Source organism: Sciurus vulgaris (genome assembly GCF_902686455.1).
Source record: "Sciurus vulgaris genome assembly, chromosome: 8".
Classification (NCBI taxonomy): domain Eukaryota; kingdom Metazoa; phylum Chordata; class Mammalia; order Rodentia; family Sciuridae; genus Sciurus; species Sciurus vulgaris.
Window position 1 is genome coordinate 101,704,141 of NC_136468.1, and position 72,089 is coordinate 101,776,229.

General features: G+C 37.2%; 1 long non-coding RNA gene across 1 annotated transcript; it reads left to right on the plus strand.

Moving 5' to 3' along the window:
* Window positions 1-24,789: 24,789 nt before the first annotated feature.
* LOC306667853 lies at window positions 24,790-27,265 on the plus strand. Its single transcript, XR_013765660.1, has 3 exons — window positions 24,790-24,861; window positions 25,526-25,639; window positions 26,624-27,265. It is a non-coding gene; the product is annotated as an uncharacterized lncRNA (long non-coding RNA).
* The last annotated feature ends 44,824 nt before the right edge of the window (window positions 27,266-72,089 follow it).

The window sequence follows — 72,089 nt, forward strand, 5'->3', positions numbered from 1 at the left end:
GCAGCTTCAGCTTCCTCCTCACATCTCCACACTTTGACTTCTCAGGGAGTGCTCACAGGGACTCTGACCCTGCTGCATGTTGCCTAGTCTCTCAGGGATTCCTTTCAAACCTTGGTCAAAGTTTCCATGAACCCCTAACCCCAGCATCCTGCATTCCTGCAGAAAAAGCACCATGCGGTTAATATCAAGGTCTGCTGCCACCTTGAGCGCCATCTTGAACAGTAACCAAGACTCCAGGGGCACTTGCTGCAGCAGCCTGAGTGTCTGTGTGACTGGGTGTGCAAGAAGTGGTGCCACACTGGTCTCTTCTCAAGAGAATTTTCACCTTTACTCCCTTGACCTTGAGATGGTTGTGGTCTTGCCAGCTCTTGAGACACACTCAAGCCATCTTTCTTATTGTCTCCAGCAAAGTCTTTACCATTTCTTTAGTGGTGGTGATGTCTTTAACAACTGCAACTTCCTAAGCCCTGGTTTTACTTCTGCCTTCCAAGTTCAAGTTTTTAAATCTTTCTGCTCTGATTTCTGCTTCTGAATATCACAATAAACTTGGTTAAAACCTGCTAGCAATACCCATGCCACTTTCTTAATTCTATGCTGCCTAGACAGTTCTTCTACTAGATTAAGAAGTCTTTTAAAATCAGTCTCACAGAAAGTCTCAGGACACGGGCAAAAGGCAGACAACTTCTCAGCCAAAACATGACATGAATGGCCTCTAGTTCAATTACCAATAGTGTCCTCCTTTTCCTTTAAACCTTCTCAAACCCTGTCTTCATTGTGCACAATCTTATTGTCATCCTGGTCTTCTGAACTTCCACCATAATCAGCCATTAAGCTTCTTTACAACAACCTAAAGCACTTCCAGCTTGTCCGGCTAAACATCTTAAAATTCATCCCACCAATTCCAAAAAGCTCCAAATGCTTCTGAACCACATGGTCAGGTTAGTCATCGCAATGACCCCACATCTCAGTACCAATTTCTGTTTTAGTCAGCTATTTCACTCCTATGACTAAAAAACTCAACCAGAACAACTGTAGAGGAGGAAAAGTTTATTTATAGGGCTCATGGTTTCAGAGGCCTCAATCCACAGGTTTTTGTTATAATTATCTTAACAAATTTTATTAGGCAAAGATGATGATTTTCAAATTATTAAAATGTGATTTGAATATCTTTCAATTTATTTTCATTAGCTGGGAAATGTCTCATCAATTAGTCACAGGACCCCCTATACCTTATTGTTTATACTTTTTCTTAATCAGTATCACTTTCTCTTGAGAAGAATTTACATTCTTCTGGTCCTCTAAGACATCCTGTTTTCCAACCATGGCTTAGAGTCCTGCCCAGAGAACCTACTCATTAGCGTAAAAAATTTAGGCCAAATTTAGCCATGGTGTTTGACATATACAAAAAATAGTTACTGCACATTAATTGATTTACAGAATTCATGAACGAATAAGACTTTTATTCTTTTAGGAAACAAATATCTGTCATCAGAAAATAAAATGTCTACATTTTCTGTTGCAAGCATGAGCCACAAGAAAAATTTAATCAAAGTCTCATGCTATTTTAAATGCTACCTAGAGATCTAAGGAGAAGAAACTAAAAAACAATCGTGCGGGAAGAATTTTCAGTTTAAACACACACACACACACACACACACACACACACACATAGACTCTCTCTCTCTCTCTCTCTCTCTCTCTCTCTCTCTCTCTCTCTCTCTCTCTCTCTCTCTCTTTCTCCTATTCAAGAGCTCAGAGTCAAAGACCTTTTCATGGATTAGGAAACCAAGAGCAGTGGCACTAGCAAACCTTGCTGTTGAGGGTAGCTGGATTATCATTTTCCCTGGTCAGCCTGAGTTCTGCATGTACTACTCACCTGGCTGTGCCTTCCAATCCAGAAGCCATATGCTGTGTAAGAAAAGACTTCATTGGGTTGGCCATAGACTCTTCCACTAAGCCAACAACTTCATCAACCTTGGTGATAGGGTTGTGAGGCTGGCAAAGAAGATGATCACAGAATAGGAGCTGTCTTAGCAGTATTCCTAAAATGATAGTGAAACTTCAAGAAAATGCACATGAAACTGTGTGTATTTATTGATAGATACTTCTATAGAGCTTAATATGTACCATGCATGTACTAAGTTCTTAAAAAATCTTAATTATCACAGCAATCCAATAAGGCAGATAGTATTATTATTTTCATTTGACAGATAATGAAATTGAAGAACAGAGAAATAAAGTAACTTGTTCAAAATCACACAGTTCTAATTTGTGTAGCCAGGAAAGGAATCAGTGCAGTCTGTGTACTTAATCAAATCTCTGTGCCATTTTCCTAGTAAGGTGCCAGGTGCCCATTGATAAGAAGTGATGATAGTTATATTCAGAGGTACATGCCTTTTAGGATAGAACTCATTGATGTTTCTCCATCCCCCACTATTATTGTGTCTCACTATGAATGTAAGAGAAATAAGGGGTTGCTCTCATCTTCTCCCCTCTTCCTTTGCTTGACTTTGTACCTGGTTTTTCTTCCCTCCTTGGTCCAGGAGGTGCTGCCTTTCGGTATCAAGGTGTAAACACATTTGACAAGTATTTCAGGCGTACTTTGGGAAGAGAACTGAACTAAGAATTACAAAAATTGGATTCTAGCATTTATTCTACTTACAAATGACTGTGTGACCTTTGTAAAATCATTACCCCCCCGGACTTCTGATTCTTCAACTGTAAAAAGAGAGAGTGGACTACAATAATACTAAGCTTCATGGAGTTCAGATACTCCATGATTCTATAATATAAATAAACCAAAAATTTTAGTAAGTGTTCCTAAAATGTTGATAAAATAACAAGATGACTGAGCTTATTCCAACTCCATGCATTTCAAAAACAAGTTCTTTCCTCATTTTTGGTTTTTGTTTACATAAATGTTCTTACTTGTTATCCAGAAGGTGAGGAAAGCTTCCTACTGCCTGACCAGGTTTTAATTTATTTCATTATTTTATATTGTTTTATTTTGTTTCATCAGAGTTTGAATGTCATAATACAAATCAGAGTAGTCCAAAATAGTGCAAAGCCTGTCAAGATTTTTTGAGGAAATTCACAGGAACTTCCTGTATTTTCACAACTATTTAGCATATGCCAGATGGAGAAAATAATGCATTGCTTCCCCAGGAAGTGGGACTTTAATAAGGCAGTTTTTCACACATAAGAATGCTGTCTTTTATCTCTGAACCATGCATGGATCTATGAAGGGAAATATTGCCTTGCATCTGCAAGGCTTTTGTGGTAAGAAGTCACTGTATAAACAAGAGAAGAGCTTATTTAACCTCTTATGTGTAAATGTTCTTGTAGATGTTGTGTGGACTGAAAGAAGAAACAGAAGTCTCCTGCTCAGCTTAAAGAGATTAGGCATCTAAGAGAGCAAAGTGATGGCTGCCTGTTCAACTCTGGTGGTGTGAAGTCGGGAGTGTGAAATTGTGTCCAAGGAATACTGCCAGCTTTGAGGACTCCTTTAAGGGATGCATCTGAAGTCAATGACACCTTATACAAGCTTGGAAGCAAAATTTTGACTTATGGAATTCCTGTGGGATCTGGCCACCACTTTCTGCTGTGGTTTCTCATCTTCTTGTTATCATCTTTCTTCATTGTGAAAGGTTCCCAGCCCTTTGTGTGGGACAAACAGAAGTTCACCAGGCTTCCGTATGGTGACCCTGAGGCTCCCCTTGACAGAAGACCTCTCCACCAGAAAGTCAAGTAGTGTCTTCCACTCATCCAAACCTCCTCCTTCTCCACAGCTCACATCTAAACCTCAGAAAATTCTCTGCCTTCAAGATACATGAAAACAGACCACTCCACTCTGCCTCCATTGCTTCACCTGTGACCTGAGCCACCTTTATCCCCAGTCTGAATTTCTACAGCAGCCTCTGAACTGTTTTCCAGATTTTATCATTGCCTACTCCCTACCCCCAATTCCAGTGATCTGCTGTTGTGTAACAGTCCTACCCTAAACTTAGTGTTTTTAAAAATACACATTTGATTGATTCTCATGATTCCATGGGGTGGACATAGGACTGGACTTGATGGATTCTCCTGAAGCCTCTCATGTGGCTTCATCAGATGGAGATAAGGATGGAGCAACCAAGCTGGCTTCCAACATTTGACTCCTTGGCAAACTCAACTTGTCTGGGTTTAGCTGGACTGTGTGGATATTCAGGCTTCTGTTTCTCCTCATATAATTCTCAGGGCTTCTTCTTTTCCACTTGGCCTCTTCACATGGGTTCTACGACAGGGTAGCAGAACTTCCAACATGGAGTCTTAAGGCTTTTACAATTTCTAAAGCTGAAAACACCAGGTCTTGGTAAGCACTGAATTACTCCCATCAACTTCTTTGCTTAAAACCAATTCTAGGACCAGCCTAAATCTGATGCCTTAGGAGACTCTGAAAGCTAGGGGGTTGGAGTAGTTCATTGGTGGCGGCCTCTGGATTCTACAGATCACAACTCATACAGTCTGTTCTGTGCACAGTTGTGGGAAAGAACTTATTAAATGTGAGTGAGACCACACTTCTCTGTTCAAAACTCACCCATGATCTCTGTGTCACTCAAAGTAAAAACCAAAATCTTGACAATGGCATTCAAGTCTCACATCTGCCCCTTGACTCTTTGAGCTCATGTTACCCCACTCTTCTCCTTACTCACTCTTTGACCACACACTGGATTCCTCACCTTCTCTAGAATTTTACAGGCTCTGGTTCGAGAGGTATTCTTCAGACATCCCTATGACTTACTCCCTCACCTCTATTAGGCCTATGGAAAAAGCACTTTCTCAATCCTGACTCACCTCACTCCTCTATCAAAAATGGTACTGTCAACCTCCTTATTCCCTAGACCCCTTCTTAGTTTTGTTTTTCTCTCATTGACAATGGCCATTGAACTTATTATATATTTTATGTTCTAGTTCAGATATGAGGTGTCCCCCAAAAGCTCATGTGTGAGAAAATGCAAGAAAATTTAGAAGTGAGATGATTGGATAATTAAAACCTTAATCTAATCAATGATTTAATCCCCTGTTAAGGATTAACTGGGTGGTGATTGTAAGCAGATAGGGCGTGGCTAGAGGAGATAGGTCATTGGGGGGTGTGCCTGTGGAATTTACATTTTGTCCATGATAAAGAGAGCTTTCTTCTCTTCATCCTGGGTCCATGTCCTGACCTGCTTTCCTCTGCCATATCCTTCTACCATGATGTTCTGCCATACCTTGGCCCTGAGGAATGAAGTTGTTCATCTATGTACTGAGACCTCTAAAATCATGGGCCTTAAAATAAACCTTTCCTCTTCTAATTGTTCTGTCAGGTCTCTTGGTCACTGTGGTGAAAAAACTGACTAAAACATTTTACTTCTTAATCTCCTCACTCTCCTTTTTTATGGTTCTTCCTATAACAGAATGATAGATAAAAATGTAACTCTAGAACTTTAGGATTTTTACCTGTTTAATCCACCAGTACCTAGAAAAATATCCTCAAATAGCAGATTCAACCAAAATGTACTGAATGATTTAAACGCTGGCTCCCTTCCCCACTTCAGACTTTTGCTTCTTTTGTGCCCCTCTGAGCTCTGGGCTCCTGTTTGTCTAGAAGCATGCAGATGACTGCTCAGAGGAAACCACCAAAACTTGGGACCAAAGTGGTCCATTTCAAAATCAATATAAAAAGTTGCAACATTGTTGGGAGGACATGCGTGAGTTTTGGTGCCATACTGTACAGTGTGCAAGCAAAAGGGGAGCAAACCATCTTGGAAAGGTGGGCCTTGGCTGGGAACCCAGGGTTCAACTTGGGGAGTAGTAGAAAATCACACTGCTTAGTCAAGCCAGGGATTTCCATATTACAGAGCACTATAAAAATCAGAGTCCCTCAAACAGGGAATCAGTGTTCTAAAGCTAAGCTTAGGAATATATAGTCTATATTAATGGCCATCAATTAGTGGACACTAGCAACTGAGCATCAGTTACAGATTACCACTGATCCTCACCACAGTGCTCCAGGAAGTTACTGGTGCTCTCATCTTCCAGATGAGGAAACTGAGCCTCAACAATTTCAGTCACATAACTAGTTGAGATCTAGTATAAAATGTAATTTATTGCTTGTCTTCCAGTGTCCTTTACCCTACAATCTCTTCTCTTCACTGCTTATACTTTTCAAAACCAATACCACATCTTAACCATTTGAAACTAGGGGAGGAGAGAAGAGCAAATGACTTATAGATAGAATAATGAAAGAGTCAGTTATTCCCTAATTCAAATATTTTTTATATAGACACAGGCACACACATATATATACACATATGTACATATTGAGCACATATATATAGTACATATATATTAGGTTTCAGAAAATAATTATTTAAAGGTACATAAATGGTCTTATCAGGAAACTAGAACTTACTTTCCGCATAATGTTTATCACTTGCAGCTTTCCTAACTACCAAATATTTTAGAGCTTTTAAAATTCCCAACTTCCACTTTGAAAATGCAGCAGTTGGCAAGTAGGAGAATCAGTTCTTTCATACAATAGTGAGACACCAATATTTTATTCCCTTTGGTTTGCCTGCATTCTTGATCTTAACGAGGACAGGCCCATGGATTCACTGAGAAGTGGTGAACTCCATGTAACCAAAACTATTCACCAGAAAAGCTAAGAACATTCAGGAAGCCTGCATTCCACCAGAGAGCAGGCCAATGGATCTTGATTGTCACTTCCATGTTTCTTTCTAAGGTCTTAATCAAGTGTGCAAGATTTGTAAAGGAAAGTATAACTTAGTTTATTTGGAGCATAAAATATATAAAACAGAAGAGTAAAATAAAAAGACTAAAAATGTAAATAGGAGACAGAATAAAATGGTTTATATTATAAATTTAAGCAAGAAAAAAGCTGTTGGATTGTTTTTAAGTAAAAAACATTTTAAGCGATAAAATCCTTTAAAGAACAGAGCAGGTATCATAGAATTTGGGTTTAGAGAGAATATGTGACACTAGAAATTCCTGATTAAAAAAACAAGAAGCAAGAGTTGATACCAGATAACTTGATATTGGGTTTATCAGATGACTGAATCTACTTCCAGTGTTGGAATTATATGAAAAAAAGCTGCTAGGGCTTTAAGATCACCTGATAAATGTGCCTTTGAGAAAATATAGTATCCTTGCCAAACTTTATTATTATTTTTTAATGTTTACGCTGATTGAAGTGTTTGAGGAATGAGTTTCTGTTCAATTGCTATAAAATAAGGTCTTGTATGGACAAAGATGAAGTGTGTTGACTAATTTTTATCTTCACTTAGGGAAAGTGAATAGTTAGCAAAAATCTCCTGTTATATACCAAAGGTAATAATACTCCTTTGCATTTCATCAACTCTTTTTTCCCTTAAGGATATTGTGTTACTCAGTTTCTCCTTACTATAATGAATACTTGAGGCAGAATACTTTATATAGAAAATGGGCTTATTTTGGCTTCTCTTTGGAGGTCAGACTTCTAAACAGCCTGGTGTAGGCCCTCACAGGGGTGTCCCGTATCTGCATCACACAATGGAATTAGTGTGTGTGTATCTCTGTATGGTCTCTTTTCCATCTTGACAACGTCAACCATTATTCAGTCATGGGGGCTCCACCCTAGTGACCTAATCTAATCACTTCCCAGAGGCACAACTCTGAACCCCCTAGTCAGATTAAATTTCCACTCCCTTAATACCATCAACATACACCTTTAGAAATTAAACTGCATGATTTCTGGGGGACAAACCACACTAAAAGCCTAAGAGTTATTTTGAGACATAATTTACAAACCATATAATGTGTCCATATTAGATCTATAGTTTAACAAGTTTTAGAAAATTTACCTAGCTATGTAATTATTACCACAATCCTGTTTTAGAATATGTCCATCACCCTCAAAAGTTCCCTTGTATCTATTTTTGGCCCATCACTGATCCCACCCCTGACCCCTGGCAACTAGTCATCAATTCTTAGTGTGATTGCCAATGTACTGATAAGGGAAACCATGTGAGATTGTGTCTGTGCAAGTGAGAGAAAGCAAGACCAAGAGACACACACACATACAAAAAAGTTAAGGACAGATAAAATAAGAATCATCAAATGAATTCTGTATATTCAACCTTTTTCATGATGTGGAAGTATCCAGAGCATACCCAGCTTCTCTAGAAATACAAAATCCTCTATGTCAGTTTTGGGTAAACATAGCTCATTACTTTTATTCACTTTTTTGCAGATAGTTCTTTGCTTTACTTTCTTAAAGTTTCATCATATCCATTATTAGATTTGATCTATTTCTCTAATACATTCTTAATGAGAACCTCTCTTTCACGTTCAAGCACCACTAACATATTTAATCTCATACACACACACACACACACACACACACAAATTCTGTTGTCCTTTTTAAAATCTCATGATTATGAGATTTTTCTTTTTTGAAATATTGCTATGAAACTTTGATAAAGTAATATTCACACATTTTTGTTTTCTAACACAAATTCTATTTGGTCACAAATTACTTCATTTAATTCATTATTAGATTTTATTGCTAGTTAATATTGCAATTACTGTCTATAATGATACCTACATCATTCTGTTGTTATTTTTTGGAAGTGTGTGTCATGTTTTCAGTTCAAATCATGCTCACCAAGAATTGGAAAACTTCCTCACACTTTTTTTTATGGGACAGTTGAAAAGCGTGGGAATCACTCTTCCTTAAAACAAAATATGAAAGAACACACCTATAGACCACCTGGACCTGGAATCTTTCCTAGAAATAATGTTTTCTCTCATATGCCTCATATGTGGAAGCTAGAGCAAATTAAGAAAAAAGTGGGAAGGATTAATTAGAAGGGAGATTAGTGGAATAGAGGATAGATAGTGGGGGAGAGAAGAGGGGTTAAAAAAAGGGAGGGATGGTAGAATGAAGTTGACCAAATTATCCCAGGTACATAAATGAATATGACACAATGCACTTCACCTTTATGTATATCTACAAAGCATCAATTAAAAAAAGAAAAAAAAAACTTCTAAATGAACAGAAGGAAGACCAGCAGAGTACATGGGAAGTGGATGAGGAAGGAGGGGAGAGAAAGAAGCAGTACTGGGGACTGAAGTAGATCAAATTATATGCCATAAATGAATGATTGCATCAAAATGAAGTCCAATATTATGTTTAACTATAATGCACTAATGAAAAGATTATTTTAAAAGAACTAGTAAAGAAATTTCTTTCAAACTCTTTTTTCTATTTCTCTTTTTTGGCCCATCAGATGCTATATTTTCTCATGAATTTTTCAGTTAATTTTGTCTTCCCAGAAAAATAATCTCTCAATAACATTTTTAAATATATTGCAATAATTCTCATAATAAATCTTCATTTTTTATTAATTATTATGAGGGCTTCTGTATCTTTTTTCATTTCTCCCTCTTGAATAAATTTATCCAAAATATGATCTTTATATTTTAGAAGATCTAATTCCTTGATTTGTCAGTTGACTGCTTTTCTGTCATCTGTGATGTTGAGTTTTGCTTTTTATTCATCATTTTCAATGTTCAATATGTGTTAGGCTTTTTTATTATATATTTTTGAACAGTTGAAATTTAATACTCATTTACTTTATTCTATACTTTCCCTTTTATTAATGATACTATTAAGGACATTAATTTGCCTCTGAAAGGAGCTTTGGCACAGTCTCATTTTTTAATTAAAATTGTTTAGTTTTTAGAAAATGTTTAGGTTCACAGCAAAATGGAATAGAGAATACAGAATTTCCATGTATCCCCAATTCCATATGAACAAACCTCCCACTACTAACAACCCCGACCAGAGTGGTACATTTGATACAATCAATATACCTACATTGACACATTGTTATCACCCAAACTCCATATACTAAGGTTCACTCTTGGTTCTGTGTATTCAACAAGTTGAGCAAACATAATCAAATCTATTTTTATAGTATTACATAGAATAGTTTCAATACCCTAAAAATCCCATTTTGTGTTGCTCTTGTTTTGAGTCTTAGCCATTCTAATGAGTGTGTACCAGTACCATGCTGTTGATTTAATTTGCCATTTCCTAATGACATATGATGTTGAGCACCTTTTGTTTGCAAGATTTATTATCTTCTTTGATAATATTATGTTCAGGTCTTGTGCTTGCTTTATAAACAGGCTGTTTTCTTCTTACTGGATTTAAAAAATTATTTGTGTATTTTAGATGATATTTCTTTATCAAATATATATGTTTCATCCAATCTGTGGCTTTTCTTTTAATTCTCTTGACAGTTTTTTTTTTTTTTTTTTTTTTTCCTGGCAGAAGTTTTAAACTTCAGTGAAGGTCAGTTTATCAATTATTTCTTTCACAGAGTATGTTTTCGGTGTTATATATATAAAAAATCATTGCCACACCTCAGGTCACGTAGGTTTTCTCCTATGGTATCTTTTAGAGTTTTACAGTTTTCCATTTACATTTAAATCTGTGAACCATTAGAGTTACTTTTATAAAGGATGTAAGTTCTGTTTCTTGTTCATGTTTTTAATATGTGGATGTCTGGTTGTACTAGCACCTTTTTTTGAAAAGATTTTCTGTGCTTCATTGCATGGTTTTTATTCATTTGTCAGAGCTCACTTGTTATTTATGCTGGTCTACTTCAGCACTCTCTCTATATACTATCTATATTACTGATCTTTATAATGTCTTGAAATCAGTAGTGTCAATTCTTAAGACAACTTTGTTGTGGTCCTTCAAAATAATGTTGTTTATTCTTGTTTTTTTGCCTCACCATATATACTTGAGAATCAGTTGTATCAGCATAACAACTTGGATTTTGAACTGAGACTGTATTCAATCTGTAGATCAACTTAGGAAGAACAGATATATTGACAATATTGTGTTTTCCTATCTATGAACATAGAATATTTATTTCATTTATCTAGTTCTTTTTGGATATTTCATTAGACTTTTACAGTTTTCTCATGCATATTTTTTGATTTGTACCTAAAAATTATTTCATTTATGGAAGTGCTAATATAAATAACTATATGGTTTAACTTCAAATTTCCCTTATTTGTCCCTGGTATATAGTAAAGGGATTGACTTTTAAATTTTAAACTTATGTCTTGCAATACTGCTATAAACATTATTTAGTTACAGGTATTTTCATTTCTTGATTCACTATACAGATGATCATGTCATCAGCAAGTAAAAACAGTTTTAGTTTTTCCTTCCCAATATATACCTTTGATTTCCTTTCCTTGACTTATTTTAACATCAATGATTTCCAGTACATGTTGAAAGTAATAGTGAGGGATGACATCCTTGCCTTTTTCCTAATCTTAGCAGGAAAGCTTCAGGTTTCTCACCATTAAATGTAATGTTAACTGTAATTTTTTGTTTTGTGAATGTCCTTTATCAAGTTTAGAATACTTTTATTTCTAATTTGCCAAGATTTTTTTTTTTTTACTTTTGTTTTTTATTATGAATAGGTGTTGAATTTTGTTACATGCTTTTTCTGTATCTATTGATCATATAATGTTTTTCTTCTTTCATCTATTGGTTTCATTAGTTGGTATTTTAATGTTGAACAAGGTTTTAATACTTTGGACAAATCCCAGTTGCTCATGATGTATAACTCTTTATACATTGAAAATCCAATTTTCTAATTTTTTCTTATACTTTTTCAAGCATATTCATGTGAGATTTTGGTCTGCAGTTTTATTCTCTTGTAATATCTATATCCAGTTTTGATATGGGAATGATACTGGGCTGCAAATAATGAATTAGGAATAATTATCTCACTTTCTGTGTTGTGGAAGAGATTACAGAGATTTGGTATAATTCCTTCCTTAAATTGAAGAATTCACCAGTCAAATCATCTTGGGCTTGGTGCTTTCAGTTCTGAGAGTCTTTGTTGTTGATTAAATTTATTTAATATGTATAAGATATATTTAAGATTTATGTAACATTTATAATATATAAATATAATTTGTATAATATATAAAAAAATTATGATTTATAGATAATTATAATTGTATATGACATAAAATGTATACTATGTAATATATATTTAAACATGATTTTTAGAAGTATTTTATAAATAAATATATTTTAGATGTATATTAAATACATATTTTAGATATACATATGTAAAGTATATATTTTAGATATATATTTTAATTATATGTGCTATGTATTTAAAATATACATAAACATATATACATAATATATATATTCAGAATGTCTATTTCTTCCAGTTTTGGAGATTGGGCTTATCAAGAAATAGATCCATTTCATCTAGGTTATCGATTTTGGGGACATAAATTTTTTAATAATATTTTTTGTATCCTTTTAATATGCATTAATCTGTAATGATATCCCTTCCTGCATTTCTGATATTAGTAATTTGTGCCTTCTCTCTTTTTTTCTCAGTCTGATTAAAGGCTTAATGATCTTTTTTTTCCATTTTTTTTAAATTAAAAATCATAAATTTACATAGGGCAATGTTGTTTGATTCATTCTGTTACATTTTTCCCTTCCCCCATACCTCCCGCCTGTCTTTTCCCTCTGTACAGTCCTTCCTTCCTCCATTTTTACGACCCTCCTTATCCCTAACCCTAAACCTAACCCTAACCTATCGCTAACCCCTCCTACCCCCCATTATATGTCCTCATCCGCTTATCAGCGAGATCATTCGTCCTTTAGTTTTTTTGAGATTAGCTTATCTCACTTAGCATGATATCCTCCAATTTCATCCATTTGCCTGCAAATGCCATAATTTTATCATTCTTCATGGCAGAGTAATATTCCAGTGTATATATATGCCACGGTTTCTTTATCCATTAATCAACTGAAGATCATCTAGGTTGGTTCCACAATCTGGCTATGGTGAATTGAGCAGGTTTGAACATTGATGTGGCTGTATCTCTGTAGTATGCTGATTTTAAGTCCTTTGGGTATAGGCCAAGGAGTGGGATAGCTGGGTCAAATGGTGGTTCCATTCCAAGCTTTCTGAGGAATCTCCATACTGCTTTCCAGAGTGGCTGCACTAATTTGCAACCCCACCAGCAATGTATGAGTGTACCTTTTTCCCCACATCCTCGCCAACACCTATTGTTGCTTGTGTTCTTGATAATCGCCATTTTAATTGGGGTGAGATGAAATCTTAGGGTAGTTTTGATTTACATTTCTCTTATTACTAGAGATTTTGAACATTTTCTCATGTATCTGTTGATTGCTTGTACATCTTCTTCTGTGAAGCATCTTTTCATATCCTTAGCCCATTTGTTAATTGGATTATTTGTTTTCTTCGTGTGGAGTTTTTTGAGTTCTTTATGGATTCTGGAAATTAGTGCTCTATCTGAAGAATGAGTGGCAAAGATATTCTCCCACTCTGTAGGCACTCTATTCACATTACTGATAGTTTCCTTTGCTGAGAGAAAGCTTTTTAGTTTGAATCTATCCCAGTTGTTGATTCTTGCTTTTATTTCTTGTGCTATGGGAGTCCTGTTAAGGAAGTCTGATCCTAAGCCAACAAGTTGACGGTTTGGACCTACTTTTTCTTCTATAAGATGCAGGGTCTCTGGTCTGATTCCAAGGTTCTTGATCCATTTTGAGTTGAGTTTTGTGCAGGGTGAGAGATAGGGGTTTAATTTCATTCTGTTGCATATGGTTTTCCAGTTTTCCCAGCACCATATGTTGAAGAGGCTATCTTTTCTCCATTGCATATTTTTGGCACCTTTGTCTAGTATGAGAAAATTGCATTTATTTGGGTTTGTGTCCATGTCCTCTACTCTGTACCATTGATCTACCTGTCTAATTTAGTATCAATACCATGCCGTTTTTGTTACTATTGCTTTGTAATAGAGTTGAAGATCTGGTATTGCCATACCTCCTGCTTTGTTCTTTCTACTGAGAATTGCTTTAGCTATTCTGGGTTTCTTATTCTTCCAGATGAATTTTATAATTGCTTGCTCTATTTCTGTAAGGTACATCATTGGGATTTTAATTGGAATTGCATTGAATCTGTATAGCACTTTTGGTAGTATGGCCATTTTGACAATACTAATTCTTCCTTTCCGTGAACATGGGAAATCTTTCCATCTTCTAAGGTTTTCTTTAATTTCTTTCTTTAGTGTTCTGTAGTTCTCATTGTAGAGGTCTTTCATCTCTTTTGTGAGACTGATTCCCAAGTATTTTATTTTTTTTGATACTATTGTGAATGGGGTAGTTTTCCTAATTTCTCTTTCTGAAGATTCATCAGTTATGTATAAAAATGCATTGGATTTATGAGCATTGATCTTGTAACCTGCTACTTTGCTGAATTCACTTATGAGTTCTAAGAGTTTTCTGGTGGAATTTCCAGATTCCTCTAAATATATAATCATGTCATCAGCGAACAGGGATAGTTTGAGTTCTTCTTTTCCAATTCGTATAACTTTAATTTCTTTGGTTTGTCTAATTGCTGTGGCCAGAGTCTCAAGAACGATGTTGAATAGAAGTGGTGAAAGAGGGCATTCCTGCCTTGTTCCAGTTTTTAGGGGGAAAGCTGTCAATTTTTCACCGTTTAGAATGATATTGACCATGGGCTTAGCGTAGATGACCTTCACAATGTTCAGGAAAGTTCCCACTACCCCAATTTTTTCTAGCGTTTTCACCATGAAGGGATGCTGTATTTTATCAAATGCTTTTTCTGCATCTATTGAAATAATCATGTGATTCTTAACTTTTAGTCTGTTGATATGGTGAATGATATTTATTGATTTCCGGATGTTGAACCAACCTTGCATCCCTGGGATAAAACCCACTTGATCGTGGTGCACTATCTTTTTAATATATTTTTGTATGTGATTTGCTAAAATTTTGTTGAGAATTTTTGTGTCGATGTTCATTAAGGATATTGGTCTGAAATTTTCTTTCCTGATGTGTCTCTGTCCGGTTTAGGCATCAGGGTGATATTGGCTTCATAGAATGAGTTTGGGAGGGTTCCCTCCTCTTCTATTTCATGGAATACTTTGAGAAGTATTGGAATGAGCTCTTCTTTAAAGGTTTTGTAGAACTGGGCTGAGAACCCATCTGGTCCTGGACTTTTCTTTTTTGGTAGGTTTTTGATGACCTCTTCTATTTCATTGCTTGAAATTGATATATTTAAGTTGTGTATGTCCTCCTCGTTCCGTTTAGGTAATTCATATGTCTCTAGAAACTTGTTGATGTCTTCGAGGTTTTCTGTTTTGTTAGAGTATAGATTTTCAAAATAGCTTCTAATTATGTTTTGTATTTCACTCGTGTCTGTTGTGATATTTCCTTGTTCATTCCGAATTTTAGTAATTTGAGTTTTCTCCCTCTTTCTCTTTGTCAGTGTGGCTAAGGGTTTATCAATTTTGTTTATTTTTTCAAAGAACCAACTATTTATTTTGTTAATTTTTCCGATTGTTTCTTTTGTTTTAATTTCGTTGATTTCAGCTCTGATTTTAACTATTTCCTGTCTTCTACTACTTTTGGTGTTGGTCTGCTCTTCTTTTTCTAGGGCTTTGAGCTGTAGTGTTAAGTCGTTTATTTGTTGATTTCTACTTCTTTTGTTGAATGCGCCCCATGAAATAAATCTTCCTCTAAGTACTGCTTTCATAGTGTCCCAGAGATTTTGATATGATGTGTCTTTGTTCTCATTTACTTCTAAGAATTTTTTAATTTCCCTCCTGATGTCTTCTGTTATCCATTCATCCTATAATAGTGTATTATTTAATCTCCAAGTATTGGAGAAGTTTCTGTTTTTTATTCTGTCATTTATTTCTAATTTCAGTCCATTATGATCTGATAGAGTACAAGGTAGTATCTCTATCTTCTTGTATTTGCTAACTGTAGCTTTGTGGCATAAAACATGGTCTATTTTAGAGAAGGATCTGTGTGCTGCTGAGAAGAAAGTGTATTCATTCTTTGTTGGATGGTATACTCTATATAAGTCGGTTAAGTCTAAATTGTTGATTGTGTTATTGAGATCTATGGTTTCTTTATTCAATTTTTGTTTGGACGATCTATCCAGCGGTGAGAGAGGTGTGTTAATATCACCTAGTATTATTGTGTTGTGTTCTGTTTGATTTCTGGAATTGAGAAGGATTTGTTTGAGGTACATGGATGAGCCAATGTTCGGGGCATAGATATTTATGATTGTTATGTCTTGCTGATTTATGCTTCCCTTAAGCAGTATGTAATGTCCTTCTTTATCCCTTTTGACTAGTTTTGGCTTAAAGTCTACATTATCTGAAATGAGGATGGATACTCCAGCTTTTTTGCTGTGTCAATGTGCATGGTATGTTTTTTCCCATCCTTTCACCTTTATTCTATGGGTATCTCTTTCTATGGGATGAGTCTCTTGCAGGCAGGAAATTGTTGGATTTTTCTTTTTAATCCATTCTGCCGGTCTATGTCTTTTGATTGATGAGTTCAGGCCATTAACATTCAGGATTATTATTGTGATACGATTTGTATTCCCTTTCATTTGACTCATTTTTGTTTTTTGACATGATTTGGTTTCTCCTTTATTTGTCTATTCCTTTAGGCTAGTTCCTCCCATTGCTGATTTGCATCGTTGTTTTTCATCTTTTCCTCATGGAATATTTTGCTGAGAATGTTCTGTAATGCTGGCTTTCTTTTTTTAAATTCCTTTAGCTTTTGTTCATCATGGAAGGATCTTATCTCATCGTCAAATCTGAAAGTAAGTTTTGCTGGGTATAAAATTCTTGGTTGGCATCCATTTTCTTTCAGGGCTTGGTAAATGTTGTTCCAGGCCCTTCTAGCTTTTAGGGTCTGGATTGAAAAATCTGATGATATCCGTATTGGTCTTCCCCTGAATGTAATCTGATTCTTTTCTCTCGCGGCCTTTAAAATTCTGTCTTTATTTTGAATGTTAGGTATTTTCATAATAATATGCCTTGGTGTGGGTCTGTTGTAATTTTGTATATTTGGAGTCCTATAAGCCTCTTGTACTTGGTTTTCCATTTCATTCTTGAGGTTTGGGAAATTTTCTGATATTATTTCATTGAATAGATTGTTCATTCCTTTGGTTTGTTTCTCTAAGCCTTCCTCAATCCCAATAATTCTTAAATATGGCCTTTTCATGGTATCCCATAATTCTTGTAGATTCTGTTCATGATTTCTTACCATCTTTTCTGTTTGGTCAACTTTGTTTTCAAGATTAAATGTTTTGTCTTCAATATCTGAGGTTCTGTCTTCCAAGTGTTCTATCCTATTGTTTATGCTTTCTATGGAGTTTTTAACTTGGTTTATTGTTTCCTTCATTTCAAGGATTTCTGTTCTTTTTTTTTTTTTTTTTCAGTATCTCTAACTCTTTATTGAAATGATCTCTTGCTTCCCGTATTTGCTCTTTTAACTGTTGATTGGTGCGATCATTTAATGCCTGCATTTGCTCTTTCAGCTCCTCGTTTGCTTCCTTGATTGTTTTAATTATGTACATTCTGAACTCCCTTTCTGACTTTTCTTCTGCTGTGCTGTCATTGGGTTTTATTGATATAGTATCTAGGTTTGTTTGGGACATTTTCTTCCCTTGTTTTCTCATATTTGTCAGATGTCAGTGGGACTCTGTGATATTGTAGATTTCCTCTATTGGCTTATAGTGACCCTGTAGATTTCCAGTGTATCACCTTCCAGCCTTCATTAGCCTGAAGTCTTGGAGTCACTTGATAATGCAGTGCTTCCAAAGAACGCTGCCCCTAGCCTGCTACTGGTTCCAGGGAGAGAGACCTGGAGAGGTCTCCGGCTGCCCTGCCCTGGTCCCAGAGGCTGCTTGCAGGTCAGAGTTCTCTGCTAGCTTGGGGACTTGTGGCTGGCTCTGTGTAGAAAGGCTCTCACTGGGCAGTCTGCTCTGAGAAGCTAGCCTAGAAAGGTGCTTCCCACCGGAGGGAGCCCGGCTTAATGATCTTATTGACCTTTTCAAAGAAACAGTTTTCAGTTTTATTGATTTTTCTCTATTGATTTCTTATTTCCATTTCATTGATTCCTACTCTAATTTTTTATAATTCTTTTCTTCTATGTACTCCAAATTTAATTTGCTCATTTTTCCTTAGGAGTTTAGATGATTGATTTCAGTTCTTTTATTCTATTGCATAAATTGAGAGTTATATATTTGCACATCATCAATTCATGCTACATCCCACCAAGTTTGATAAGTTGTACTTCCAGTTTCATCTAGTTCCAAAAAGTTTTTAATTTCTCTGACCCATGGGTAATTTATAAAAGTGTCATTTCTTCTCCATGCATTCTGAGATTTCTCAGTTATCTTTTTGTTGTCGTTTTGTTTTTGTTCTGGTGCTGAGGAGTGAGCCTAGGTACATTTTACTACTGAGTCCTCCATTCCTCATTCTCTTTATTTTTACATTTGAGATAGTGTCTTGCTAAATTGTTGAGGCTGGTCTCAGACTTGCAATCCTCCTGCCACAACCTCCTAAATCACTGGAATTACAGGAGTGTGCCACTGTGCCCCACTTGGTTGTTGATTTGCAGTTTAATTGTATTTCAGTCTGAGAGCAGACATTGTGTAATTTAAATTCTTTTGGACATGTTACAGTGATTATGGCTTAGAATGTGGACTACTTTGGCTAATGTTGCATGTGAGTTTAAGAAAATGTATAAAAATGTGTAATCTGTTTTTATTAGATAAAGTTGTTTATAGAGGTCAGTTATATTCAATTGATTAATGGCACTGTTGATTTTAACTATGCCCTTACTGATTTTCTACCTGCTGGATCTATCCCTACCTGGATAGAGAGGTTTTGAGGTCTCTAACTCAAACTTTAAAATTTTTTAAATTGAAAAATAAATTCTTTTATCTCTAATGCTCTTCATTTCTTTTGTAAACTTGAGATTCTAATCTATATAATTTCATTCCTTTTAAAGAACTTCTTTTAACATTTCTTGCAAGGAAGACATACTGACAACAAATTCTTTCAAATTTTGTTTGCCTTAAAAGTTTTCATTTCTCTTTTGAAAGATAATTCCACAGAATACAGAAATCTAGGTTGGTAGGTTTTTCCTCTCAGAACTTTAAATATTTCATACCACTCTACTTCCTCACGTGGGTTCTGAAGAGAAGTCAGATGTGATTTTATTTGCTCCTCTATAGGTAAGGAACTTATTTTCCTCTCTCTGCCTTCTTTCATTATGTGTGTGTTTGTGTGTGTGTGTGTGTGTGTGTGTGTGTGAGAGAGAGAGAGAGAGAGAGAGAGAGAGAGAGAGAGAGAGAGAAAGAGATTGACCACAGAGCCTCATAAAGGTTAACCATTGCTATAATACTGAGCTATATTCCCAGACTTTTTTATTTTTATTTTTATTTTGAAATAGGGTCTCACAAAGTTGCCTAGGTGACCCTTAAACTGGTGATCTTCCTGACTCAGGCTCCTGAGTAGCTGAGATGACAGGCAGGTATCACCATGTTTATTTATTTATTTATTTTTTTATGATTCTTTTTCTCTTTGATTTTCTGAAGTTTGAATCAGGTGTCCCATGTTTAATAATTTTGCTATTTAACCTGGTGGGTACTCTCTGAACTTTCAGGATCTATGGTTTGGTGTCTGACATTAATTTGGGGAAAACTCTTAGTCATTATTGCTTTAAATATGTCTTCTTTTCCTTTCTTTCTTCTTCTTCTAGTACTGCCATTACATATATGTTACACCTTTTGAAGTTGTCCCACAGATCTTAAATATTCAGTTCTGGTTTCATTTTCTTTCTTTTCTTTCTTTATTTTTCACTTTTGAGAGATTCTGTTGTCAGATCTTCAAGCTCACACTTTCTTTCCTCAGCTGTACCTAGCATAACAATAACTCACCAAAGGTATTCCTCAGTGCTACAGTGGTTTTGATCTCTAACATTTCTTTTTGATTCTTTCCTCAAATTTTCACTTTTCCCCTTATATTATCCACATGTTCTGGTATGTCGTCTACTTTTTCCACTAAATTCCTTAGCATATTAATCATAGTTGTTTTAAATTCTTGGTTGAAAAATTAATTCCTGATCTGAAAATTATAATACTCCTTCCATATCTAACTCTGATTCTGGGGCCTTGTTCAAGCTTTTTTCAAACTTTGATTTTAATCTTTTAGTATGCATCATAATTTTTATTGAACAGTGAATTTGATAAAGTGTGTAAAATAAACAGGAAAGTAAGTCTTTAATAATGTCATAGGAAGGTGTCACAGGAGGAGGATCACTTTGTAGTGCCATGACGATGTAGGTCTCAGCCTTCTGGTGAGCCTGTGAACTCACCAGTGCTTCTTAGTCCTCTCCCACCTCATGGGTGAACAGGATGGCTGCAGCTGGCTGGAATATTATATTTCTCTTCCCCAATGTGGAAGGTTTAAAGGGACTGGAGTTGAATATTTTTCATTCCCCAAGTAGATTAGGCCCGATACATCTCCATAGATTAGGCTTTGGTAAAATAATTTTTCTGAGGAAAGCTTTGCTTAGAACAGAATGCCCTTTTACAAAATGGTTCTTCCCCACCCCCTCCCCGTGTAGGAAGCAGTAGGATTTGATTTCGTTTGTTTTCCCTGATATTCACTCTGAATACCTGGTTGGACTCCTAGAGATATAATTCCAAAAGTATGGACCCTCTATGACTGAGTATCCCCAGCATTTTTCACTCTCAGACTTGCCCACACTGAAAAATCTTCTAGCAATTTGTCAACTTATAGTTCCAGCTTTCTACCCAGGACTGGTTCCCATGGTGGTTTCTGCTTGTGGGTTTTTGCTCTTTTCTAAGTTGTGATTCTCTGTATCCACCCGTCTGTCTCTCCAATTTGGGAGCAGTGGTTTTCCCTGTGACCTAACTTCTCTGACAATCTCAGAAGAGTTGTTGCTTTTCAGTTTGTTCAGTGTTTTACTTATGATTCAGATGGATTCTTTACCTGCCTTCCTGATTGGAAACCAGGAGTCCCCATTTGTTTCTGTGTAGCATTTTTTATTTTTATTTTCATTGTTTTCTAAGTAGTGGGCAATTCTATTTAAGAAGTTAAAATTTGTATTCGTTTTATTAAGCGTGTTCATTTTATTCTTTTGTTAAAAAATAAACACATTTGTACCCAATTTCCCCTTCCAGCTCTACAGACCTTTGCCCACGATCTCTTGAAAGTCAACACTGTGAGCAATCCAAGCAAACCTAATGTTTGTTCCTTATTAAGCAGGCTGTTTTCTCCCTAGCCTTACTCCAAATTAACTGTTCAGTTGTAGAGTCATAGTGACTCTTTTAAAATAATAATCCTAGGCTCCCATAGCTTGGATTTGTCACTCCAATTAAAGAAGTCTTAGATGCCACAGAGCAGTGTATGGATCTTTGCCATCAAAGGTAGGTAATAGCTATCACTAGTTCCTGAGTGTGCTTTTCTTTTACTCTTCCTGTTTTTATCAGCAGCTCAGTAATCTCGCTCCATGAAGCAATGTGCCATTGGTCCGTTCCCTTCCTCACTCTGCCATCTTGCACTCATGTCAAGTGATATGTCCAAATGGATTATGGAAGATATGTACTCATGGTTGAGGGCTGGGGATGGGAAGTTATCATTAGCTGCCTCAGAAACCATAGATTAGAGTGTTTCTGTGGGGATTCATGTGTGTGAGATGGATCTTCTATGTGTCTGTGAGGTACAGGGGTGAGTGTGTGAGCGTCCTAATTCCTAACAATGTCTATGTTTCCTCTTTCCAGGGAAACATGTAGTAGCTTCAGAAAGTTTCTCAATTCAGTGTCACTCATGCAACTCTTCATATTGCTTTCAAATGAAGGAAAATTGTAAATGAACTCTCAGGGTCTCTGCAGTGACAACTTTCTACCACCTTGAAGTTTTCATAAATGTTTTGATGGAAAGTTAAGAGAGTAAATTGTAACAATTGGCTCGGTGACATCAAAACCCTCAAATTATAAAAATCTGAAAATGTCTTAATTTGATAAACTCTGAAACTGAGTTGCAGCTTTTGTACCCATAGGGGAAACTTGCATCATATTGTGAGAGGCAGGTCTGACACCACATGATATGTCAGATGACTAGATTAATGATATTTCTGCTACAATCTCTTTAGAAATTTTGGTCTGGTGAGATCATATTCTCAATGGACTTTTCTTAAAGAGAAATACTTTAGCCTCTTACAATCTAAGAGATACAACTTTAAAAATCTATCACTAATAAAGGAAATAATGATTGATATGTCAAACTTTCGTTTGTTTTGTTATGATAATCTCAACACACGCCGGGATAAAAAAAAAATCATCATTTTTATTTCAAGTGTTAATATTCAACCTAAGCATTTCCAAATTTAAAACTGCATGGAGGATGTTTATATCAGAAGTTTAATGAAATTGAGATAAACAATATTTAAACTTTGTTTCCCAAATCTTAATAGGAAATCACACAATAAAAGAGGAAAAGAAAGACTGAAACCAATCCAGCCTACCTCATGTTTCAAATATACAGGGTTCTAAAAGTCTAATTGTATATTTTGCCAGTATGATAACAGTTTTAGATGAATAGAGCCTGGTGCTCATTTATATGATTAGTGTACAGACACACATCATTGAAAACTGATATCTTCCCATGTTCCCCTTAATGGTCCTTAATCTCCAATGCCAGATCTTCTTGCCCAGGTTCTGTTTTCCATATGTTTTGTACACTATGTTGTTTAATATTCTGAATTTTAATTTAACTTTTTAAGATTTAGTTGATTTTTATTTGTTTATTTTATTTTTTTAAGTAATGAGAATTGAACCCATGGACATTCTACCACTGAGCTACACCCCACTTCCTTTTTAGTTTTCATTTTGAGACAGGGTCTCAATTGCTGAGGCTGACTTTGAACTTGTGATCCTCTTGCCCTGGCTTCCCAAATAACTGGGATTACAGGCCTGTGCCAGCACACCTGGCTTAGTATTAAATTTATTTTTTTTTAGCACAATAGCCAAATGACTACTATGAATTAAACCTAAACCTGATTATCTCTTTCCTTGAGTACAATCCTACAGTGGAGCACCATCTCAATCAGATGAAACCAAAGTTGTTACAATGACTCATAAAACTTACTACATTCTGGTCCTTCTTCCTTCATGTTTTTATTTCATACTAGTCTCCTTGTCACAACCTCCTGTACAAGTTCCACTCCCATTTCTTGCTCCACATAGGCAGACACCTATATCATGGCCTTGGCCCTTTCTCTGTCCTTCTACTAAAATGTTCTTTTTCCTGGAATTAACTGATTTTTCTTCCTCAACAATTTGGGCCTTTCCTTTAATGTTATTTCTATTTTGTGGATATTTCTTCATCTTCCTAAAATTGCAACTGTTTTCTGTTAGCATCATCCCCTTCCTTGATTTTTCTGTAGAGCAATTACCAGTGTATAATGTGTTATACACTTCTAATTGTTCACTTCGTGCTTTGTATAGTTCCCATTTATACTTTGGAATGCATTCTCCACGAGGAAGGGATTTGTGTTTGCTTCTGTTCACTACTCCACTAATACTGTCTCGAACACTGCACATTACACACGTTCCATGTGTTCTGTGCATAGTTGTGGAATGTTCAGAAAGTAAAGCCCACAAACCTATTCAAACATAGATAAACACATTAAAAAGAATCTATAATTTTAGGTATGTTTTCCTTTCCTTTCTTATTTGTTATTTCCTATTTTTCATTTTAAAAATCAAAACATAGATGAATTTTTTTCTTAATTCTAAAAGTCAAAACTAATGCTGTTCCATGTTTAGAATCATTAACATTGGCCTCAGAAAGACAACACAACTCCTTCTCACAAAATAAGATTTGTATTCCATCAGTTCATCCTTTTTATAAGATAACAAAGGATGTCTCCATCTTTAAGGATCTTCGAGATGTTGTATCTATTACTGATTAGTTAGTATGACATTACCATGGATCAACATATTGTTTACTACTGAAATATAGTAACACTTTCCAACTAAATTTCACAAAAGAAATTTAAAAATTTAAATTTCTCCAAAATATTTAAATTCCTCATGAGGATATCCTAGAGTGAAGGAAAAGCAAAAGAACTGGGGAGAAAGAGGCCCAATAAATAACATCTTTAAGGTGAGGAAGAGAGTCATCAATTGATATGATTCAGTCACAATTTGCCCTTCTGACCTGCCAATCAACCAGCAGGAAGCACCAATGTACATTCATGATACTGTAAAAGTCCAGGAGATGAAAGTGGGTGAGAAATGTTTATATATTTCTAGACTTTTGGCATTAAAGAATGGGCAGAATATGTAGAGAAAGAACAAAAGTATCCTTAGGTTGGGAGCCAAAACATTGAAAAACACTTGAAAAAGAATGCATAAACAAGGGCTGGGGTTGCAGCTCAGTGGTAGAGTACTTGCCTCGCAGGTGTGAGGCACTGGGTTCGAGAATCAGCAACACATATAAATAAATAAAATAAAGGTCCATTGACAACTACGAAAATATTTTTTAAAAATAATGCATAAACATGATTTACCTTATGCCTCTGTGCATAATGAATTAGATGCCTTTAAGGATATTGGTTTGATTTAATTACAAGTACTAAGAAGTGTGTTGATATAATTTTGGAAAGGATGTTTGAAATTACTTAGGTGCAAGGATAGGTTCTTCAAAATAGGCAGAGTCATGGAGATTTGAATCAGATAAAAGAGAGCTTTATAGAAACTTGACAAAGGAATGCCATGATTCATAATTCTTAGAATTGAAAGTAGATTCTTTACCTTTAAGGTAACATCTAGTTTGGAGAAGAAAGATGAAGTGGAGAATCAAGACAGAAGATACTAACAGGACATGCTAGATGTCTTTAGCTCTTAATTAATAATCTTTAAAAATCCTAAAAATTTTCAAGTTATGAAAATAGAAAAGAAGGATTTTGAATGTAATTAGGAGTTTTGTAAGTTTGAGCTTAATTCTTTATTTTAGTAAAACAGTGTGCATTTGCCATGACTTGTTTGCTCATAAATGATCATTTGTTGCACATAAACTCTGAAAACATTATTTACTCAGACACTATTTCATATGTATTCATTGGATTTGCTTTTATATATTTTAACTGTTTTACAAATGGACATGCATGCTGCTGAACTCACTTCTCCTCAAGTAAATTGTGTGAAACAGACCTATTGCGAATAAGCCATCCATACTGTTAGTGACACAAAGAAAAGTTATTTTGCTTTCTGGTTTTTGTGTTCTCCACTGTGCCAAGAAATACAGAAAGCCTGGGATTTTAGAAAGAAGCTGGGAGAAAGAAAGGAAGGGAGAGGAAAGATCAGCCTGGATAAAACTTAGGACATGTGGAACTTTGTCTCAGGAGTCTTATTTATTGAAAAATAATTATTATCAGTAACTGTTTCTTCTGATGCTTCATTTGTATAAACTTTGTGAACTTCTGAAAAGTCAAGGTTAATTTAGATTTCAGTTCTCTTTCATGTCAGTCTATCTTTTAAATTTGGCATACTTGCAGACATACATCAAGTTCTTTGATCTATTGTAAGAAATGAAGGGATCCCCAAACTGGAGAGAAACAAGAGACCTTGCAATGGGGACTGCTGGGCATTCTCTAGCTGCAGTATCACAGGTAAGTTGACTTTAACTGCCAGGGATGCTGTGTATGACTGGGAGACCCAGATTCTGGTAGACTGGGGGAGAATTCTGTCCCTATTTACCTCACAGCTCTGTGATATCTATGGTCTTAAGCTAAAGTTTCCTCAACTGTCAAATAAGAACAGCAGAGCTGGGCATGGTGGCACATGTCTGAAATTCCAGCACCTAGGGAGGCTGAAGCAGGAGGATCGCAAATTCAAAGCCAGCCTCAGCAACTAAATAATATAATGAGATCTAGTCTCCAAAAAAAAATTTTTTTTTAACTAAAAAAGGGTTGAAAAGGTGGTTCAGTGGTTTAGCACCCCTGGATTCAATCCCCAGTGCCAAAATAAATAAGAACAACAAAAATGCATATTTCATAGGATTATTTTGAGAATTAATTGAGGTGATTCATATAAACCACTTAGATTAACACCTGCTATGGTTTCAGCAGCTGCAGTGGCATGCTCAAGAGAATTCCAGACTATGTATATAGTCCAATCCTGGAGAGGGTCTCAACTTTATAAAACAGAAGCATGTTTTCTTACACAGCCTTTAAGCCTTTAAGGTGTACCGTGTATTTTGCAATCAGTTAAAAATTTTAAAATGAAAATGTTTCCTTTCTTTACATTTCTGGTTTTGAATCTGTTTAGCACCATGAGCTCACAGCACATTTCCTGCTAGTTATTAATACAATCTTTTGTTTCAGTTTCTTCTTCACCCATAAATTAACATATCATTCAAGGCTAAAGCAACTAAACATAGAAACAAAGTGACCAGTTTGTTTGTTGAGACAATTTCTGAAGAATGTCTCATATCCAAGTTTCTCTGGTGTTCAAAAGATATATGTAGTTTTATTTGTTTTTACTTTGCATTATATTCTTCTTGTTACCATAAGTACAGAGCTGTTATGACAAGAGTAGATTTCATCTATTTTTTATTTCATTTACTTTTTGTAATATTTTTTCCTCTTCCATAGATGTGTTGGAGAAAAAATTCTATTACTATCCTGTAGAAGATTAAATTACCTTATAATGAAGTAAGCCTCCCTCCCATTGCTATGTTGTGACTTTAATTATATTCTACCATCAGTTAACAGGTTTGTAGTTTGTTTGTTTGTTTGTTTTTTACTGTTCTCTATCTTTTCCTGGTGGACGATCTATCCTGTAATTGGATTTTCCCTGTCCTATTGTGTTCTATTAAAAACTGAGTTAGAGAACGATTCTTATAAAATTGTGTAATTCTGTCCCTCTGTGACATTGTCTGCCTAACCATAAATCTGGAATTTACAGTGGTGTTGTCTTCATTCTTCTTTTACCCACATCACCACCCATCCATGTTCGAATGCTCAGAAACCCATTCAAAACTCCTGGTGGGGACTACAGCTTTCCTGGCTCGGTAGCGAAGTGCTCCCTACCAGCTTTGACAAAGACTTTAGACCAGGGGAGAGGAGGTACTTGCATAAAGTTGTTTATTGTTTAGTCCTGATCTTCAGGTATCATCTTGTCTACAAATGTTGCCATTGCAGTCCAGTTTTCTTGGTAGACAGCTGCTTGCAACATGAGAATAATTGAGCAAGTCTTTGTGATGAAGTTGATGATACAGAAGCAGCAGCACAGGAAGGTTTTCCTGTCTGGAACAATGACTGCAGGCCTAGCTTCTTGCACTATTTCATCGTTCTCATTTGCAGCCTTGGAGGATTTTTTTTTTTTTTTTTTTTTTTTGGTAACATCTGCAGGACACTTCTGACACACAAGATGTATTTGAACATCGTAGTAGCATTTGGAAATGCCTGTTTCGTTTGACAGAATTTGCAAATCACATTTTCCCCCCTCAGAATAACTCACAGGGTGGAAATGCTTCCATATGCTACAAGTTGTTCTCATCATTTTGCTGAAGGGAAAACAAAAAGAAGAGAACCATAGTTGCATTTGTGACTTACAGAAAGCACCAAGTGACAGCAGGCACATGCTTAGCCATGGGTTCAACATCAAACACATTGGACTCTTGGAAATCTTACTGTCTTATAAGGTCTGGTCAGTAGCTTCTCTTCTTAAAAAATCACCTTAATACAAATTCATTAATAATTCTGCAAGTTATGAATACATACAAATGCTACTTATCAATTAAAAAAATGCTCTTCTGTGTATCACACAGTTAAGAAGCTCCACATTCCAATTGCCTTGCTTTTCTAAAACCTGGGAAATACTTGTACACATATCTATTCCACAGTGAGAATATAGGTTCTAGGTTCAGAGTCAATAGGAACCTCAGGTAAATTAAAGTTGTTTCCATTCCTTTCTACTCAGTAAATGTCCATGATCCATTCAGGCAAAGGCACAGAAGGCATTATAACATGAATACTAAAATTCACTAAAATCCCGTATTTACAAGAGTATCTAAAAGCATAGGCATAGGATTAAATGTATGATAAGTGGCTAATTCTGTCCTCAGTCTTCAGGGTTTTGAACTACTGATTTCATTCCTTCATTTACTGTTTCAGCAAAAAATTTATTAAGCAACTACTCTGTAATGAACCAGATGAAAATACCAGATGAAAGCACAATTCCCTAAACTAAGTAAATTATATTTCGAACGAAAAAAATCAGAAAAGCAAATAGATATCAAGGATTCATTTTAAAAACTGGAGCCATTCTACAACAGAGGCCAGAGGGGCTAATTCTGCCTAGGAAGTCAAATTAATTTATAAAGAAAATTAGGTTTGGGCCGAGTTTGAGGGGAGAGAAAGGTTTCCCTGGATGCATCTTCGGATGAGGAATATTTTGGTCAGAGGAAAGAGCCTAGGAAGAAATGACATTTTCAGGGAGCAGAGAAAGTTTCATGTCATCAGAGCAGAGGTCCTTGGCAGAGCTGGTGGAGGAAGGGGCTTCAACCACAAACACTGGTATTTGCTATGGGGTAGATTGTTCATCCAGAAGGAGATCATAAATAATGATACTGAAAATCATCATTCAGAACATCAAAACCATCAGGACTTTTACTGTAGAAATTAACTGCAGAAGCAATGCAAATGATGAATAGAGAAAGAGAGAGGCAGCAGGTAGCTGGCCAGCTAAGAGGCTGTCTTCTATCTGAATGAAAGCTCCCATTGAGCAGTGTATCCTAGCTTTATGCAGGGATTGGTTTTTTTAAAATATGGTACAACTAGCAGAGTATCTAAATTCTTTATTACAAGTCAAACTGAAAATAAGAATAACCGAAAATATTCTTCAATTAAAGGTAAGAATCCATTCTCTTCATTCATTTTTCTTCCATGGAAATAGAACCCAAATTTAAAATAGCTTTCTGTAGGTTTTTAAAAATAAAAACCCTTCCTATTAAGTTTTCAGTAGAGCCACTTATCAGGAGTGTTGTGTTTTATTTTGTTCTTTTCTTTTTCTCCTTATTTTTTTTTTTTTTGTTTTTTTGTTTTTTTTCTTTTTTATGGTACTAGAGATCTAACACAAGGTCTCTGCATGCTAGGAAAGTGCCCTTTCACTGAGCTACATCCCCAACCCTATTTCTTATGTTTTACTGCTGTGAGCCAGCCTTTCGAAATTTAGAAAATCCCTCACTCGAAAGTTGGAGATTGGGTTGTGGAATCTGACACTTTTCTCTGGGGACTCAATTCACCAGGCAAGTCCTAAGTGTCATTGAGTCCCTTTGGCAGTTTAAAAGGTTTTTCTTTTAGATTCTAGCCTATCATTTATTCCTTTTCAGAAGCTTGCATCTCCTCTATGTATGTTGTGCCTTTTGACTTTGTGAGGTAGATCATGATTTCAACAAATGATTAGAAAGAAGGAACAACGGCACGTTCATATTTATTAATCAACATTCATGAATCACATCAGAATGATTTTTTAAATAAATAATGTCTCTCTCTTAGAGCACTTTTCCACTTGAACAATGAGTTGTCTGGCTCTTTCCCTGACTTATGCTAAAAACCAAACCAAAGAAAAACCTTGGCCTAACTTCTGAAACTGAGGTGAATTTACCGGGAAAAAGAAGAACATTTCAGATCCTGAGAGGGAATTTTCTGCTTGATTTTGATCCAGGTCCCAGCATCAGTGATAGGATTAAATTCTCTGAAGCTTGGCATGCTATTGAGCAGGGCCTTCCCCATTGTTGCACGCTGGGGTGTGCCCATGTGAGAAGTGCAACATGAGGCATCAGAATGATGGGAGATACAGACTTCAAGGGAAGAAGAAAGAGCTAAATGGTGCTCTTTGTTTTCCAAGTACATGGTACCAAGGTAAGCCATTTTATAAGCACCATCCTCTGGGTTCTCTCAGGACCTTGGAAGAGGAGGTGGTTCAGGGCTCCATCTTCAGGCTGTGAGTGAAGGCTCACAGATGGATGGTGGAGTTTATGCACAACAGAGAGCCACACCCTAGGACTCTCCTTAATGCCTCCTTATGATGAACTCTGACATCGGCTCTGCTCTCATGACAAATCCAGTTCAGATGCTGAAAATGAGAGCAATTTAATTGGTTGCACCATGCAAAGCCCAATTTAAATGGGTCTTCCTATGAAAGATAGCCTCACACAAGTGGCAGTGGATCCCATGAAGCCGATAGTTATTGTTAACTTATTTTCTCCTTCTGCTCCTCGCCCTTCCCACTTATGGCTCAGAAATAACCTGAGGGAAACAAAACAAAATAAAAGAAAACTGCATGTTGCAATGGATGGGACAAAAAGAATACGGGTAAGATTGGCATCCAGAAGAGAGCACACTAACTCAATCCACTGTTTGTGAGCTCCCGAAGTTTGCATAATGAGAACACTTGAGGCTAAGTTCTCAGCAGATGTGACAAGATTCAGCCACACGATTTTCATTATTGGTCCTGGGAATCCTGCAGTGGAAACCTCAGCCCTGTGCTGAGAATTTTCTCTATTGTTTTATATCCCCCAGAGTCATAAATGGTTGTTATGTAAATGTCAAATTGCTTAATCCCCAATGTACCTTTATTCCCTCTAATCCTCTGTTAGACATATGCATATACATTCAAAGTGTCCACATTTTGCTTTCAAGTAAGCACACCAACAGCATTGAGGGAGATATAAAGGTTAATATCTATGTTTCTCTTCCCTGTGCCTGGGGAGGTGAGAAATAAAAAAAACAACAAAACCAGGCTGTGCTGTAGATTGTAATGTGTGCACTGAGTTGGGGATGGTTTTCTACAGGTTTATTACCTGGGCCAGTGTTGCTCAGAATTGCCTTTCTAAATAAAACCATCGTTGAAATGAGCAGAGGGAAAGAAACAAAAACCAGTTCACCAAACTCAATACAATGTCCCAAAGAAATGAATATGCCATTGCTAAACAAAGATGTTCCTAAACCAAAAAAGAAAAAAGGAAAACACCACCACCAACAACAACAACAAAAAAACCATCTGCTGCAAACTCTCCTGTTCTTAAATTGAGATCCTTCAGCAAAGATTCAAGGACTGATCACTATTTCCAGCTCATAACCCAGCTAAGCGTTTCAACATTGAACATAGTCTTCCCTGACTTCTCCAGGTGCACAATGGGGCATTGCGGCACAGAGGCAAAGCCATACATCCCTGAAGTGTCAGCTGAGACTAGCCGGGAAACCAGAACCTGCTGATGGGGATTAATGAGCCCACCAGGTAGAGTTTTCCACTTTCTTTAGAGGGTTTAAATTAGATCTCAAATTGTTAGAGGTGGTGGGGTTGGGAAGCAGTCTGCAAAATCTGCCCTGTCTCCTGCAAAGTTATGAAACAATAAATCACAAATGGCAAATCTAACATGATCCTGTTCCTTGTTGCAGAATATCCAGGCTGGATCATAATTCCAGCTCTCATTTTCCATATGGGAAATAGAATCCCAGAGATAATGAGTGACCTGAAGGAAGTAGTATAGCATAAGAGACAGAGTCGGGAATGCAACCATGGTCTCTTGCTTCAGATCCCCAGTGTTCTTTTCCAAAAACTGGATACAAGAAAAATTTTAATGCCTAAATATTAACTCATAACTGGTCAATTCTCAAGTTAGAGTTCCTTTGGTACAGCACAATTCGATTTTTTTTTTTTGATCATTATATTCATGGATTTTATTTTAGTTTTTGGATTTTCTTCTTTATTCCTTTTATTAACAGATTTTAGTCCTTACAAAGTAAAATGATAGTGGTGAATTGTTGTGTAATAAATATATTTCCACATTTTAAAAAAAGTAGAAGAAAACCCTTATGTCCTATGTTTGAATAAATTCTGCTCTATAGAATAATTCATAATAAATTTGTGCTTAATAAATAAAAAATATACATTTCCATTTGTCAGAAAGTAACTTTCAGTGATTTAAAAAAAAAATTCTATTATTCTGAAGTAAATTAAATTTCCTGTGAATTTGGGCCTCACTGGGCTGTGGACAGAAGTGCTGAGAATTTTCTCTATTGTTTTATATCCCCCAGAGTCATAAGTGGTTGTTATGTAAATGTCAAATTGCTTAATCCCCAATGTACCTTTATTCCCTCTAAGCCTCTGTTAGACATATGCATATACATTCAAAGTGTCCACATTTTGCTTTCAAGTAAGCACACTTGGAAGACAAGTCTTCAGAGATGGGAAAACTTGGTTGGGTTCAAGTCTCTCCTGTTATTTATAAATAATGTGATTTTGATTGAGTTATTTAATTGCTAGGAGTTTCTGTGTCTTGGTAAAATGACAATATTAATATTACCTCATTTCAGGCAGTTACAAAAATAGTAATGACATAAATAAAAGGCGTAGGAAAATACTAGCATTTAGGTGCTCAATAAATGTTAGTTACTTTCCACGACTGGTAGAAATGAGCTGCAGAAAGGCAAGATTTATTCCAAGTGAATTCTAGCTTTTGTCAATATATCATATATCAGTCATTCTCATGCTCTTCTGTACTTAGATACACAAACACACATGTGCAAACACAAACATACACTCACCTTTGGAATGGACTCCAGGTCCCCTAAGGTCTACAAGGAGGGACTAAACCTCTTTTGTCTCAGGAACAGGGTGAAGGCTACTGAGAGGGTGATTCAGCCTGAGGCCTATTTCCTTTGCTATATTCTATTTTCTTATGTGCAACCTAAGAAATGAATTATCCTCTTTCTTGCTGAAGCTCAGAGGAGAGAAAATTCATTCCTCTCTTACGGAAGTAACATAACAAAGTTCAAATCAGGGGTCATTTGAGGGAGCATTTTAGGGATTTTCAGGCAGCAGAGCAAATATAGCACCTCTCCACCTATCACAGTGTCTTGCAGTAGTTAATGTTAGGCAAGGCATATTTGCTTGTTTTGTTTGTTGGTTAGCTTTTGCCAAATCATTGCTTTGTCTTCAGGTGTGTGCACTCCTGGAGCCGTGAGAAGGAAAGCATCCAAACTGCAGGAAGGGGAGCTGTTGTTTTGCTTGGTAAGGAACCCTTAATTGTTCCCAACATTGTCCTTTGTTCATTCAAATCTCACACTTTGCAAAGGTTGGATCCTGTGGCACTGATGATTCAGCAGCCCTGTCTACAAGTACAAAGTTCAATAATAAAGTGATGACTTGTCCCAGGCTTAGACACTTCCTGGCATAGCACTTTTCTTCTCCTTCCCCTCCCCAATGACTTCTCCTTCTCTTACTCTTCCATTCCTTCCTCCTTTCCCTCCTCCTTCTTTGGTATAACTCTCTTCTCATAATTGTCTTTCCTCCATTTGGTGTCCACTCTGACTTATGAGAGCCAACCCTTTTAATAACTTCTAAGTTGCTGACTTTCTTATTATTGGCGTTACTTGTTCTTGACTTACCCTACGAATTATATCCAATTAATTAAGCCATTTTTAAATCCCAAAGCTACTTCAAAAGCATAAATATTAGGAAGAATCAGTTGAAGAAGGCAACGAGGATATACAACATTACCATCTGGAGCATCAGAAAGATTTTTTTTTTCTTGCTTTTAACCTTATCACAGTGCAACGAAACATTCAGGGTTTTTCCTTGTTATATATTTCTTCATCCCTTTAGTTAAAAATTTTATTTGCTTATATCCACATATAAAAATTAGCTCAGATTAGATCATGGACATACATGTAAAACATAAAACTGCCAAACTTCTAGAAGAAAATATAGAAAAATAATCTTTATTATTTTGATTTCTTAGACACAACACCAAAATCATGATTTACAAAAGAACAAATAATACATTGAACTTCATTCAGAATTAAACATTTTTATTTTGTTAGAAATATTATTAGGAGAATGAAAACTCAAGTCACAAACTAGGAGGAATATTTGTGAATCATAAATTGATAAAAGACTCATATCTAGAATACATAAAGGCCTTGAAAAACTAGATGATGAGAAAATAAATACCCACCCAATAACAAAATTTTTGAATAGATCTTTCATCTAAGAAGGAAGATATATATATATATATATATATATATATATATGAATGGCAAAGCAGCACATAAAAATGATTCATATCATTAATCATTGGGGAAATGCAACTAAAATCAAAATGAGACACCACTATACATACTGTAGATTGGCTAAAATTTAAGACTGATGATTATGCCAAGGTGAGAGAATTTGGAGTAACTAGAGCTTTCATAACCTGTTAATGAGAATGTCAAATGTTTAGCAATTTGGAAAATATCTCAATAGTTTCTTAAAAAGTTACACACATTATTACCACATTTTACAGCCATTCCACTCTCATATATTTACCCAAAAGAAATGAAAGTTCATGTGTGGTCAAAAACTTGTCCATGAATATTTATAGTAATTTTATGTGAAATAGCATAAAACAGGAAACAACTCAAATATTAGTCAAGGGATGAATGGATAAACAAATTGTGGTACATCCATACAATGGAATACTATCCAGCATTAAAAAGTAATGAACTATGAATACATAGCAATGTCAACAAGTCTCAGTATAATATAATCAGTGAAAGATTTCATACCAAAAAAAGTAGTATGTACCATAAGATTTCAATTATATATACAATTTTTGAAAATGCAAACCAATCTATAATGATAAAAACCAGATCAATGGTAACATCATAGAGGGGATGATGAGAAAGAGCAAGAAGAAGAGATAACAAAGAAACATGAGAAAATGTCCTGAGGTTTATCTATGTTTTGTCTTGTTTAAATTTTTTTTAGGGCTACAGATCAAACCAGAGCCTCACACAAGCTAGGCAGGTGCTCTACTCCTGACTTACACCCCAGCCCATTTCATTTTTTAAATTTTGGTGACGATTTCACAGGTGTCCGTAAAAACTTATCAAATTAATACTTTAAACGTGGGCAATTTGTTGTATGTTAATTATATCATAATAAAGCTATGAAAAATAAAAATGAAGCAAAAGATAGTCCAATGGCTTAGGAAATTAACCTGACAAAACGATGTATGAAGAAAATGGAGAAAGCTCACAGCAAGTGACCATCCAGGCAACTGAGTGAGGCCTCAGTGAAGCCATTCATCACACAGACAAAGGAAAATTAGGGAAAGTGGGAGCCTTGGCCAGGTGCCCAAATTGGACTGGGATCCTCTAACTCCAAGTCCAGCAAGGGCTTGGTCACTCTAAAAAAGTGTTTAGAAGTGGTGGATACGGTAGAATATTATAAAGTGTGTTATTTTCTTCCCACTGTTCTTTGTGTTTCACTCTCTGGCCTCAGCCGATCTTCTTTTCTAGGGATTGCCCCCACACTTACACCCTGCTAGAATTTCTTTCATCACTTTTCAAGCTGTGGATTGGCTATCAGTAAATCAACCTGTATCAGGTTGACAAGCAAACAGCTTTCTCATTGGCTCTCAAGTACTTGCTGGCTTACCTTATCTTTAAAAGCCTTTTCAACTTCATGTAGACACACAATCCTGAGGCAGGAGGGAAACGTTTGGGCTTAAACAATCCATCACAGTTTGTAAACATTTGCCTTATATAGTCCTTGGTATTGTGCATGAAGTACAAGTTGCCCCTTTGTCCTGTAAAAGGGACATGCAATACTCCTGAGATTTGAATAGCTTTAAAAGTTCATCCCTTTCTCAGTTGTTATCCTCCCTCTGTCTCTCTCTGTCTTATATGCACATGTACACACACACTTTCTTTCTGTCCAGCGAATATTTCTTTAGGATACATTTGATTTTTACCCTCTTATGACTCTGAAAAGATGTTTTCCTACTTTCATGTACATTTCATTTTCCTTATTATATTCCTTCCTGAGATATTTTATAATGGAAACCTTTTCCATGGCCATGAAAGGGGAAATGATACCCTTAATGGTACCCAAATCTTAATACTGCCATCAAAAGTCATGAAAACTTTTTTTTTTTTCCTTTTGGGAACAAAGTAATCAGCAACCTCTGTTGCTACTCAGGTGAAGGAATATTATTAGCTCTTTGGTTCCAGAGGGCAGAGAAACTTTGGAATTAAAGAGGAGTGGGAGGGGTGGGGGGGATAGCAGAATGAATCAAACACCATTACCCTATGTAAATGTATGATTACACAAATGGTATGCCTCTACTTCATGTACAAACAGAGAAACAAGTTGTACCCCATTTGTTTACAATAAAAAAAATAAAAAAAAAAAAAAGTGGTGATCATGCAGCACCTTGCACATAACACTAGTGCTACGAACTGGAATTTAAAGCAAATGTACCTTTCTGAGTAGCAGGAAGAACTTGACTCTTCAGGGTCAGTGACCCCTCCCTGGGGTGTGACTGGGCAGTTCAGGAGAGGTAACTGGTTCACAGTGAATCAGACCTCCACCTTGGACTCATTTGCCAGCACAAAGTTTTTTACCACTAGAGCTAACCATCCTTGGACAAACTGAAACATGATGAGATTGACTGCAATTCAGTCTCTAGGATTATTAGGAGCTCATAAGAACTAATTGTTTCATTGACAGTAGCATTTATAAGCCATTTCTTACTGTGACTATTTCTTTGACTTAAACTGGGCTTGATATAATCAGAATTGCACTGTTTTTATACAGTCAACCTATCCAAATTGGTAGTAATGAAAAGATGCAATTAAGATAGTCATTTTTCTTTTCTCATTTTCTAAAGCATTAGAGGAGGTCTGGGGAGAATTTGATTAGCCTGCTTCTGGCATGTAGCAGCCGTTCTGTGGGTCTAGACTGGTCTCAGATTTTCTGTGTGCTGCTTTCCGAAGGACTTTACACAGAGTCTTTCTTGTGAAACAGTAGGATTTGGGCTATGTTCCAGGTATATGCAAGTATTTATTATTAGTTCTCGTAATCATAATCACTATAAACATTAATGCATTTTAACAATCTGGCAGCCAGTATCTTAAATCCCCAGGAATCTTAGTTAAATCCCAAAGAAAACTTTGTAACAGTTGTTTGGGGGCATTAGGGGTAGCATTTACAAGCAGGGAAAGACCAGTTTCCAATTTTCAAAAGACCTGATTGATGGTTAAGTATTGAACTAGCAGTTTGGTTCCCTTGGTCTTTGGACGATTGCATCACATGAGCACACAAAGAAGATGTAATTGGGGCATGTATAATCCAAATATCTCTGGGCAGCATTTTTGATGAAGAACCATAACCTGGAAAAGAAGCATGTGATTGCACCCATGTCAGTGTGTTTGAGTTTGTTATGGGGTCTGCCAAGCTCACAGACCATTTGAATTTCATGGATTCATAGTATTGAGACTTTCCTTACTTCTTTTCTATAGGAGGAGGTCACCCTCTTTTGGCTTAACTTCCTGTTGAAAAAAAAAAAAATAGCCCCCAAGCTTTCTTGGACCTTTACAGCTCTTACAAAACAAATTATGATGATTTGAGTATGAATGATTCAGAAACATATGGATTAAATTTCCTTCCACATGCATGTGGATTTGAATATTAAAGGGGAAAATGCCTTGGAAACCTATGTTTGGGGTTTTATCCAATCTCATGTATTTGCATTATAGTTTTAAACACCCTAGCTAGAAAGAGTACACTTAAAACCACAAGACAGGCACAGGCAGGCACGCCTTCTTGGCTCCTTCACACAGAGATGCTTCATTATAGAAATTTGCTATCATTCATAATTGATTGGTTTTCTCTTTGGGACATGGGCCTCTCCACGACAAGGATTTTGGCTTTTTTTCCCTTTGATTCTTGCACACAATACAATGTTTGTTCATCTTAGAAAAATAGCTTAGATTCTTAGCAAAGAATCTTTGTTATGCAGATGAACGAGTGCAGGGATTAATTCAAGAATCAGCTCTAGCCTGCTTATCTCCCTCGCAACCTGGTCATTCTATTTCTGGGCTTATCCTGCAGGTTCAAACTCACTAAGCTGTAGATGGCCAAAGGTACTGAATCATCAGGGGCCATACCACAAGGGTTTCCAAACTTTCAACAAACCAAACATTGGATTGAATTCTAGGTGGGTAACTCTCACCATGTTTTGGTTGTCAACCCTCTGAGACTATTTTTTTTTTCCCCCAAAGTTTGCGTTTGGTAAAACTCAGAACATGTTTTCCCAAGAACATACCCCTCACAATCTAAACTCCTGTATATTTTAGAGAAAATTTAATCCATGTGCCCCTCAGTTCATTCACATAGATCATTAGCAATGTCTTTAGTAAGAGCTATTGTGCAATTTCCATGTGAGTTATGTTTGTCATCTAACTATACAGTTGCATCTTCCCAGTGATATCTAGGGTAGACTACTTTGCTTGCTTACCCTTGAGTTCCCATTCTTCTTTTCTAAAGGAAACTCCATATACTCTGATTTAGGACAAGTTGTATGTTTGAGGCTTCTGCTAACCAGGGCAGAGAGTTGATATTTACCAGACTGCATGATGACATAAATGCCTTCCCTCTTGGTATTAACTAGCTTGATCTTGGGCATGTGATCTCCTGATGGACAGATCTCTTAGCAACATATCCTTCATTCTTAAATCATGATCCATAGCAGGCACTGGACTTTTCCTGCCTTTGGACATTTTCAGTGAGGAAATAGTTGGATCTGCTGTAGCCATCAAAAAAATAAGAGGGGGAGGACAAGGCCACTGCAGAGAAGCCAATTCAATTCTTGAACTTCTGAATTTGCCAATTCTGGAAACAGGCTACGCCAGACATCTTATGGTGACATGTGAAATAGTACCATATCATTTAAATTAGGATTAATTGAATATTCTGTTACTGCCAAATGACATTCAAATTAAATACAACATCTAAACTATGACTTTAGAATTTCTTGATTGCTACAAAGATCTGTGGAACTCACTGGCTATGATGTTGTCCAGTTAGTGACGAAGTTTGAGATTTTAGCTTTTATAGTTAAACAGTCTTGTGAGATTTACTGGGAATTTAAAATTAATCTTAAATAAATATAAAGAGTGTGAAAGAGTGTGTGTGTGTGGGTGCACGTGTGTTAAACCTCCCTTCATTACCATGTGCTCAATTGCTATTTCTATTTTTTTAAATAAAGGAAAATTGCAAAATTTTCAGAGATAACAGAGATAATCAAAAGTGCAAAATTCCTTCATATTTTATATCTACTCTTTCCTGAACTTGAACCTGACTACTATAATTCATAAGCAAGCAATTGGTTAAAAAAATTGAACTGTTTAAACTATATTAAGTTACTTGAAATGATAAAATATAATTAACGTAATTTAATCCCTTCTGCCCTTTTCTACGTCTTGCCTTTAAACCACATTTCCAAATGCTGTGATTTTTTTCCAGGATCTGTTTCTCCTTGCTTGCTGACTCTCAGTTAAAACAGAGTCATGTGAAATACTGTTACAGATTTGGGAAAATAAAAATCAAAATGTACTTAATTATGTTTTTCCTGGAATAAATTATCAGCTGCATAAAGGCACATGTCTAATGCAATTGTATTGGACTACACATACTGGGCCCTGTAATGTCCTGGGCCCAAAATGTGTAGGCCAATGCAATTGCATTAGACTCTTTAATTCCACTTACAGGGTAGCTGTTTTTCAAATGCAAAATCCTAGATAGTAAGAAGTAGGAGAATCAATAGAGCTCAACCCACCCAGTGGTTTTCAAAATGTGCTTCTGGGCTTTAGGCCTTAGCTTGTCTCTCCTTAGAGAACTGACAATTCTATTTGCAATGCAAAGTTTACACAGGGAGGTCACTGGAGAATAATATCAAGCAAATGCTGCCAGGTGTGGTTGGGCAACAGATATTAGAAGAAATACAATGTTGGGATTCCTTTTAAATCATGAGGCAGCTCTTGAAAAATCAGGATTTGAATAGGTGATCAAAAAGCATCAGGCAATATCAAGTGGGTGGAAGAGTATGAGAGAAGTTCAAGAGCAGTCTAAACTATGAGCAGAAGCTTGCTTCAATACAAGGGCAAGTTATAAGGGGAAAGAGTTAAGGTTGGAAGATCAGGGTCAGTCTGCTTTCTGTCATTACACCAAAACATCAAAAGCTGGGTACTTTTAAAAGAAAAGAGGTTTATTTGACTCATGATGTTGGTAACTAGAAGGTCCAAAGACCATGGGTCCATTATCCTGGTGAGGATTTCCCTAGCTATGTCACAAGACCATGGAGAAGTGGGAAGGGATGTAGCCACATGCCGAACAGATCAAGCACATATGAAGTAGCCTCACTTTATAACAATCCTCTCATGTAAGGGCTGACCTACTCCAGGGGACCAGCATTAATCCCTTCTAAGGGCAGTACTCACATAAGCTAGATACCTTCCACTAGGACCCACTTCTTAAAGCTTCCAACTCCTGAATACCACCACATTATCAATCAAGTTTCCAGCATGTAGACCTTTGATGACAAACCACATTCAAACCAGAGCAATCAACCATGGCTAGATCATGTGGGCAGTTTAACTTTAATGGGTGCTACTAAATATCAGCCTTTCCAAGCACTGAATCTTGAATTACAATGTGCACATGAATTTGGAGATCTTGTTAAAATGCAGATTCTAATTCAGTGGTTCTGGATAGAGGTAAGAGTTTACATTTCTACTAAGTACCCCAGTAAGGCTTGTAACTGCTAGTCCATATATCTATCTAGTAGTTATGTTTGTTCCAGAATCTAGCCAGAAGTTAGGAATGCTCTTAAATTAACAGTGACAATGAAAAGGCAGGGAAAAAAATCAGTTTTAGAGAATCACCACCTCAGAACTATTTTTTAAAAATGATGATTTGTTTTCCTAAGTTAGCAGCTCATTATAAATTCCTGGAGTAAATATGTGTGTCATGGTATATAGTAGTTAAAGTCATATAGGTCATGTCTGCAGTTCTGTTTTTCTCCTTCCCAGTCTAGGATTTCACATTTTTCTTATCTCATGATTAAAGTTAATACTTATTCTTGCATATCTGTCAGGATGGTTATATAGATTTATATGAAATGTATACCCAGTAGCTGGTGTCTATTACTTGCCTTGGCAAATAACATTGTTATTGTTTTATTTATTGCTGTAATTGCTATTTATTATTCCTAATGATAAATCACCTAAAAAGAATTTCTAGGCTTGGGAGTTAGCTTAATAGTACAGCTCTCTCCTATCATGTCTGAGGCCCTGGGTTTGATCCCTCACACTACAAAATAAATAAGTAGATGATGATGATGTTGATAGTAATAATGATAATTTCTAAATACCTCCAAATACAGTGAGTGTCTATAATCCTTATTTCCTCTGATGAGCATGTTCACCTTCACTAATCATCTTAGGGAAAATGTTAGGTGAGGATATCAAACAGGAGTTCTTTGTGACTGAAAGGATCTAATTACTTCCTCATGTAAATTTAATAAGGCACAAAAAAGCATTTCTGTATCTGAACCACTTCTTAATGGTCAGGGGTATAATGCATATTTCCCACTGATAAATACATGGCATGAAACTTATAGGTGATGAAGCCTAAAGTAAGTTATAAAAGTCCCTCTGGCCCCAAGTGGCTTTAACAGTCACTTTAAGAAGTTATTCGATTCCATTTCTTCTTTCTTGGAAAACTCTCTTCCTTGATGACACCTCTCAATCCCATGTCCACCTGTCCCACACAGCTCATACTCCCAGCCACGCTCAAGTAACTTACTTGTACAGTCACTACTGAATGGAGTCATGGGCATTATTATTGCAAGGACTTCAAAAGTGAGAGAATAAACACATCCTCACCCAACTCACACAGGAGGTTACCAGTGTCCTTGTGATTACAAAGTAAGAAATCATGGGGATGCTACAAAGAAAGGAAAAGACAACATCCTCTTAGGAAGATTGTTTTTCTGATGTCAGATGTTGATCCTGTGATCAGGTAGGCAGCATGAAGCAGTGGCTAAAAATGTGAATTCTGACCAAGGTTACTGGTTCCCATCCAGCTCTGATTCTTGGTGGTCATAGAACCTGGGACAAGTTACCAAGTTCTCAGTCCCTTCATTTTTAAAATGGGATTAATAATAATAGCCCCAACTTCATAGGGTTGTTGCCCCAATGAAATAACTTGATAGAGAGAGAGTGCTCGCGGCAATACCTGGCACATTATGATCTTTCTTCCTGAACCTGGATATTTCTTTGGTTTAATCAACCAGAACACACTTTCTCATTGTGGTCTGGCTATCATCCCAGTGATTCTTGTTCATTTTGTTCCAATATGTGGTTGAAATAACAAAGATGACTACCTGATAGATGTTCATGGGACATTCTTTAAATGATTAGAAAATCAAAATGCTACCATAATGTAAATAATGGGCAAGCATTTTATTGGGAAACATTTGGCAGGGGCTAGACCTTTAAACAGAAAATATCATATTTAAGGAAATGTCTTTTTTTAGGCACTGTCAGCAAAATCTTGTATAATCCCACTTACTTGTTTCGTTATATTCCTATTGTTAGCCCAACATCAAAAGCTAGATCAGATCTAGATATTTTTAAAAAATAAGTGTTTCCCATGTCTGCTTTCCATTATCCCCAGAAAAATCTGTTTCGATATTCAAAACTCATGAAAACAGTGAAAAGAAAAATGCCAGTGCAATCCGCTCTAGCTAAAAATGCTTGAGGGCTTTGTGGCAAAGCCTTGCTGGGAAAATTGCACAGACACCATGCTCTTTCTTTTATATTTTTAACCACCTGAAAAGTAAGCAGCATTTTGTTTTGAGTATAGACCTGGGCTGGGTGGATTTCCACGAAGGGAGCTTTCCGAAGCTGCAGATATCCCTCCCACTCCTGACATCAGGCATGCTGCAGTAGGTGGGATAAGGCAAGGAGTCAAGTCGATAACTGAAAGCTGGCAATCAAAAGGCTGCTTGATTATTCACAAATACTTTTCTTCTTCATAAGTTTCTACCATCTGGCATTCAATATAGTAGAACGAAAACACGTTTATCATGATATTAGAGCAAAACTGAATAATTGGGGGGGGGGGACTCCCTCTCTCACCCCAGGACCAGTGGGAAATCCTCCAAAGAGGGTGTCTAATTTTCATGCAAAGTTCCTCTTTTGATTTGATTTCAGAGTAATTTCTGATACTAATTCTTAAATCAGATTCTGAAATGTTGGTATAGTGTCCAAAGACTCTTGCAATTATTCGGTGTCTTCTCAACCCACAAAGAACAGCCACCCAGGGGAAGGGATCCTGCAAGGTATTCCTCTTTGAATTCAAGCAGACTATCACAAAAGAAAGCAACAATTTGGGGGAACTCATGGAGACAAGAAATTCTGCAGTTTCTCCTAAGACAAGGGCCGAATACTTCTTAGAAAAGAAGACCATTTTAAAATTTTCTTTAATCATATTTTTCCCACATTTTGGGTAAAACAAGAACAGGAATTATGATGCCCAACATCATCTCTTAGCTTTCCGATTCCTAGGGTGAAATTTCCCAGCTCCTTTATCCAGAGTCCTTAAAAAAAAGATGCTTCAGTCATTGGTTCATCCACTGGCTCTGAGCAAAGCACACGTTTTCTACCCATGATATTTCTAACCTGTTAGAGAAAAAGGTCATCACAAAATACACAACATACAACTTAATTGTAATTGTGATAAAAGCTGCAAAAAAGAAGTATAGCATAACACAGAATTTTAACAGTGTGATTTAACTCAGGAGATGTGGCAAGGAGGGACAATGAAGAAAATGAAAAAGAAATTTCTTTTTTTATTTCTACTTGGTACTTACAAGACTTATTTTAATGAATCCACCTCCTATAGAAATGCTACAGAGTTACTCATAAGTTTGTATGCATGATGTCTAGCTCATAAAATAAGTTCATTTGACAAAATTTCATTGACCCAACAAGTATTTTTTAAACTTTAATTATTTGCCAGGAACTATTCTAGGTGCTAGGGATGAAATACTAACCAAAATAGGCCAAAACAAACAAACAAAAAATCTTAATCCTATGGAGTTTAAATTCAGGTAGGCAAGACAGAAAGGGAACAAGATAAAAAATAGCAAAACATGTTAGAAGGTGAAGCAAGACAAGGAGAAAATTGAAATAAAGAAGTCTAGGAAGTGAGGGTTGGTATTGGAAAGAGGGGTGACACAGTTGGAGACAGCCTCACTGAGTAAGTGACACTTAAATAAAAACCTGAAAGTTGGGAGGGGGGTCTTATTTGTAGTTGGCATTGGAAAAAACCTGCTAGGTCATGTATAGGTTTTAACTCCCTTGGGAAAGACATAACAGTTACATTGTAAAACAACTGCTCTGGCTAATGTTCAGGAGATGGCTAGAAGAAGGACAGAAGAAAACCAAAATCAATCATTACAGATCAGACAAGTTGGTGTAATGGGCTGGGAGTTTGTGTCCCACCTCCCAGTTTGGATGTTGGAACCCTTAACCCTAATATAGCATTAAGAGGTACAGCCTTTGGGAAGTGATTAGGCTCTGAAAATGGGACCCTCACAAATGCCATTTATGCCCTTTTAAGACACTTCAGATAATGCTTTTCACATGTGAAGATATAAAGAGAAGTCTATAGTTTGAAACCTGGAAGATGTTCCCTCACCTGAATCTGACCAGGCAGTCTCTGATCTCAGAATGTCAGTCTCCAGAAAAATGAGAAATAAATTGTTGTTGTTTGTAAGTCAATTGGTCTATGGTGCTTTGTTACAGCAGCTGGGATTGACTACAATAATAACTTGGGCTAGAATTGTAGCAGTAGAGATAAACAAATATGAGTTTGAGATATTTTAAAGGGAGAGATCACAGAGCTTGGTATATATAAGGGTATAGGAATGGTGGGCAGAGCACACATGTTCCTTGTGCCCAGACTAGAGCCAGGATGGCTGCGCTTAGCCTTATTATCTCCTTGTGGTATGGTACTTACCACCAGCCAATGTACAGTTATTCACTTAGCTAAAATTTATGACAAGAAGTTTTCAGCTGGCTACATGCTCTGCAGGGAGATGTCAGCAAGTCTCACCCAGCTATAATGCTGTAGTAGTCATGAGGTATTCACAGGGTGTGAGGTGGTCATGATCTAGAATCTCTGGCTCATGTTGGACAAGGTAGGAGGCACAGATGTACATGTAGAGGAACTGTCAATGGTTTATTTAAATGAGAAGAACTCATCTTTCCCCTTGATCCAAGTAGAATTGTTAATATAAAGATCTCTTCCTGCAGTTTTAGGTTTGTGCTAGTAAGGGGGGAGAGAGAGAGAAGAAGAAGAAGAAGAAGAAGAAGAAGAAGAAGGAGGAGGAGGAGGAGGAGGAGGAGGAGGAGGAGGAGGAGGAGGAGGAGGAGGAGGGAGGAGGAGGAGGAGGAGGAGGAGGAGGGGGAGGAGGAGGAGGAGGAGGAGGAGGAGGAGGAGGAGGAGGAGGAGGAGGAGGAGGAGGAGGGAGGAGGAGGAGGAGGAGGAGGAGGAGGGGGAGGAGGAGGAGGAGGAGGAGGAGGAGGAGGAGGAGGGGAAGCATCCCAGTGGAATTGTTAATGTGGAGGTCTTTTTCCTCAATTTTAAATTTGTGCTAGTAGTAAGACTCACAGAGAGAAGAAGAAGGAGGAGGAGGAAAAGGAGGAGAAGAAGAAGGAGGAGGAGGAAGGGGAAGAAGAAGAAGAGAAAGGAGGAGAAGGGAAAGGGAGAAGGGAAAAGGGGAAGAAGAATAAGACGGTGATGACAACTTATTTTAAGTTGCATAGTTTCAACAAAAAATCTTTACTATCAGAAGCCCAAAATAACTGCTAGAGCCCACATACCTATAGAATAATGTCAGAAAGGTCATTTCTGTTAAGACAGTAGAGGATCAAATAAAGTTATCACTTTTGTCATTAAACTCACCAGTAAACTCTTTCAGTCCCCAGAGGAAATGTCATACAAGACCAAGAGCATTGAATATGAGGCCTGTGGGACCATTAGTGCCCACCTGAGATGATGTACCAAACACAACAAAATTAATTGCCTGATCCAACTGGACTGGCTTGAGAAGGGCTGACCACTGTGGTTTTGAGGGTCCTTGCTGTCATTTTTCATTAAGCAGCTGAAATTGAAGACAAATACTGTTTATTATAAGATACATGAAACTTAAAATTAACTCCACTAAAATCAGGAGAAGAAAATGAATATATTGCTATATAGTTAGAAGATGGAGTTCAAGACTGACATTGAAAATAAGTTTTTAAAAAAGGATTTGGAAAAAAGTCAAGTTAGCATCTATGTTGTTGGTCTACTAAAATAAAACCACCCCCCAACACACACAAAACATACACATAAATGAGAGAGAGAGAGAGAGAGACAGAGAGAGAGAGAGAGAGAGAGAGAGAGAGAGAGAGAGAGAGAGAGAGAGAGAGAGAGAGAAGTGACTGGAAGAATATATATTTAAGTAATCATTCCTGTTTTGAACAATAGAGGTAAATTATCTTCTTTTTTAGTAATCTATCTTGAGTTTCTTTCACCTTATAATAAGAAATAAGTACATCAATTATATCATAGGATTTGGCCTATTAAAAGCTAACTATAAAAGTATAAAAGGAAATATCCATATATGTCTCAATTCACCCAATGTTCAAATTTCAAGCATTAATGATTCTTTTTTTTAAATTTTAATTAAAAATCATAAATTTACATAAGGCAATGTTGTTTAATTCATTTTGTTATTTTTTTCCCTTCCCCCCTCCCCTCCCACCCCTCTTTTCCCTCTATAAATTCCTTTCTTCCTCATTCTTACCACCCTCCTTATCCCTAACCCTAAACCTAACCCTAACCCTAACACTAACCCCTCCTACCCCCACCCCCGTATGTCCTCATCCAGTTATCAGCGAGATCATTCGTCCTTTAGTTTTAATTCATTTGCTTGCAAATGCAATAATTTTGTCATTCCTCATGGCGGAGTAATATTCCATTGTATATATATACCACAGTTTCTTTATCCATTCATCAACTGAAGGACATCTGGGTTGGTTCCACAATCTGGCTATAGTGAATTGAGCAGCTATGAACATTGATGTGGCTGTATCTCTGTAGTATGCTGATTTTAAGTCCTTTGGGTATAGGCCAAGGAGTGGGATAGCTGGGTCAAATGGTGGTTCCATTCCAAGCTTTCTGAGGAATCTCCATACTGCTTTCCAGAGTGGCTGCACTAGTTTGCAACCCCACCAGCAATGTATGAGTGTACCTTTTTCCCCACATCCTCACCAACACCTATTGTTGCTTGTGTTCTTGATAATCGCCATTCTAATTGGGGTGAGATGAAATCTTAGGGTAGTTTTGATTTGCATTTCTCTTATTACTAGAGATATTGAACATTTTTTCATATATCTGTTGATTGCTTGTACATCTTCTTCTGTGAAGTGTCTGTTCATTTCCTTAGCCCATTTGTTGATTGGATTATTTGTATTCTTGGTGTAGAGTTTTTTGAGTTCTTTATAGATTCGGGATATTAGCGCTCTATCTGAAGTATGATTGGCAAAGATATTCTCCCACTCTGTAGGCTCTCTCTTCACATTACTGATAGTTTCCTTTGCTGAGAGAAAGCTTTTTAGTTTGAATCTATCCCAGTTGTTGATTCTTGCTTTTATTTCTTGTGCTATGGGAGTCCTGTTAAGGAAGTCTGATCCTAAGCCAACAAGTTGAAGGTTTGGGCCTACTTTTTCTTCTATAAGATGCAGGGTCTCTGGTCTGATTCCGAGGTCCTTGATCCATTTTGAGTTGAGTTTTGTGCAGGGTGAGAGATAGGGTTTTAATTTCATTATGTTGCATATGGTTTTCCAGTTTTCCCAGCACCATTTGTTGAAGAGGCTATCTTTTCTCCATTGCATATTTTTGGCACCTTTGTCTAGTATGAGAAAATTGTATTTATTTGGGTTTGTGTCCGTGTCCTCTATTCTGTACCATTGATCTACCTGTCTATTTTGGTACCAATACCATGCCGTTTTTGTTACTATTGCTTTGTAATAGAGTTGAAGATCTGGCATTGCGATACCCCCTGCTTCGCTCTTTATACTGAGGATTGCTTTAGCTATTCTGGGTTTCTTATTCTTCCAGATAAATTTTATAATTGCTTGCTCTATTTCTGTAAGGTACATTACTGGGATTTTAATTGGAATTGCATTGAATCTATATAGCACTTTAGGTAGTATGGCCATTTTGAAAATATTAATTCTTCCTATCCATGAACATGGGAGATCTTTCCATCTTCTAAGGTTTTCTTTAATTTCTTTCTTTAGTATTCTGTAGTTCTCATTGTAGAGGTCTTTCATCTCTTTTGTGAGATTGATTCCCAAGTATTTTATTTTTTTTGATGCTATTGTGAATGGGGTAGTTTTCCTAAATTCTCTTTCTGAACATTCATCACTTATGTATAAAAATGCATTGGATTTATGAGCATTGATCTTGTAACCTGCTACTTTGCTGAATTCACTTATGAGTTCTAAGAGTTTTCTGGTGGAATTTTCAGGTTCCTCTAAATATATAATCATGTCATCAGAGAATAGGGATAGTTTAATGAGTTCTTCTTTTCCAATTTGTATCCCTTTAACTTCCTTGGTTTGTCTAATTGCTCTGGCTAGAGTCTCAAGAACGATGTTGAATACAAGTGGTGAAAGAGGGCATTCCTGCCTTGTTCCAGTTTTTAGGGGGAATGCTTTCAGTTTTTCACCATTTAGAATGATATTGGCCATGGGCTTAGCATAGATGGCCTTCAGAATGTTAAGGAATGATCCCACTACCCCAATTGTTTCTAGTGTTTTGAGCATGAAGGGATGCTGTATTTTATCGAATGCTTTTTCTGCATCTATTGAAATAATCATGTGATTCTTAACTTTAAGTCTGTTGATATGGTGAATGACATTTATTGATTTCCGGATGTTGAACCAACCTTGCATCCCTGGGATAAAACCCACTTGATCGTGGTGCACTATCTTTTTAATATATTTTTGTATGCGATTTGCTAAAATTTTGTTGAGAATTTTTGTGTCGATGTTCATTAAGGATATTGGTCTGAAATTTTCTTTCCTGATGTGTCTTTGTCTGGTTAAGGCATCAGGGTGATATTGGCTTCATAGAATGAGTTTGGGAGGGTTCCCTCCTCTTCTATTTCATGGAATACTTTGAGGAGTATTGGAATGAGCTCTTCTTTAAAGGTTTTGTAGAACTGGGCTGAGAACCCATCTGGTCCCGGACTTTTCTTTTTTGGTAGGCTTTTGATGACTTCTTCTATTTCATTGCTTGAAATTGATATATTTAAGTTGTGTATGTCCTCCTCGTTCCATTGAGGTAATTCATATGTCTCTAGAAACTTGTTGATGTCTTTGAGGTTTTCTGTTTTGTTGGAGTATAGATTTTCAAAATAGCTTCTAATTATATTTTGTATTTCACTCGTGTCTGTTGTGATATTTCCTTGTTCATTCCGAATTTTAGTAATTTGAGTTTTCTCCCTTTTTCTCTTTGTTAGCGTGGCTAAGGGTTTATCAATTTTGTTTATTTTTTCAAAGAACCAACTATTTATTTTGTTAATTTTTCCGATTGTTTCTTTTGTTTCAATTTCATTGATTTCAGCTCTGATTTTAACTATTTCCTGTCTTCTACTACTTTTGGTGTTGGTCTGCTCTTCTTTTTCTAGGGCTTTGAGCTGTAGTGTTAAGTCGTTTATTTGTTGATTTCTACTTCTTTTGTTGAATGTGCCCCATGAATTAAATCTTCCCCTAAGAACTGCTTTCATAGTGTCCCAGAGATTTTGATATGATGTGTCTTTGTTCTCATTTACTTCTAAGACTTTTTTAATTTCCCTCCTGATGTCTTCTGTTATCCATTCATCCTATAATAGTGTATTATTTAATCTCCAAGTATTGGAGAAGTTTCTGTTTTTTATTCTGTCATTTATTTCTAATTTCAGTCCATTATGATCTGATAGAGTACAAGGTAGTATCTCTATCTTCTTGTATTTGCTAACTGTAGCTTTGTGGCATAAAACATGGTCTATTTTAGAGAAGGATCTGTGTGCTGCTGAGAAGAAAGTGTATTCATTCTTTGTTGGATGGTATACTCTATATAAGTTGGTTAAGTCTAAATTGTTGATTGTGTTATTGAGATCTATGGTTTCTTTATTCAATTTTTGTTTGGATGATCTATCCAGCAGTGAGAGAGGTGTGTTAAAATCGCCTAGTATTATTGTGTTGTGGTCTATTTGATTTCTGGAATTGAGAAGGATTTGTTTGAGGTACATGGAAGAGCCAATGTTCGGGGCATAGATATTTATGATTGTTATGTCTTGCTGATTTATGCTTCCCTTAAGCAGTATGTAATGTCCTTCTTTATCCCTTCTGACTAGTTTTGGCTTAAAGTCCACATTATCTGAATTGAGGATGGATACTCCAGCTTTTTTGCTGTGTCCGTGTGCATGGTATGTTTTTTCCCATCCTTTCACCTTTAGTCTATCGGTATCTATTTCTATGAGATGAGTCTCTTGCAGGCAGCATATTGTTGGATTTTTCTTTTTAATCCAATCTGCCAGTCTATGTCTTTTGATTGATGAGTTCAGGCCATTAACATTCACAGTTATTATTGTGATATGATTTGTATTCCTAGTCATTGGACTCATTTTTGTTTTTTGACATGATTTGGTTTCTCCTTTATTTGGCTATTCCTTTAGGCTAGTTCCTCCCGTTGCTGATTTACATCGTTGTTTTTCATCTCTTCCTCATGGAATATTTTGCTGAGAATGTTCTGTAATGCCGGCTTTCTTTTAGTAAATTGCTTTAGCTTTTGTTTATCGTGGAAGGATTTTATCTCATCGTCAAATCTGAAAGTAAGTTTTGCTGGGTATAAAATTCTTGGTTGGCATCCATTTTCTTTCAGGGCTTGGTAAATGTTGTTCCAGGCCCTTCTAGCTTTTAGGGTCTGGATTAAAAAATCTGATGATATTCTTATTGGTTTCCCCCTGAATGTAATCTGATTCTTTTCTCTCGGGGCCTTTAAAATTCTTTCTTTATTTTGAATGTTAGGTATTTTCATAATAATGTGCCTTGGTGTAAGTCTGTTGTAATTTTGCATATTTGGAGTCCTATAAGCCTCTTGTACTTGGTTTTCCATTTCATTCTTGAGATTTGGGAAATTTTCTGATATTATTTCATTGAACAGATTGTTCATTCCTTTGGTTTGTTTCTCTAAGCCTTCCTCAATCCAAATTATTCTTCAATTTGGCCTTTTCATGATATCCCATAATTCTTGTAGATTCTGTTCATGATTTCTTCCATCTTCTCTGTTTGGTCAACCTTGTTTTCACGATTAAATATTTTGTCTTCAATATCTGAGGTTCTGTCTTCCAGGTGATCTATCCTATTGTTTATGCTTTCTATGGCGTTTTTAACTTTGTTTATTGTTTCCTTCATTTCAAGGATTTCCTTTTTTTTTTTTTTTTTCAGTATCTCTAACTCTTTATTGAAATGCTCTTTTGCTTCCGTTATTTGCTCTTTTAACTGTTGATTAGTGCGTTCATTTAATGCCTGCATTTGTTCTTTCATCTCCTCGTTTGCTTCCCTGATTGTTTTAATTATGTACATTCTGAACTACCTTTCAGACATTTCTTCGGCTGTGCTGTCATTGGGTTTTATTGATATAGTATCTAGGTTTGTTTCGGACAGTTCTTCCCTTGTTTTCTCATATTGGTCAGATGTCAATGGGACTCTGTGATGTTGTAGATTTCCTCTATTGGCTTATAGTGACCCTGTAGATTTCCAGTGTATCACCTACCAGCCTTCAGTAGCCAGAAGTCTTGGATTAATTTGATAATGCAGTGCTTCCGAAGAACGCTGCCCCTAGCCCGCTACTGGTTCCAGGGAGAGAGACCTGGAGAGGTCTTCTGTGCACAGCCCTGGTTCCAGAGGCTGGTTGTAGGTCGGAGGTCTCCACTGGCTTGGGGACTTGTGGCTGGCTCTGTGTAGACAGGCTCTCACTGGGCGATTTGCCCCGAGAAGCTAGTCTAGAGAGGTGCTTCCCGCTGGAGGGGGGCTGTGCTGCTTGGGGAAGTCCCTGGCGCCATGTGCTGGTCACTGAAGCAACCTGGGGGCGGGCTGGAGCTGGCAGTTGGTTGGGCCGGAGCTGGCCGGGGCGGGCGGGAGCCAGCCGCGCTGCTTCTGTGCAGAAGGGCTCTCACTGGGGGGCCTGTTCTGAGAGGCTGGAGGATCTGTCCCTGTGGGCGGAGCCCACTGCCAGACTGCACCGAGCTGCCTGGGGGAGACGCTATCTGCCCTGTCCCACTCTAATAAGCCACTCGAATCCTGGCCTGCCGCCCAGCTGAGCTTGGCTGGGTGGGGGAGACTCACCCCGTGGTTCTATTTTAGTCTGAAACTCTCAATGCCTCCCCTTCTTGAATCCTGGGTTCTGGGGCAACTGGAGATGCAGTCGCCCTCTAGTCCGCCATCTTGGATCGCCCCGTGGAAAAAGCCTGCAGCTGGAGAGGGACAATGCTGCTTGGAGAGGTCTCTGGCTGCCCAGCCCTGGTCCCAGAAGCTGCTTGCGTGTCGAATATCTCCGCTGGCTTGGGGACTTGTGGCTGGCTCTGCGTCGAGAGGCTCTCACTGGGCGGTCTGACCCTAGAGAGGCGCTTCTTGCCGGAGGGGGCTGGGCTGCTTGGGGGAGTCCCTGGCGCCCTGTGCTGGTCTCTGAAGCCACATTAATTATTCTTAACTCATTCTTCCTATAAATAAAACATCAAATAATCAATTCATTACAGTTTTCTGTTCGTGTGGTCTACCACCAAAACTTAAGATGCCTCTCCCTCAGAAAAGGAAGCTAGTGCTCCCTTAGGGCTAGTTTTCCTAGTACTTTACTCAGAAATTTTATTTTTCACTTAAAACTATAAAGGTAAATTTTCCAAGACCGTAAAGCCTTGGAGATAGGAGAAGAATATCTCAGATGAGCAAATCTCTCAGATGTGAGACTCAACACTTCAGCTTCCCATAAGTAACTCCTGATGCTGTTTCTTCCTCCCTGCGAACATGTTGTCTGGAAAGACTGTGGTCCCTACATAGAAGTAGTTTAGGGAAGTCAGGACAGAGTCAAGATTTGGAAAGATATACTGGCAAGATCCCACTTAAGACTCCTTCTAATCCTGAAATATTTGCATCCAAAACATAACTCATGAGATTATAGACTCAGAGAAGGGGTCATAAAAATGGTCTAGTCAGACTTCCTCATTTTAAAGATGAGGAAATGAGGACTCAGTGAGGTCAGGTTACTTCCCAATGGTACCATTATTGTCAGTGGCAGCAACAGTAAAGTTACAGAGTTTTATATATTGTCTATTTTAAACTGGAATGAACTATATGTAAATGGAGTGTCATTAGTTGCTACAGCCAATATTCTTATACAGAGTATTCAAGGGAATAAAAACTCCCAAAGTTAATAAATGCAAGCAGAGGATGGTTTAAAGATGGTTTTTAAAAGATGACAAAGACTAGGTTGATTCCTGTGGCTGCCCATGGAAGATTCTTCACTCCTGGGAAAAAGATTGGTGGCTACATCAGAAAACAATATATATACTGTAAATACCTGAAACTGTATGTGTGTGTCGTGTGCTATTTTAGATATATATATTCCATTGTTTCTCAAGGGTTTTTTCCTGATCACTTTATTCATAACTATCTGGCATAAGTCAGAACACTATTTATTCCTGAGATGTACGCAGGATATGCTGAACTAGAATCTTTAGGCATAGTTTCTGTCTACAACTTACACCGATTCCTTGGGTGGTTCTTGTAAGCTGCTATAGTCTGCATGTACCCTCCTCTCAAAGTTCATATTTTGGAAATGTAATCCCCAACAGTATTGGGATGTGGGACCTTTAAGAGGCGTGATTACGTCATGGGGGTAGCACTGAGATGAAAGAATTAAGGCTATTGTCAAGGACATAGATTTGCTCTGGAAACGAAGTTGATGCCATCTTGATCTCTGTCCTGTGTGGGCTTTCGCCTTTCTGTCATGTTATAAGGCCCTTACTGGATGCTGATGTGATGCTCTTTGACTTCCCAGCCTCTAGAACTAGGCTTCAAATTGTATTGTTTGTAAATTCCTCAGTCTGTAATATTGTGTTATAGCAGCAGAAAACGGATGAACATGAGCATAGTTTGGGAAACTACTGATCTAATCTGTATACAAAGTTTTAATTCTTCTCATTTTACACATTTGGATTAAAAACGTTGAATCATGTTTCTTAAAGATATCTGAACACTTACATACCAACTCATCACTCCATTACCATATTTATTCCTAGACAGGAGCAATTACTGATTCTGTCTTCCAGGTACATGCTATACTCAAGTTTCCAGCCAAGGTCATTTCCCGGCACCATGTTAGCGTGTTTTAACAACTATTGTCTGACTTAAAGTTTTCTATTAACTTTGAAACTTCAACTCATACCAAGAAAGTTCCAAGACCTCTGTAATATCTTCACCTTCATTGCCTTCTTGCCATTCTTACTGTCACCAATTCAATTCAGAACTCCAGTCTTTCCACCTAAGTAGCTAATAGCCCCATCAATGGAGCACCTGTATTATGGTGTGGATGTGAGATGCCACCCAAAAGCTCCTGTGTTAACAAAGGAATATTCAGAGGTGAAATGAATAGATTGTGGAACTGTAACCTAATTGGCCCATACTAATTTGAATGCATGAACTGGGTGGTGATGTAGGCAGATGGATGTAGATGCTGAGAGTAGGGCACTGGGAGTGTGCCTGCCCTGGAAGGGTTCATTTTCCTTGCAGTCCCTTCCTCTGATCCCAGCCCTGCTTTCTGGCCACCATGAGCAGAGCAGTACCTCTCTTCCGTATCCTTTCACCATGATGTTCTGCCTCATCACAGGCCCAGAGCAATGGAATCTGCCAACCTTGGACTGAACCTCTGAAAACATGAGCCAAAGTAAACTTTTCCTCCTCTAAGTTCTTGTTAGTTGTTGGTCACAGTGACAAATATCTGACTAATGCAACCTGTCTTCATCTCTTTCCAGTCACTTTTGCCTGTTAGTTTTCCCCAAGGCAACTCCAATCATGTAATTTCTATTTCTCATAAGTTTCAGTAGTTCATCCCTGTAAATGTAGCCACCCAAAGACTAAAAACGATTGACCTGGCTTTCAGGGTCCTCTTTTTCATGACTGTAACCTGCTTCTTTCCAGTCTTATTTGCATTATTTTCCCTCTTGTATCCATTCAGGATTGTCTTCTCCTGCCTATATGCTATTACTTATACTGTTGAAATTACAAGAATTTTCCCTCATTTCTACTAGTCAAGCCTTAGCCGTTACTACTGACCTCCTTCAAAAAAGGACATTTTGTCTGCAAAGCCATTATTATTATTAGTTTTGTATTCTCTTCTGTAAAGTTTTTCCTTTCTGTACCTCTCTGAGGAGAATTTTACATTGCTCTTATAAAAGTTATTAATATAGTTATTTCATCATTTTTAACAACAGAATTAGAATGTTTACACAAATGTCCCTGAATCATTTTTAAAGTAATATTTCCAGGGGTCTTGTTTTCCTTTCTCAACATATCTCGAAATTTCTGAAAAGTGGGATGAATTTATCCTCTGCCGATAACACAAGAGGTTTAATTGAGAAAGGCAATATGTAACACACATATCAAACATTGGTATGTAGCACACTGTATTAAATGATCCAGACTTTGAATGTGTTCATCACACTTTTTATAAAACCTGAATATCCATAGCCTAGAAATTTAAACAAGACTCCATTGAAGAACTGACTTTGGTTCTTTATAAGACTGATTTTGGACAGGTGGGTTGCTTCTTCATTCACAGAACAAGTCTCAATATGCAACACTTGAAGGATGGAAAACCCTGATGGATACAACCTAGAAGACTTGGAGGTCTCCTGGAGCATGTTCCTAGTAAGCAGGTTGGCCTCCTGAGAATCTGATCAGCTTACACCAAACTTGGTATCAGTGGGACCTTATTTATTTTGGGAACTATCACCTCTCCTGCTTCCTTTTCTTCTTCTTTTAATATCTGCTTCTCCACATATACTTGATAAATCTCATTATCTCCCTAGAGAGCTGTATTCAGGGATTCTTAAAGTTATTTTACCCTTCCACCACCAATTCTTGTCCTTCAAAGTCTTCTCTCCTTTATTCATTACTTGAAAAAACACTCTGTACTACCCCTTCTAGATGGTCATCTTTATGAAGGCAGGAAAGACCTCTTTTGAGGTCCACGTGTACTCAAGTGCAGAATGTTGGGATATATTTGTTCTTAGTAGGTATTTCTTAAATTACTCTCTAAGGCTGAATGTTGAGGTAAAGATACAATGGAATAATTCATGCAAAGTGTTGTGCCCAATAGGAGGTGAATACATGGTATGTATAAACTAGGTGGTGTTGTCCCCGACCTACCCCTGCTTTACCACACAATGAGAACATGGATCCAAGCATCTTCTCTTTAGGGGCTTAAAAAGCCATTCCTGTGATTCCTTTGGTTACGCATCCAAGATTTCTTGATGCCTTTAGACTCATGCACCCGCTGGCAGGCTTGTGGCTTGTGGGTGGCATGGCAATTCTATAGGTGAACATGCTAATACAACACAGCTGTGAATAGCGAGCTAGTGCTGCTCACAGCTTTTACTGTGCTGAACACACAGAGGCTGGGCAGACAGAGTTGAGTGCCATTAGACAATACGTTAAGAAGAAGTTGTCTAAGCAAGCCAAGTAGTTTATATTTCACTATTGTCAGACATGCCATGGGATAAAGCTTTTAAGAAAAGCTTATTCTTTTCCAAGAAGTAAATCCTATAAGTACTAGTGTAAAGTATGCTGGCTCTTCTGTATGCAGTTTTGATTTTAACTATGAGAGAATATTATTTGCCTTAAAAACGTTTCTTTCTACATAATCTTATAAAATAAGGCAGAATGCTGCCAGAAGGATTTTGAACATCCATTCTCAAGAATTTCCATGAGAAAAGTATTCAGAATTCAAACTTGAGGATTCATGTCTTAATAAAAAATACAGACAAATATGCATTCCTTTAAGGAGTAGAAGGATATTAACAGTGAAATTATTTCTTTTAAATAGAATTATATCAAAGCAGATTAAAATCTCATGAGTTCAATTACCTCCAGGGAAAGTGACACAATTTCATGAGAAACATGAACAAAGAATCCCAGATTCATTGATGTTGTATGATGATCGAATATTATCTGAACCAGTGGGCTCAGTTTCCCTTTTTTGCATGGTGGCATCTTTATCTGATTTACAACTAACAGAGAACATGACATGCAAGGTAAGAGCATAAACTGAATCAAATCTGTCTCTACTCAGTTCCCAACTTTGACCTTTACTTCTTGTAGGAGTCCAGCAAATTACTTAATGTCTCTTTCTTTCCTTTTCCTTATTCATAAAATAAGGATGAAGAGGAGCAGAATGAGTACACACATCCCTGAGAACAGGTGCCATTTGCAATTCCTGACCATGAATTTCAGGGAACCCTTAACTCTCCCTAAATGTCATACTGTGCTCTGATTCTTTACTTTTCCACTTACTCAACTACTATTTTGTGTTTTTCTTCTAGCCCCCAAACTTCCAACCCTTCCTTCTCCATCCTCACTTTGCCCTGATAACTCTGTTTTCTATTTCATCAGGAAAGTAGCAGCAATGGGAGGAAAATTCTCCAAAGCCCTCTCCAAAGCTGTGTGCCTACAATATTTGTACACTGATTCTCCATTTCTCCATTTTCACAGATGAAGTATCCTTGACGAGACCCGCCCCTCCATTTGTGCACTGCTTTTCTTTATCACTCACTCAAAGATTTGTTCACAGTCTTTTTCTCCTGTCTTTCCTACACTAGTGCTCCTTCTCTTTCTGCCAGACTATTCCAGAGCATACAAATGGTCACTTCTCTACATCTTACAGAAGATACTGTCTTGACCTCACTTCTCACTGCATCCACCACCCTCCTTCTCTCTTTTCACAGAGAAACTCCTTGAAGGAGCTGTCCCTTGCTGTCTCATTTCTTTTTTCCTATTCAAACTGTCACCCTAAGTACTCCTCCGAAACTTCTCTTATCTAAGTTACCAATGATTTCCACCTCATTCAACCTAATGAATGGTTTCCGTTTAACCTCTGTGACCTATGGCAGCAAATTGACACAGTTGGTGATTCTCTTCCTGAAACTCTATCTTTGGTTGGCTTCCAGAACATAGTATACCCACTTCTCCTATTTTTTCTTTGGCCCTTCTCCCCAGTCTCCATTGTGGATTCTCCATATCTGCCCACCTACTTCAAATTGGAGGTTTCAGTCAATGTTTGAACTGCCTCTCTGTATATACCTACTCTCCTGGTAATCTCATCAATGTGCCAGTTAACTCTAAAATTTATATCGTCAACCCAGATTTCTCCCTTGAATTCCAGACTCACATATGCAAACACCATTTGTTATCTTGTTTGATTATTTAGTGGCATTTCGAACACCCAGCGTGAACTCCTGATCCTCTCTCCAACTTTTCTTTCCCTTGACCCAGCCATCTCAATAAAAGACAACTCCATTCTTCAATTGTTAAACCCCGATCATTTAGTCATCTTTGATTTCTCTCTTCCTAACACTGTACATCAAAAGCATCAGAATATCCCTTTCATTCTTTTATAAAGTTCCTGGGATCTGACCTCTTGGTATCTATCTTTCTATTTTGCTTTGTTTTATTTTTCTGTTAAGCACTCAATGCCTTATAATAAAGTACATCAAGCAATAATTTTATTTGCTGACTTTCTTCCTAACTAGTGCTAGTTTGTTTTGGTATATCTTCATGACAGAAAGTATTCTTTGCTTTTTTCATTATCCTCTTCACTCCAGTGGTCTGGCTTCATTGATGACCACTCCTTGCACAATGCAGACATTCACTTGATGCTTGCTGAATGACTATGCAGTAAATGCATGCTTTCCATCTTCTTTTGTCCTTCCTGGTAAGTCCCAAAATTGTATCGAAATTTGTGAGTGGTTTCAATACACAAGCTAGTGAATTTAGGGAAAAATAAGTTTTGTAAAGATTTTTTTTGTTTTATTTATTTATTTATTTATTTTTATTTTTTTATATTCTCCTGGCTTATAGCTGATGGTTTAGTATCCATTATTTTATGAGTCAAGTTTAGATGACTTTCCTCTAAATTCATTTCTTTCCATTTGCCCACACTGAAGCATATCTAGCCCTCTCCTTACCACCCACATAGCCATTTAGTGTGGCCATTGTTGGCTTGGCACAATTCATGAGCTTAATGTCATTTTCAGAACCAGAAATTCCATTCTGTGTTTCATCATCAAGATCTCATCATACTAAAAGACAGTAATTTCAGTTCTGGAGAACTCAACCACTTACATTGTGATATTCAAAAAATTTTCTGTTTCCTTAACATTTGCTTTCTCTAAATAACAGAGCTCTTTATACTTAATGCTACATGTCTCTTTATATTTACTAAAGTTTCAAATATATGAGTTCTTCATCCATTCTAAGTTTAGGCTTTAGTGTTCTGACTATTTTAAGACTGATGCGCCTTTGACAACATTGTTCATGGGTTTGGAAATGCCACTGACCAGCAGACCTTGAAGAGTCAACCATTGGAAGAGCTGTTGAGTCAAGAAAGGGCCTTGTGAACCTGTCACTATGCTACTATTATAGCCATGAAACAAAGTGAGCATCGTGGCATGGACTGGTCACCCTTCAAAGACTTACTGATATATTTTCACACATATAAACCCTGAGACTATTTCTTTTCCTTAAAGCATATAAAAGACAAAATAAGCAGACTTACCTTTTCATGCCAATGTAAAGTTTATCTCTTTGATTTTTGCATTTATCTACTAGGTTTTCTATGCTGACAACTCTTCTGTCTGAGAGAATAATATATTCAACTCCACCTTTCTGGTATTTATAATTTTGTTTGGAATCATTGTCAAAGTAAGAGAGCATCTTCATGTCCCCTGACTTTAAGGTAGTGTTTTGAATATTTCATCCCTACTTCTTCATTGGATATAAATTTTGCTCACACACACACACACACACACACACACACACACACACACACAGATATCCTTTATCATGTTGTAGATGAGCTTTCATATCTCTATTTCATGATTTTTTAAATGGTGAATTGTTAAATTTAACTGAAAGCCTTTTCAGTAACAATTATGATCATCACATGATTCTTCTCCCTTGATTAAATAATATGATTAATTAAACAAGTTCTTAAAATTAAATTCCCTCACTGTCTTGTATAAATCTTACTTGGCTTTGGGGGATATTATTCTTCAATTAATTCCTGGATTTGGAGTTTTAATAGTAGAATCAGTATCTGTGTTCATAAGTAAAATTGTGTCCTTTTTTCTTTCTTTTTGTGCATGTTACTTTTCCCAGGTGTTTGCTTCATGTCTCTACTATATAACAGTGAGTTGTGATGTTATGGTTTAGATAGGAGATATCCCCCAAAAGCTTGTGTGAGACAATGCAAAAAAGTTTAGATGTGAAAGGAGTAGGTTATGAAAGCCTTAACCTTATCTGTGCATTAATCTTTTGATAGCAATTAACTGGATGGTACCTATAGGTAGGTAAGGTATGACTGAATGCAGTGGGTCATTGGGGTATCCCTTTAGGGTTTACATTTTATCCTTGGTGGCAGGAATCTCTACTTCCTGGTGTAATGTCCTGAGCTACTTACCTCTGCCACACCCTTCTGCCATGATGTTCCTCCTTACCTCAGGCCCTGAAGAATGGAGGAGGCCATCTATGGACTGAGACCTCTGAAACCCAGAATGACTAAATAAACTTTTCGTCCTCTAATTGTTCTCTTCAGGTCTTTTGGTCATAGCAACCAAGTTGAATAAGACATGATCTTCCTTCAGTTTTGTATTCTTACACAATCAATAAAGCATTATAATAATTTGTTCCTAAAATGTTTAAAAGAGCTTGTCTATGAATTTATTAACATGAATAAATGATATTATTTAAGAACATAAAGATTATTTGAAAAAATTTGAAACTTGAATTTATGCTGTTGATCTCAGTCTTCTACCACTTCTTATATAGCATTTGTGTTTACATATTGTAATTTTCAGCTTTTTATATAATTTTCAACCTTATTAGTTATCAATGAATTAAAAATTATAACAAAAGACACATCTATAAAATGAGCAAAAATAGTATGGATGTTATAGGTGAAGGGTTTTGTAGATGAGGGTTATGTGAAATGTATCCCTACATGTAGTGCTGAGGTAGTGCTAATTTTTATAATTTTCTGTAAAGGCTTTTTTTTTTTTTTTGTAACTTTATCAAAAACTGAAACAATTATATTTTCTGACCAGAGATTCTATTTCTTGGAATATATACCAAAGAAATCACTCGCAAACGGTAAGTGAAGACCAAGGTCTAATTGTTTTCATGACAGTGTCACTTCATTAATACTAGACATAAGTAAAATGCTTATGATAGGAATGATGAATTAATCAGGTTACTGGATAATTGTGCTGATTTTTAATATTTATGAGGAGTTTTCAATGAATGAGGAAATATCAAAATTCAAGGTTGAGTAGAAAAAGATAGAAAGCTGGGTTTGGTGGCACACGCCTATAATCCCAGCTACTCAGGAGACTGAGGCAAGAGCATGGAGGGTTCAAAGCTAGTAACTTCGTGAAGGCCTAAGCAACTCAGAGTGACCCTGTCTCTAAGTAAGATCTAAAAAAGGGCTGGGGATGAGGTTCAGGGTTAAGTGACCCTGGGTTCAATACCTGGTAACAAAAAATATAAATAAATAAAAAAATAGAGAGATAAAATTGCATGTGTTTATGATCTCAACCTTTAACAAATGTGCATGGCACAAAAGAAACCTAGACATGTTTTAATAAAATGTTCATAGTGTTACTTTCAGGTAGAAAAAAATTAACTTTTTTCTTAAAATGTTAATATTTGTTTGAGGTTTTTAAGGAATAAATATAATGAACATATGCACTTTTAATTTAAAGTGTTTTCCTACTTTTCCCATGTAAGAGCATCTTTTGATTTCAAAACAGTGAGGATAGCTCTCTCACAGTTTTTCTCCTCCAGTCCAAGTGGGGTGAAGTTCCTTGCTCTATTCCATGAGACACTGTGTCGCTGCTGATTCCCTTATAGCAAGGGAATGGAAGAGCAGAGCAATGAGGGTCTGAGGGGAGATGATTTACAAAGGAGTCCAGGAATCAGAAGGACAAATGGTGAGCAATTTTTTTAAGGTTATAAAGAAGAAAGACTAAGGTTTTTCCAGTTAAATAGGGTCCTACTATGAGGACTGGGTAGAAATATGGAAGCTCAAAATTCAACCAAATGGGATTTCAGTGTTGAATCTAAGAAAAACCTGAGGAAAGTAGGGTGGTCAGCCACCCAGCCAGGATACAGGCAAAAACAGGCAAAGCAGCCAATTGCCAGAAAATGAGACACAGCTTAGGAACCCAAAGAGTTTTCTAGATCTACCAGTTTTCTAGTCACCTCCTCTCTACCAGTTTAACTTAACTATATGTCAATGTCAACATCACTATGTGCATATACAGTCACAGATACACACATATGTATATGTTCATGTATATACACATTCATACACAGAAATTTTCCATCAGGTCAGTGGGGGCATAATAATAAGAACTTCGACTCCAGTAACAAATTACTTAGGTTTACAGCTCAGCTGTACAACTTCCTGTCCGTGCTACCTTGGGCAAATTAATCAACCTCTCTGTTCCTCTGCTTCTTCATCTGGAGGAGGGAGAGTGTCCTTAGAGTTATTGTGAGGTTCCCAAAGAAGTTATTCTATAAAGTATGCTGAGAATAGTGCCTGGCATATAATAAACAATAGATTTCAGCTATTATGATTATTCTTGATTCCTTTTGTATGCTCTACCATTATATTGGGTCTGCTAATCTCTGTTTCTCTGCTTCTCCCTGGGTGTCTCAGTCTCTCTTCACCCCTGCTGTCAGCAGTCAGCTTTTTTTGCAGATGAAAATTCCTATTGAGTTAATCATCACCATCTCTGCTTGGCAGAGCTTTGGCACCAGACCACGTAAGAGAGCAACTGCTTAGTCTATAGATTTGAGTACATTTTGCCCAAATTGCACCAGTAATAACACTTGCTAAAATGTATAAAGCATGCAGCAGGAGTAATGGGATCAGGTGGCACCAACTGGGTTTGTGTCTTAGAGTTTCCACAATGAACCTATATGGTGTTACATTTGTCATTAAGGGAAAGGTTATTTTAAAAATAGTGTGGTCATTAAAAATAACCCTGCTTTCTATGAAAGCCCTTGGGCTCAGAAACTGTACAAATCATGGCCTTTGTCCCTAAGCAAAGCCAAAGTTACTTACTGGAAATTGAGCTGGGATCACGGAATCTCCCTTGGTGACTTGTAGCCCCTGCTCATTCTTCCATTGTAGCCCACCCAACATCTGACATTATAACCCTTTATGTTTTTTCTCCTTCAATAAAAGTAATTAACTTCTCAAATACAGAAGCAGTGTTTGATTTATCTTTGTATCTCAGGTCCCTGGAATAGCACCTGGCATGAGGGAGGCACGTGATACCTACGTGTTCAGTAAGTAGCCACATGGGAAGGTTCAGGGAGGTATTTCTCAATGTGGTCTTTTGAAACCTCTGATTTACTCATCCATTCATTGTTATTCATTCGAATGTTATTGCTTTGCGCCATCTCTGGGTGTACAAAAGATCTTGGGCTCACTTGCTCACTGGCAGAGTTTATTGTCTATATGCCTGAAAATCTAATTCCCAAGGCAAAAGAAAAAATCAAAACCCAACTACCTATCCTCCCTATCCAAATACCCCAAATACTCCTGTGTCACTGTCATGGATTTTAGATTTGATAGTAAACCTCCAAAGCTGAGAACTTGAAATAAAAGCAGCAAAACAAATGTTTATTCTTTATTAACTGAAACAGAAAAAAATACCCACTGAAATTCCAGAGCTGCTAGAGAAGAGCTGGGTGTGGTGGGGACATCCAGAACCCACTAGGAGTTTAACCCCTACTAAAATCTTGTGGGCAAAGGCCAAGTTTTAACTCTACATTTAGTTAGGGCAGAATTTCCCTAATAAGTAAGGATAATTGACACTTCTCCTAATCGCTTGTCCATTGGAACCACTGTGCTAAGGAGAGTGAGAAACTATTAATAAAAAGAGGGAGAAAAGTGCCATTGCCCTTATCAAGCTTCTGACACAAATATTTACACTGCATTTTATATTTTTTCCTTCCATTATTCCAAAAGGAATTTTATAGTTTTTCTGACATATGCCAAAGCAGGTTTTTACATTTTGCAAGTATGCAAATAGCAAATGGAATAAGAAATTCATGCAGATGCTTTCCCAGATTTTCAAATGCAGAACATCGTGTTATGCTGGTTCCAGAAGTTATAATTGCACTTAAAAGTCCTGCCTTGGTGTGGCATTTGGGGACTTCAGGGACTCTGCACACTAATTCATGTCTGACTTTTACAGCTTTGTAATCAGCCCTATTCATAAGAACTGGCTTATAGAAAACACATTTCTTCTCTGGAAGGAGAAGCAGTGATTAATGATGACTTCAAGAGAGCCTTCTGGGCCCTGTAGAAGCCCAGTAAATAGATGGCACTCTAGCCATACCCTGGAATTTCTGCCACAGTTCCAAATCCCTCCTCTTACTTCCAGAGATCACTCTTTTGCTGTTAATGTGCAGAAGACAATGTCCCCTCTGGGGCAGTACCTATTGTTCCTGTCTCCCTCTCTCCTTCTCTCCTGGAATCTCTTAGTAATCTACCCCAAGTGGCAAACTTTCAGGAATGCCTCCTTTAGGAGTCTTACAAAATGTGTAAGCTTGTATCATTCCTTTCTTCTTAGGAATAAAGGAACACTCTTTATAGAACTGGAAACATTTCCTTTCAAACAAAAGCAATCAAGTACTCCCCAGGGTTGGACCAGAGAGATTCATTCCTCATCCTCCTGAGACCACAATGGTGAAAGACATGAGTGTCTTCCCTTCAAAGGGTTCCAAGAACCTTGCTCTGGAGGACACTCCCTCCAGAGTGTCTGCACACAACCGGACAGACAGTAGCTCCAGCTCCTGTGTCATTCTGGTTAATCCAGGACATCTGGCCACCCCATGTGGGAACCCGTATTCTGTGTGCCCTCCAGTGTAAGCAGGAGGGCACGTCCTGTGCGTGGGAGATCTGGCTGCCATAGAAATAAAGCCAATTAGAAAGGACAATAGTGACAAAGCTCACTCACGGGTTGGGCTTGCTTTAGAAAGTAATTACAGGCAACTGAATTATCTTCAGTCTATGTAAATTAATTTTCAAGACAGGCAAGCCTTCAATCTAAACTTTAGATGTTTCCTTCTTGCATCATTATTATTATTTAATCTAGCAGTTTGGGACAACCTGTTGTGGTGACTTATAATTAACTGTAGCAATAATTGTGGGAAGTAAGACAGGTTCCCTTGAAGCACTGCAGAAAATAAAACATCACCATCCAGGAAGTCCCAGCAAATATCACTGATTGTGTCCCAAGGACAATGGGAGTCACTTCTAACCAATCCCCTAGGATGGTGCTTTATAAGTTTGCTGACCTGGAACATTAAAAATTGAATTTTCATTCTTATCCATATTAACTGACTGCAATTTTAATAAACTATTTAATGTCTCATTTTAGTATTTGGTTGGGGATGGAGAAGTAAACTAGCTCAACTTTAGTTACTTCATCTTACAGATGAAAAAACTATTGCCTACCATATGTAACAACTCCCTCTCTGGCTACTAAGAAAGTCAACTGAAATTTCAGCATGCTTTGAAGAGACAAAGGTTATATGAGCCATTATACAAATTTAAGAAATAAAAATAATTATTGCTATTCACAATTTAAATTAGAAAATTCTTCAAGTTTTGGTTCAAATATATATCATTAAATGCTATTGTTTTTATTATCATTAATGATATGCATGTTCAGCTAGATGTGAATACTTTTATTGCCTCTGAATTTCCAAGTTTGCCAAAGGGATGGTTTTCTTTGCTCTCTGCCCAGTAAATCTGTTGCACTTCCTTTCAAAAGAACTCGGGATCTCCTAACCAGTGCTGTAAACTTGTATAAAGAATTGCTTTCAAAACTTTCAAACCACTCAAGTCAAGGAATACCTGTCATATAAAGTGAAAAACAATCATATTCATCTTTATTTTACATGTATCTGTTGCTTGGTTTTGTAATGTGCACAGGTCTTACATATGTCTGAATCAAACCTTTGATGTCTCAATATAACTTTTGTCTTTGGGGTTAGCCTGTTTTCTCCCTAAAACTGAGGAAAGGCCTCGTATGAGTATAGTTCCCCTGAAAACGTGAGGGACAGAAGAATGTAATGAGAAGGAGGGAAAGTCAGCTGGGGGATGCCTGATCAAGTTGGCCAACTCTAGAGGCAGGTGCCCTCTCTCAGGGGAGTTCCTGAGCTTCATGAATGTGTGTCCAAGGACCAAAGAGGGAGAAATGTAACCATTGGATTCCTGAAACTCACAGAGTTGTGCAGATGTTAGAGGATAAGATTCCACAGGTGTCCCCACTATAGCATCAGCAAAACTCTGGGGCAGAAATGAGGGATTTGACCCAGGTGAGGTTAGCCCTATCAGATAGCACCTGTCCCAAACTGGTCATGACAGGATGAAGAAAAGGGCCAAGAGGAATTAAGATGGGAAGTACCTGAGATGCATGATACACATTAAAAATCCAACCAACCTACATGTGATTTCTCACTGATAATTTGCCCTTGGAAATCTGATTCATATGTTAACAAAGCTTCTCTTAATAATTCAAACACTGTGAAGCTTAGCACCGGGTATCTCTGCACAATCTGAGACATGGGAAAAATGTATGTCATCCAGATTTGGCCAATGGACTTTTCATACAATTTTACACAGGGGAAGTTTGAATAGCTTTTGTGTAAAGTAGGTAGATTTCATTTAGATTTTCATTTGTCTTTTTTAGGCACCAAAAGAATTTATGTGATTACTGGAGCCACACTTTCAAATCAAGCCATATTTACGTAGCTCCATTTAGTTAAAATTTGAAGCATCTCCAAATTTTAGGGCTGATCTAATTAGGCATAAGGTAGAGTGGACAATGAAACTGAGTTACTTGAGGAAATTTCTGGTCAGTGAGTTTCCATGTATAGACTATGGACCAGCAGTCTCAGTACTACCTAAAAACTCAAATGCTCAGTTTCCACCTCATACCTACTGAATCAAAAACTCTAGGGACGGCATGCAGCGATCTGTATTTTGACAAGTTTTCCAGGTAATCCTTATACAGGCTTATACTTAAAAAACATAGTCTAGCTGAATCTCTTTCAGAGTACTGGACTTCATCTGGGGAAAAACCCCAGTGGGGTAGTAAATCAGTTGGTTAAAGGCCTCCCACTTTGGTTTCCATTGTTTATGCATTCCTGGGATGCAGTTATTCTGTGTGTCCTAAGGATGCAAAGGTGACTGAGCCATTTTGGTCAATGACCTCTGGAAGTTAAAATTGTTTGGGACACAAGTCATAAGAAGGGAGGTGGGACTGCAGAAGTTGGAAAAGTACCATGAATTGCTTAGTATGTAGAGAGCCTTCCAAGGTCTAGGAGGAGACATTAAACCACTTCTCAGTCCGTCTGTCTGTCACAGTGTCTTTTTCACTCTCTATGCAAATGTGGGCATGTCCAAGGGCTTAGCCTACTTCCCTCCTGCAATGTAATGTCTTTAAATGCCAACCAAGTGCTGACAACCTCAAATCTATCTAAATTTGCCTCTCCCCCAGATTTCCAGATTGTCTTCTCTATTTGAATGTCTAAAAGACATTTCAAACCTAACTTGACAAGAGTAGATCACTATGTTGTTGTTATTTTTCTTTCCCCTTCAATTTTGTCTCATTTGATCTTCCCTCAGCTCAGTCAAGAGCGACACCATCTACCAAGTGCTCCAGCCAGCATTGAACATGTCCAATTCTGCCTTTTCTCATCACTTATATCCATCCAAGCTGTAAGAATATCCTGTCAGCTCTGCAAGTTTTGTATCATGAAACTTAACAGATTTTTTTTTCTAGTCCTTCTACTTCTTTCTTGATGGCAAAATAGCTTCCTAGTAGGACAATTCTCTCAGTATTTCTTAGTCCTTCTCATAGAAGCCCTGTGCTGGGTTTGATCACTTTGCCTGACTTCATGTTCATCCATGAACCCATGACTATGGCCAGTGGAACAAACACTCTTTTTGCTCAATCCCAGGACTTAAACCCAACTTTGCAGGCAAGGATGGAGATAGTTTCTCTCAAACTACACAGTGGCTATGGGTGGAAGGGGCTATGGGTGGAAGGGGCTATGGAGAGAGCAGTGGAGAGGATTGTTAGGATACGTAGTTCTTAAGGAATTGTTAGGTATTATCAGTAAAAGTGTAGTGGACCAGTGTTTTCAACTGAAAGGATAAACTGAAAAACCACTAAATGATGAAAAGTAGTTTCTTTTTGAAATGTACTTGAATATTGCTTTTGCTGTAAGTATTGCTATTTCATTTTCAAGAGTTTAAATTTAAATAAAAAACATTTTATATGCCCTGGGCACTCATTCACCAACATTATAATTAGTGTGTGTGGCTGCTTGGGACATTGGGCTGGATATTGGAATACCAGTGGATATGATTTCCTCCTAGTAAAATCTAAGTCTCAGGCAAAGTTTTTAAGTATCTGAACACTGGTTGAGTTCATACACTAGAATAAAGGATTTATTTTCTATTCAACATATGACCATATAGGGCACATATAAAATCTGCATGGGGCATGTATTATGCTAGTTTTCTTTAAAAATCAACAGTCTTTAAGAGTTTTAGAGAGGTATGTCCGTGGTACAAGGGCAAAGTCAAAGACTTAAAAGTATAAAATCCATAGAGAAACTGACATCAACAGTATAGAAGTATAGACTTCACTTTTTTTCTTTTTAAAGGTTTTGAAAGCCCTTAGGACACATCATTATAATACTAACCTTGAGCAAAAATGTCAACGGGTCACATAACCTGTCTCCTTTGAGCAAACAACATGTGTAACCTCTGCTTTCTAAATGAAAGTATCTGGCATATTTACTTCTAAGCAGAAAGAGAAGGAAAATCAAAGATATTTCCCAGAAGAACATCCTTCTTTCTCCATAACCCCCAACTTTGTCTCACAGATAAAGACTTTTTTTGATTTTGGGGTTTCTTTTTCTCTGTTTGTTGGCATCATGGGATTTGACTCCAGTCATTCAGATCTGGCACCTCTGCCATTTTGGTGTGCCAGATCTAACTTGTAGGCAAACATATTCTACCTGTGGTGAGAATTCTATTAGAGGGGAATCCTTATTTTAAGAAGTATACATTGCTCTTCACAAAAACAGTCTTGATTGTTGTGCTCCCAACCTGAAATACTTTTGTGGGGGAATTGAAAGGATATAGTTACAGGCAGAGAAGCCAGTTAAAAGAAGATAATGGGTATTTGCTTCCCTGCCGATCTTTATCTGCCAAAATTTTGTAGAAACTATAACTGTTTCCTTTGCTTAAATAATGGAAAAATGCCTATAATTTATGCAGAAAAAACTAAATCATCACAAACAAAAAAGGGCACCTAAATGACTAAAGGCATAAACTAATCCAAAAGAAAACAAATTGATAGCTCCCCAACCACAGAGCACTTAATACTAAAGCCCTTTGACAGCTTTATTGGATTTTCCTACAAAGATCACAATAGTTACGCTCGCAATTAGCTTTTGAAATTAACTTGGAGTGCTCTACACTTAGAAGTTGGCTTAGTAAGCAAGTATCATGTTTTTCTTTTTGTTATCCCAATTCTCTTTGCCTTTACCCTTGTTTAGATTTCTGCTTTTTTTTTTTTTTTTCAAGATTTCAAACACATTGCTTTATCATATCTTGAAGTCTCAGAATCCAAAACTCTGGAAGATTCTATTGACAACGGAGCTCAACGATGTGACAAAAGCATCCATACAGGGATGTTGCCCAGGATGCAAAAGAATTCCAACAGATAAATGTTTAAGCCTCTCTTTTGTTTGTTTTTGCTACTTTTCCAAGGCAAGATGCCTGGGCTCTTCTTTCACAAAAAGTGCAAGGAAAGCGGACTTGACCTTTGCAGACTGTCTTAAATTTTAGGCTCTGTTTGTCAGCTGCTACAGACCTCACCAAAGCGGAGAACTGAGAAACAAAGAGAGTGAAACTGCAAATGCTGCCTGAGAAGGAAGCATTTATCCTATCACAATAGTTCTTTGTCTTTTCCGAATTTGGATTGGGTATCTGGTTTAGTGTCCAGATACACTAACCACGGACACCTGACTTTCTCAAGGACAAAATCTGGGGGTGGGGAACAGGATGCAAAGGTATTTTAGAGTCCAAGCATGGTCAGATGTAATTGCCACAATTGCTTTTCGCCACAGAATTCTGGGCTAGCAAGGACTACTAATGTTTATCGGAAAAAAACTTCCAGGCATCAGTAGACTTGGTCTTCCCTTTTAATCCCACCCAAAGGATTCTTTAACTTAAATACATTCAACAACAGGCTTTCCAAAGAAACTTTTGAAAAGGTGCATGGTGTTGTGCAAGGGACTTGAAAAAAATGTTTGCATTCAAGATTCATAGTAAAAGAAATAGGAGTTGTTTTAATTTTTCTATTTCATTTACAAACCCCTGAAAGACAAAACTGAATCAATTAACTGCCTCCTGTTTATCATCAGACGAACATCACCATAATCTTTTGGCCATGCCAAGGCTATTTTCTTGTGCAGTATATCCCCAAGTGAGGCCCAACTACTGTACAGAAGGACTAAAATCTGAAAACTCCCTAGAATAACACTTCAGGGCTTCGCTGCTGCTTGATCTGTTTCTTTTTAGCCTGTCCTAGAAACAGGGCGGCTTTGCCACATATTTAAGGTGGGGGTGGGGGGGTGGGGGATGACATCTAAATTCCTCGTGTATCTCCGAAATCTAAATTAAAACATTGAGGAAGCAGTTACTAGGTTGTTCCGACAAAGATAACAAGGCTGCGAGGATTAGATTTAGAAATGAACACTGCAGGGCTCTCTCAGTTGTATCCAATCTGGAATGTCACACCCAGACATACAAGTAGTTAGGACGAACTTAAATAGCCAGACCCCATAAAAGAAAAAAGAAAAAAAAAAAAAAAGTGGCATTGCACATTATTGTGAGTTGAAGGATTTGGTACCATTATTATAGAATGCTGTACCATTTTGTTCCAATTAAGGAACACAAATAAATCACAATAAAAAAATGGTTCAATAGGTTTGGAATCACTCTATATAGTCATAACAAAGCTACCACACTGTTTAAATTGCCTGTGGAGAACCCTCATTTGGTAATGACTAACACAGAAAAGGGACAGAGGGCCTCTTTCCCAATGTTTTGAAAACCACTCAGAGACCCTTTCTCTCCAGATCCCCTCTAATAGTTAGGAAGACTGTGTGGAAGGAATGGAAGGATCCCAGGGTCACAGGCAGACTTGCTGCAGATAATGGTGCAACCAAGGTCATGGAACCCTTCCCATTGCTACTCTGGAGACCAGTGACAAGATAAGTGAGTCTCAGTCCTCGTGGCCTTGGGGCTGTAGTGCATCCCCTATCTAACTGTGATGTCTATACTCTACAATCTGGTGGAGGGCGGGTCTCCCCAGAAAGCTGTCAGCCTCGTCCGAGCCAGGGAAGAGCTGGTTGGGTAGCACACAGAAGCCTTGGATGCCAGGCCATCCCTTGGCTTTGAAAAAAATAATCAGGGTCCCTCTGGAAGTCATCCAACTCTGGGCAGAGCTGATCTGACATCTCCTGAAATTTCCATTACATCAATATCATGGTTGTTAGAACAAAGCCTGGAACACTCGTCTGTTTTACAGAATTTATTTGCACTGTTCATTCTGCCTTTATTAAGCAGGCTGCATGGACCGGGTGAACATATTCCCAGGAAACAGTTCCCTGATAACTCTGGAGCCTTCAAGTCTGCAGTGTTACTCTAGTTTTCCTTAACAAAGAACTGAGTGTTGGT